At 42.9% G+C, this 71,156-nt stretch overlaps 2 protein-coding genes across 5 annotated transcripts in view; one reads left to right on the top strand and one right to left on the bottom strand.

The window, feature by feature from the left end:
- CAPSL (calcyphosine like) overlaps positions 1–10,501 on the top strand; it is a 17,395-nt gene extending 6,894 nt beyond the window's left edge. The window contains exons 4-6 of one of the 4 annotated variants that reach the window (XM_042860203.2): positions 143–352; positions 2,568–2,671; positions 9,976–10,116. In XM_042860203.2, coding sequence (XP_042716137.1) covers positions 143–352; positions 2,568–2,669 — 312 coding nt within the window. In that variant the 3' untranslated portion in view covers positions 2,670–2,671; positions 9,976–10,116. Of the gene's footprint in view, positions 1–142; positions 353–2,567; positions 7,767–9,975 lie in introns of those variants that run through there. The other 3 variants (XM_042860204.2, XM_005306917.5, XM_005306919.5) reach the window with 3 other exon arrangements.
- A 13,622-nt stretch (positions 10,502–24,123) lies between these two features.
- Positions 24,124–55,983, bottom strand: IL7R (interleukin 7 receptor). The gene is made up of 8 exons (XM_005306916.4): positions 55,694–55,983; positions 48,892–49,018; positions 39,471–39,625; positions 36,983–37,137; positions 31,873–32,047; positions 30,644–30,731; positions 29,434–29,509; positions 24,124–27,808 (listed from the first exon to the last, which is right to left on the bottom strand). Exons 1-8 carry the CDS (start codon positions 55,794–55,796, stop codon positions 27,305–27,307), a joined length of 1,383 nt encoding a protein of 460 aa, XP_005306973.1. The 5' UTR covers positions 55,797–55,983; the 3' UTR covers positions 24,124–27,304.
- Positions 55,984–71,156: the final 15,173 nt, after the last annotated feature.

The following is a 71,156-nucleotide window of genomic DNA, read 5'->3' as shown; positions in this document are numbered from 1 at the left end:
TCTCTGGGTAGCATTTATGTGCACACCATGTCCTAGGCTCTCTGAAAGTATGTTAACTAGTAACAGCAGCAGCAAAGCTTGAAGCTGAAACTGGACAGACAGCAGACAGACATAGGATTAATCTGTTAATATCTGCTTTCAGCCTCCAATGTCTAATGCCAGAAAAGAGGTCATCATGCAAGCATTTAGGAAGTTTGACAAAACCGGTGATGGTATTATAACCATTGAAGACTTACGGGGGGTGTATAATGCAAAGCATCATCCCAAATATCAGAATGGAGAATGGACAGAAGATCAAGTTTTTAGATCCTTTCTAGATAACTTTGATTCACCGTATGAGAAAGATGGGAAGGTAAGTGGAATAGCCCAAGGCAATTGAAGGGCGCTCCATTGGATGCACAACTAAAATTATTATGTGAGAAAATAAGCCCAATATCCAACAATTAAAAGCATGTACAGTGCATCTGTGCCGTGTTTATTGATACATCCTTTAGATTAATAGTAAAATGGATGTACAGCCATGAGGATAATGTTCTTTTATTTCTTTCCCTTCATTAATACCCAACTGCTTTTTTAATGCAGAGACCTATCTTTTTGAATAATTTGGGCAATCAAAGTATAGTGGACTAAATCCCGTGTTCTGTACTCATTGGGTCAGGGCTCTGTACCTGAGACACTCTGCAGCTTCTTTTGTACCGCTGCTCTATCCGTGGCAGTGGTTGGTGGTATCATGTAGCAGCAGATCCACTGATTTCACCTCTCCAGCCTGCCTCTGACATCCCCCCAAGCCCGCTGCATATAGAACAAAATTTGAACATATGCAAAATTGTAGGATTTGGGATATTTTTGTAGTTACTTGTGATTGATTTGCAAATAATGTGATATGGCATCAGACTATGCATTCCACCTCAGGGCAACAGCACACTACATAATTAAGAAAAGTGCAATTATTGCTAATACACAGAGCTTGATTTTCAAACCCCCTGTGAGGAGAAGATTCTCCACCTGTTAAAAAACTCAATGCATGGTCTAGTTTAAGCACGGAGTCCCTGATTCAGGAAAGCATCCCTATTCAGGACAGTATTTATGCATGTGCTTAGCTTTAAGCATGTGCTTAAATACCATTGAGGTAAAATGGCATTGAAGTCAGTCATGAATAAGGAGATGGACTTATGCACATACTTTAGTGCTTTCCTGAACTGAGACCAGAGTTCAGATTTCTGTTGCCACATGTGCCACTAACTGGCCTTAACAATGTTTTTTGCACTTTATAAACATTTTCAACATACAAACATATTTAGGAAGTAAATATAATTGTTCCTACTTTACCAGAGCTCAAGGTCATAGAAAAGTCAGCGTCAGAACATGCATCTCTTGTTTCCAAGTCTTATGCCTAATCCAGTAGACCACAGGTCCTTCTCAACAACAAACTTGACCTCTCTGAATTGGAGTCTGATCTGAGCCACACCACTGATGTAAATTCATGGAGCTTCACCTCAGTTATCCAAAGCCTCCTGTTATTTGAAACAAGGGCATGTCCCCTGACGTTAGCAGCGGTGACCTGGACTTGTTTTTGTTAACAGGTGGTTTCAGATAAGCGAGATTCATATAATGGAGCTGGCAAGGATGTCTGGTTTAGTGAGCAGAACTAATTTGTTTTAGCCAATGTGCCTTAGTACTGAGCTTCAAATAAAAATCACCTTAGCAAAAGCACCACAGTCTTGCTGAGTCAGCCAAGCTTGGGAAGCTGGATGCCTGTTTATAATAAGCGGAACAGGCTTTAAGGTCCAGCCCCCACAGTTATTGAATCGTTTTAGGTGTCTCCCAAACACAAGACGGGAACAATGACTGGGAGGTATCTTTTTGTATAATAGCTTTATTCAAAGTACTGTATAAATGGTCCAAAGATTAAAACTATGCAATTTATATAAATGAAGAATTGGAAAAATATTTCTCCACATATAAAAGGTCATGCCAATTTAAAAAGTGGACAGGTAGACTAGTTGCTTTTGTAAATGGTTTCAACCCAGAAATGCATATCAAAATAAACAAAACTCAGCTGGGATTTAAACACTGCTTTCTCTCTTTTAGTCAGATCTACTCTGAAGAATGGCATCTTTAGCTTGATAAATGGATATAAAACTACAATCTCCCAATAGCACCAGGAACCCATTCCAATTCATTCATTACAATGTAATGAATTTGCTGTCCAAATTCAGATGAGTCAATGAGAAAATTACATGGCAATACTTGTCTTTTTGAAGGACCACAGCTTCATTGATTCTATCTTTCAGTTTTCAGGGAAGATGAGAACTCACTTTAAATAGGTTTATTTAGAGAACAGGACCTGAACATTTTAGGACTTTCTACTGCTGAAGGAGTTGCATCTTCTTCATTTTCCCTCCTGTCTTAGGTTCCTTCCTAATGCAAGATAACTTGAAGCAGAGGGTGTACAGTATATGGCTTAAATCTTGCTCATTTACAGATGTTTATTTACGTATAGTATGTATGTGTTATGACATGAAGAATGAAGGTTTCCTTTTCTGTTTTAAAATTTTCTGCTTTAGGTTACAACAGAAGAATTCATGAACTACTATGCAGGAGTCAGCGCTTCAATAGACACTGATGTCTATTTCATTATCATGATGAGAAATTCTTGGAAATTCTAACTGTACGATTAAGGAAACAAGACTTTATTTCCATCTTCTTAGCTCCACATGATTAAATATGTGCACAATAATATGGTCAGGTTTCCCATAATAGTACCTTGTAGTCACTGTGCTGATTTCAGTATATCAGAAGAGACAATACTCACTCTACCACATTGTTTTGGCAGGACCATGCTGAACTGATGGACATCATAGGCTAAGAGGAGATTTGGCAGCCCTGCCAATAATCACGCCCCTCACTTTTCCTCCTGCTCCCCTTATCTATGTTGTTTCTTCTCTCAGATGAGTAACCAGTTTGAGTAAAGGTGTTAGGCACCTTTTGTTCCCAAACATGTCCCCAAATTCATGTTAGGCAGCTGTGCTTCAAAGAAGGTATCATAGCACCAGAGCAGAGGATTCTGGGATGTATATACTCAGTGTATAAATGTGTAAGCATTTTTGTAGCATGTATACTGTCCTAAAGCTCCATAAATTTGTCTTCCTTCTTTTTCTTTCTATTCCTTTGTTTCTTGACTTTCTTCCCATTCTCTGGGACTACCTGTCTACTGTTTCTCTTATCAAAGTCACCAGTGGGCATAGATGCTTTACAATGTTCTCTTAACTGTGTAATTGGATTACCTACCAGTGCTCCACCCAGTGTCTATGCTGGACCTAAACTGAAAGACTATACATATTACTAAGCTACTTCTCCTGGGAATTTTTTATGAACTAAAGAACTTTAGAATCTTATTTTTTCTTGGCTTTGCTGCTGAAAAAGACTGGACATTAGTTAACTGGAAGAGATAATAGGACTCTCCTGTCATGTCAATGTCTGTGAGAGCTGATCTCTGGTCAGCTACCTGTGAGAAGAGGGATGGTAAGAGAAGGGGCCTGACCGAAAGCCATACTTCCTCTAGTTATCCTTGCTTTGTTTCCTTTTCTCATTTCTCTTGTCAGTTTGTCTTTGCCCCAGAGTAAATTGTTGTCATGTAAATGGTTTACATGGAGCAGGATTTACTCCAATTAATTTGTGCAAGTGTCATATACTTTTGTTTTCAATCTCTCAATCCTTAGTAAAAGACTCAAGGTTTTGACAACAAATTGAACCATGTTCAGAGCCAACAAAAAGTGCTATGGGCCACATTTTCACAAGCGCTTAACACCCAGAAGTGGCACTAGATTTTTCAAGAGCTCTGCTCTTATTTACATACCAAACTAAGTATCAGAGGGGTAGCCGTGTTAGTCTGGATCTGTAAAAAGCAACAGAGAGTCCTGTGGCACCTCATCCTCCCTGACTGAACTATCCTTGTTATCTCCAGACTGATTCTTGCCTGCATATTTATACCTGCCTCTGGAAATTTCCATTACATGCATCTGACGAAGTGGGTATTCACCCACAAAAGCTTATGCTCCAATATATCTGTTAGTCTTTAAGGTGCCACAGGACTCTTTGTTGCTTTATACCAAATTAAGTGGCCTGATTTTCAAAAGTTCAGTGTGTGATTTTTGAAAATCTAACCTTAAATCTTACAATGGCAGTTAGTAGCTACTGAGCACTCTAAAATCTGGCCCCGAGCTGTTTGGAATCCTGGCCTTATGGGACACACACTTGCTATTTTGTTTAAATATGACCTATCATCACAACAGTAGGTATCTGGAATTCCTCACCACAGGCTGTGCAATCTCAATGTTTTCCTTGATCCGGTAAGGCTCTGCACACTTGCATATATTAATAACTATGGAAGTCGGTGTGAATGGAAAGGGAAATTATTTTGATTAGATAATATGTGTCATCAGGGAAATGAGGGCTCTTTACATAATGTGATGCTGTTGTGGACCAACAAATAAATTCATGTACATGAAGTAGAAAGGTGCCTTACATGAATAATACATATGCCATTTCACATGCTGGCAGTTGTAGGTAGCCACTTTCTTATTAATTTATTTATTGGTTCTGTAACAGGTATATTATCTACCTTGCACATTTTAAATAAAGATGTAACATTAGTGGGCTGTGAGAGTCACAAAGTGAAAAATGATCCCACTCTGGCATATACCATATCTAAAGACTCCCCAAATCCACAGTGATCTGTTGTGCTGACATTTAATCAAGTGAAGTGAAAAGTTTTGCCTTACTAACCTTAACTCTTGACCAGTTTGTCTGTTTAATACTAACCATATAAAATTCTAACATTTATTCAAGGCCAAGTGCAATATCCCTTTTCAAACGCAATTTTTTCTTTGTAAATGGATGAAAAGCTCTGACACTGCAAAACGTATTGTCCCTAATCATACACTATTAAAGTCAGTGGGAACTTTGCCATTGACTTCAGGGAGCAAAGGATCAAGACCATTGTGATTAATGAAAGATCACTGCTTTGAGATTAGATTTCCCTTCCCTTACTGCACCAACCCTGAGTAACGGAACTTTGTGCAGGGAAGTGAGTGAGGTGAACAGGGACAGAATTGGTACATCCCATTCTGCAGACAGCAGGACTCGGTGGCCATTATTGCCATAGGCTGAAAACCAGCTGATCTCCCTTTGGATTCTCTGTACGTAAATTCTGGGCCACTGGGATTGGTCCTGCTTTGAGCAGGGGGTTGGACTAGATGACCTCCTGAGGTCCCTTCCAACCCTATACCAAACTAAACCCTTCCAACCCTGGTGTTCTATGGTCCCTCCCCTGCCACACACTTTTTTCTGGAAGGCATTATACGTGAATAAAGAACCCTGAACGCTTCTGTGGAACTGTTACTGATTCTAATTCCTCTGGCAATGTTCCCATTCACTTCAGTAGAATCAAGCCCTCAGTCCGCTTTTTAAAACAAAACTTGTAACTGCAGAAATGGTACATTGTATGCAGGGGGGGAAAAGAGCTGAGCTGAAATATTTTTTGCCCTCTAGCAAATATAGTAGAATTCAATGGGGATCTCTACTATAACAAATATAGTTTTATTTGCAGGTATGCAAAATCATACAAACAAGCATAGCACATTGGCGGCTAAATTGAAAAAGTTATATACTAAGCACCAGATGCTGCCACCCTTGACCCCTGGGCAAAACTTGCATTGACTTTAACAGAAGTTCAGTGCATAGATCAAAGGCAGTATGGACCTAAGGGTTGAGTCTGGTCTCAGTGCTGTATGCTTGGAGCCAGCAGCAGTCTCTAGCACTGTTGTATGCTCTACTGTAAAAAGGGATAGCTGTAAAATTGCATTGCATGAAGCTGAATCCATTAGAGAGCATCTGTTAAACTGTAGTTTCTTGTGCGCTTTGGTCTAAACAAAGTAAATACCGAAGAGATGCTGTAGAGAGGCTTGTGTGGCTGTACCATATATCTTCTAGAGCTCGATGCTGCAATCGGCACGGCAGCGGCTATTAGAAGATACGTGGTAATGCACGCCAGTTTATCTAGGATTGGAATTAAGATTCTAAAATGTTATTTAGCACTTTGTTCGATGGGGTGATTTCTCATTTCTGATCATGAAACTCAAGCTACACCGGGTGGTATAAATTGTGGGGGAACAACTTAGTCTGAAGTATGTAGCGTTTTTGATTGATATGTGGAACGCCCACTGATGTCAGTAGGAGTGACACATGTGGCTCAAGGGCAGCACAGAATCCTAAATTGGAACACAAGCCGCAGTTGAAAACCATTGTTAACAATGAGCTCTGTGGTCCCCTCCAATCTGTGCAGGGGACAAAGGAGCAGGACTTCTGGTCGCATGTTACCCTGATTCATAGAAGCAGCAGCTTCCCTCCCTCTGCCTGAGCCCATAGAAGCTCGCTGGTGCAAACAAGCACCATGTGTTTGAGCTCCCCTGGTGTGTGAAAGGTAGAGATCCAGAGAGCAGCTGCTCCACAGAGCATGTTCCTCAGGGACAAATGGTTTTACAGGCAAAAAATACAGCAGGAGTTAATGCTAGTGCAGGCAGAATTAACTTTCATTCTTCACCTTGTACCTCTGGCAGAGACGAGAATGATAAGCAAATGGAGCCATTGGGGTAGTGAGCTGGGCTGCTAAACAAGCCATTCTACCGGTGGGGTGGGAGGAATCGGAAATTACATTGAGAGGCTAGTCATCCACATGGGAGCCCCAGCATATGCAGGTTTGGAGTCAGAATTCTCCCATTGAGCCTTGGGTCTTAATTGACTGACTTGCCATAGGCCCTAATTCCTCAACAATATGGAAACTTCCACTTAGTTTTTCCTCTTTGTTAGTTTGGTTGGGGGTGGGGGAGTTGCAGGGTGGGGACAGGGAGAGAGAGAGAGACATTTGGGCTGATGTGCTCAAATCCTTGTTTAATTCATATTAACCGCATGAAGCCTGCAGTTAATATGTAAATCATAAAGATGCTCCTGGTTCAAGGTAATTAAGTTCTGAACAATTGGGTAACTAAACATATTCCTGAATGCAGACTGAGAATCTGACTTTGTTTGGGCACCTTGGTGCTAGTCTCCTCACACAAAGCTGCTTTAAAACTGGCAGATCAAGCCGGTAGAGATTTCCCCTGCAGATGGAAAGCCTTAGCTGGTGTGGACCCATCGTAGTGTCTCCGACATCACCCACTCCTTACATCCAGCTCAGGAGGTAAGGCTGGGAGAAAAAGTGTTTCCTAGCAGTCTGTGGCTGATGCAAAGGCCCTGGTGGCTGATAGCAGACAGTAGAGAGGTCACCAAGATATTCCTGGACACAGGGGTTCAGTGATGGACCACAGGGAGATCCATTACAATTGGCTGGAAGTTTTCGGAGATGAGGGAGTGCATGTGTCAGTTGCAGGTACTGACGTAGGGCTCCAGGATGTGAGGGAATGGATTGGACAGGAATTGTGATACCAGGCAGTGTGGTAGGATTTGGGAGGGGGAGTGATCAATCTAGTCACTGACTCGGGTGAACCTACCCTGCGTTATGGGTTATATGATAAGGAGGCTTGTAAACTTGGTGCCTGTGATAGGTTATATGGTGAGGAGCCCTGTAAACCCCGCCCCCCCCCCCCCCACACACACACACTGGAACCAATTAAATGCCTGGTATAGAAGAGTGTGGGTGATGAGTGGGTAGTACCCCTGCCTTGTGTTAAAAGTTTAATAAAAGCTGTGGCCTGCCGCTTGACACCATGCATATGTCTGTCTTCATTTTGTAGCTTCTATACCTTTGGTAACTGAAAAACAATTCTATAGCCGTAAATGGGCCCAGTGCCACAAAAGGATGTAAGCATTGTGATGTTACTCATCGCAGCACCTAACTTTTAGGTGCCTAGAAAATTACAGAAACAGCACTACAATCCACAAAGCCTGCATTAGGCACCTAGGCTCCTATACAGTGAATGGAGAGCAAGAGGCAGCTAGAAATGCGATCTAGAAAGGCAGCATGCTGGGGGGAGATACTAACCAGAGACAGGGCCGGATGTACACCCTACACACCCCAAGGCACAGCATCTTCAGTGCCTGCCCCCTTTGTGTTGCTAGGGTGACCAGATGTCCCAATTGTATAGGGACAGTCCCGATTTTTGGGTCTTTTTCTTATATAGGCACCTATAATCCCCCACCCCCTGTCCCGATTTTTCACACTTGCTGTCTGGTCACCCTACGTGTTGCACACAGTTTTTGAGAGGTAAGGCACCCCTAGAACGCCGGCACCCCTAGGCACGTGCCTATTGTGCCTAATTGTAAACCCACCCCTTACTAGAGGGTGGGTGTGCTAAATCCTTAAGTCCAGGCTGCAGGGAAGTGACGATCTCTGCTTGCTATTGGTGAACCAGGGGAAGATAGGTGGCTAAATGCATGTAGGGCCTGAAATAAAATAGCAAAGGCAGGGGGGGCGGGGGGGGAGGGGAGCAGAGGTGGCTCTCCCTTAAAACCTTTAGCTTACTGGTTAGCTATTCACCCAAGATAAGGGATGGCTTGACTAAAGTGGAACAACTTCAATAGGAGAGATTGAGAGAGTCCCACATCAGAATGTTCCATAAGTGCCCCCGTGCCTCGCTCGTTTTGTGGGCACTTACTTGAGGGATTCGATTCACTAGGCAGCCTCTGCCCACACCTACCAGATCAGGCCTCTGCATGTGACTTACGCTGCCAAATGCCTGTCTTTCCCAGTTTGCGAATTGCTCTGGGGCTTAGGCCGGAGACAGGTGCACAGATGCCTAAATTGAGTCAGTGGCATGCATGCTCAGAGGCAAAAAAACGAGAATGTTTACTGTAAAAACGTAGGTGCCAAATGAGTTTAGGTGCATACAGGGTTAGGTAGTGGTAGACTACAGTGGTGCCTAAACCTGTGACTTAGGCTCCAATGTACCTCCATGGATCACACCCTTGATGTAGAAGCTTAGGCATTGTGGGCCAGATTGTAAAGGTATATAGGTGCCTAACTCACATTGCTTTCAATAAGAATTAGCAGCAAAATACCTTTAAAAATCTGGCGCTGTACATTTTATATTGAACCTAGCCCTGAATAAGGAGAATACTTTTCTACATGAACATGGGCACATCTTTGCTATTGATCCACATTCAAAACTCCCATTGACGTCAGTGGAAGTTCTGCCTGAGGAATGGTGGTAGGATCCCATTAGTATTCAAAATGGGGATTTTGACTAATTGAAATATTTATTAAAAGTGTCTGCTTTCCACAGAAAAAATGATATTTTTGTCACAAAACAAAAAACCACCAAAAACAAATATTTTGGCTAAAATCCAAAATATTTTGGGTTTTGGCCAACATTTTTCAGAATATGAATTTGTGCTGATTATTTTTTTCATTTTTGTCTAAATTATTTTTTGGGGAAAAAACTTTCAACCAGCTCTAGTTTTATACCATAATTTCAGTTCTTAAGATATTTCTAAAATGTATTTTCTCTTAATTGCTCCTTTTGAAAGGTACTGGGTTGCTGTTCTAACCTTGTCATTTCTTCTCCATATTCCTGCTGGTGGTGGCATTACTACTGGACCACTTTACTCTATTGTGATCTGAGTTGTGAATTTTATTCCTATCTTGCTGTGATTAATAACATCTGGTAACTTTTCTCATATTCATCATTTCAGGACAAAGGGTCCTGCTCCAGTTCTCACTGTAGGAACTGGGAGTGTTTCAGACTCTCAATTTTGATACCTATGTGAGCAGAGATTTTTGCAGACAAGCAAAAGTTGCCAGTAACAATGAATTTCGATATTGAAATGGTTGACAATTGGACATAATCAGACATAGCTGAATGATACTAGTCAAATGTTTAAAACATTTTTGGAATGTATTAAACTTTCTGATTTGGTCTATTCTCAGTGTATGGTGTCAGTGTGGCTAATAGTTAACTTTGGCTTTCTTGGTTTTAGGTGACAAAAGATGAGTTTTTGAACTATTACGCTGGAGTTAGTGCGTCTGTGGATAGTGATGCCTACTTCAATCTAATGATGATGAAATCCTGGAAACTATGATTTTTGCTATTACTACTTTTTGCATCAGAGACTATAAAGAAGTGCAATGTTTTTCAGGAGTTCAGTGTGGGTTTGATTTTTTTCAGCTGATTCCTTGGGCTAGATTTTCAGAAACATGCAATGACATTGCACCTGCAAAATCCCAATTAACTCAACCCTTGTATATGCTTTAATATTTTCAATAGGGGGCTCGTAATAGGCAATTAACATGCAGGGCTTAATGACAGTCAAAAGAACTGAGTGAGCTAGGAGATGTGGTAATCTATTTAAGTTTGCAATTGCATTTTCAGTGTAATCACTTGTCTGTTGTATGGCCATGTATTAGATTTGTAATGTAGATATTCCTGATGTATATAAAAGCACTAATTTGTAATGTTTTGTTCTATACTGATCATCATAATAAGAGGTTTATTTGACTCTGAAATAATTTTGAATGATTATTTTTAAAGTTTCCTTTGTATTACATTTTAACAAGTTTAAAAAGACAACCTCAAAAGCCTGCAACCGAAACAACAAATGCATAAAACAAAGAACAAATTAACTATCAAACCCCATCTGTTTAATCCAGTATAGACGAATGTAAATTATGTTTTACAAACATGAGCCCCAACCCTGCAAATACCTTAGCATGTGAGTAGTTCAATGGGACTAGTCACGTGTGTAAAATTACCAATGACATAAGCACATTGAAGATAGGGGCTATAGTTATGGTAAATATTCTTTAAGACTGCTTGTGCTTCCGTTGAAGTCAATGGGAGTTTTGCTATTGGACTACAATGAATACAAGATTGAACTTCTTATCCAGGTTTGTTCCTCTTAAAAAACAAACAAACAAAAAAAACCTGTTCCATATAACAGGTAATGTATTTATGGAGAAAAGACTCACAATGAAGTTATATCTCTGTGTAAGCAAATAGGAGAAGACTGCCAAATTTGTCTATATAATTCCAACAACCTCATGTATATGTTTCCAGCAGGGGGCTGATTCTGAGCTTTGAGTGCTGGTTAGGGATTGCTATAATGGTAAAACCCAGCACTGATCTGACTCCTGGATGTACTGCAACAAGCACTTAGATTCTAGCATGTGTTGTGCGAGTGAGAGATAGCTGTCATGACCACTCGTTCATTTTCTGTGCAGTCCATTTTGCACCCATCTCAGATTCAAGCCCCAAATCTGACACACAGTTCCATCTTTAAGTGTCTGGGTAATCGCCCTGTGGCAGAGACTGCGGTCAGCACCACGGACCTGTGAGGTGCAGAGCACCTGCAGCACTCATGGAAGTCAGCGTTGCTCAGCACCATTCATGATTTGGCCTGTCAAATGGAATTTGCATGAGGAAGGACTAATCGAAAACCAAGTAAGGAGCTGCGCTGACCCTCTGAGAGATGCAGATTCACAGCACCTAGCAAAATTGTTGGCTTGATTCTGTAAGCTGACAAACAACCCTTGGATGTGCTGAATGTATCCAATTGCCATTGACTTCAGTGGAAGGAGAGGGGGCTCAGTGCTTCCTTCTCTTCACTTTGCAGAACTGAGATTTGAAACTATACTAAGCAGTGCCCTCAACTCCCAATAATTTCAGTAGGAGACAGGGCCGGCTCCAGGCACCAGCTTGGCAAGCAGGTGCTTGGGGCGGCCACTCCGGAGAGGGGCGGCAGGTCCAGCTATTCAGCGGCAATTCGTCGGACGGTCCCTCACGCCAGCTCAGAGCGAAGGACCTTCCGCCGAATTGCTGCCACAGATTGCAATCGCGGCTTTTTTTTTTTTTTTTTGGCTGCTTGGGGCGGCCAAAACCCTGGAGCCGGCCCTGGTAGGAGATGGGCATAATCAGCACCTCAATGAGAGTTGACTCCTGTTTGCATTTCTAGAAGCTTTGATACCTATTTAAATCTGACTTTCAGTCCCTTGCAAGATGGGGCAAGATTTTGAATGATATAGAATTTACTTTGCTGATCCAGACATTTTCTGCATCTCATCCACTTAAATGTTTCTTGGTCCTGTGCAGGATTGGCTCCCATATATATATCACTGATGTTAGAAGGCCTTTTATCCTCCTAATGAGGCATTCAGGCAAAGGTTTATTTTGCTATAGTGTCTGATGAACATGTACAAGAGGAATAGGTTTGGTAAACAAACTAATAATATCTGCCGGGAACAAATTGAGTCTTGGGAGGCAATTAACATTTCTGGCTCAGCGTCACTACAAACAGGCTTTCGCTCACTATTGATCTTTTTATTTACAGAGGTCAGTGTTTGTTTCACTGATAGGCACGTGGCTACTAGAAGTTGTTTACACAGTGCAAACGAGGCTGCAAATAGACGGGAACATTGATGCCAAGGGAGCATTGACTGGTGCATGTGATGTTAGCACAAAAAGCCACCTGAGGAGCCTGACAGATGTATGGCCCTATAAATGCAGATCTACGTCAGATGTAGATAGCATAAATCTGCCACACACCAGTCAAACAATCTGACCAAACGCTGCTGACAGGAGAACCAACAGAACATGTCTGCCCACGAGTATGTAGCATAGGAGAAAAGCGTGTGGTTTGGGCAGGATGTGCTGAAAAAAAGCTGTCCATATATTCTATCTAATCTGGCATATGCAGACCTATTTAGTACCTGAGCCTACATAGTGATCTGTGAATAGTGGCTGAGCAAACTCCTCCACCTTTCAGCTGAACTAAGGAAACTGCATGACTGATTATAACTGCTATGTAACCCTGTTACACACGGGGGTTTGGGAGACACACCCTCGCATTGTTGCTTGTGGCAGGACGTTTTGCATGATGTCATCCAGAATTTGGCCATGCATCAAAAATGCTGATAGTGCCATTTTTTTGAAGTGGATTTTTTTTCCCCAAAGGGGAACTGAAATATGTATCTTAAAACGAGTCCATTATATTTGTTAATAATTCTGATGATACTTTGCGTGTCCAGGTCTACACTCCCCTAAATGTGCAAGCACACACACAAAAAATGTCAAATGTGAATTCAAGCTGAGCACCTCAGAAAATCTCTTAATTTAGGAGCCAAAATAATGGTCAATGGCCAGATTTTCCAAGAAAGCCCACCGATGGCCGCCGGGTACCAAGCACGTCCGATAATCTCGTCCCCTCACGTTAGTGCCCAGATAGGGGCTGAGCTGTTCGGAAGATCTATGCATGAAGGGCCTGATCCAACATGCATTGTAATCAATGGGGGCCTTTCCGTTGATTTCACTGGGAATTGGATGGGATGCTTATTTTGGTGCCTAGATTGAAGCTGTAGAGTGCTGAGCTCTTTTGAAAATCTTACCTGTTAGTGCCTAACTTTAGGCATCTGCTTTTTAAAACGTTGGTCGCTGCTCTAATGGAACTAGTTCCTTATACAGACTATACGTCCTGTTTCAGCTGCATCCCAGAAAATGTAGCCCCATATGGCTAACGCTGATTGATGCTGTGCAGCGATACGTAAAAGTAGCTAAGAAAGGCACTACCGTTTTACTGTAGGCGGCCAGTCTTAAATTTATGTTTATTGAATAGCCGATTTCTCAGTTTTCCTTTTAAATGTATTTTTTAAAGTTAAAAATAGCATAATAGGACACATCAGCTAAGTATAATCTATGAGCCCAGCATTCAGTGACAGAATGTACAACTTTCTAATTGCACAAAACCGAACACCCTCGCCCCACTCCTTCTCTGAGGCCCAGCCCCGCTCACTCCATTCCCCCCGTCACTCACTGTCCCCCACCCTCACTCACTCGCTCATTTTCACTGGGCTGGGAAGGGTCCCTTTTCGACCAAGTGTTCCAGTTGAAAACTGGACACCTGGCAACCCTAACTATTACAGAGCTGCATGCTTGTTGCTCTTGTTGGTTCATCTCGATCCAGATTAACCTCTGGAGTTACTGGGGTGCAGAGTCTTTCTGGCCCTCCTGAGCTAGTGCAGCTGCAGATGTGACAAGCCATTTCCAGGGACTTGATTGCTGTTGCAAGTACCACCTAGGCTAGCACCATTACCAGCTATACAGCAATTTCAGTGTAGCATTGGAGGTAATGAAGGGGATGGACTCTTTCCTGAGTGAGTGTCTTTCAGTCGGGCTGGGAAGGAAAGGAAAGCAGGTTGCTCAGAAATTTCTTCTCCCAAGCTCTTGGGGTGTGTGTGTGTGTGGTGTTTGATGTTCCTATCAGGACTGGAAACCCCTCACCCTGCCCTCACCTGTGATTGGGGTGAGAGGGTTCCGAAGCATAAACCCTAAAATCAAAGTTTTTCTTAAAGGCAAATCCCACAGAGACTGGGATAAGATTTCCCCTCAAATGGAGTCATACAAAAGTGTTCAGGGTGGTTGGGGGAGATTAGATTATTACAGCTCAACAGTCTTTTGTTAATGTCATGTTTTTCTCTCAGATTTATCCTGTTCAGGTTAGGATCTTTTTTTGTATATCACAGAATGCTATATTATATTAATTTAGGATTGTTTGGCTCTGTGTGTGTGTGTGTGTGTGTGTATGTATGTATGTGTGTATATATATATATATATATATACACTAAATTAAAAAACTAGCTTCTTTCAAACATAACATTTAGCCTCATTTCAGATTTCCTTTGTTTTTGAGGGATTGGCTAATGTGCTGTGAACCTTATTTATCTGTCTTGAATTTTAATATTTTGAGCAGGTATAAAATAATTCCATAGTAAAAATACATTAATTTAAATACTTTCAACATTAAAATGCAAGTGATTTATTTCCCTGTAATTTTGGGGGCCATTGTTCACTTCATCAGAGGCTTCCTCAGGCAGACAAAGCTGCTTCCTGCCGCCTTATTGTCATCCATGAGGGCAGGGCCCTTTTTTGCTAGCAGTTTGAAAGGATAGGGTAGTGCTTCTTAAACATTTTTATTGCATTAAACTTCTACAAAACACCCCTGTAACAGATCGTTTTGTTGTGGTACCTCTCAATCAAAAATGATCAATGCTGTTTTTTTCATGCTAGATTTTGCTATGATTAAAAATGGTATGTTAGCAAAAGAACACAGTTTTAAATTAAGAAAAAAAGGTGGGGGGCAGGGAGTTGGGGGAGGGGAGGGCCTTAAGGCTGTTTCTTCAGATAACAAGGGTAAACAGGGCTAGTCTTTATCTTACTCCTTTTTATAATTAGAAAAATATAGCTTCATGACAAAGGGGTACCTCTTTGTTTCAAAATGCTGACTTCTCAGGGTCCCGTTTAGAGCCAATATAAAAACATGCTAGATTTTGCTATGATTAAAAATGGTATGTTAGCAAAAGAACACAGTTTTAAATTAAGAAAAAAAGGTGGGGGGCAGGGAGTTGGGGGAGGGGAGGGCCTTAAGGCTGTTTCTTCAGATAACAAGGGTAAACAGGGCTAGTCTTTATCTTACTCCTTTTTATAATTAGAAAAATATAGCTTCATGACAAAGGGGTACCTCTTTGTTTCAAAATGCTGACTTCTCAGGGTCCCGTTTAGAGCCAATATAAAAACATGCTAATAGATCTTTATCTCTAACCAAAAATTCTTTTGTTGCAAAAAGTTAACAGCTTTAGATAACAAGGGTGGGCGCGGGATGGGATGGGGAGGGTAGTCTTATCTTTCTCCTACCTGCAGTTGCTCACTACATGGCTTTTGTCTTTTAAAACTTTTATTGTAAACAATGGGAATATCACATTCACCCCTGCAAATCTTCACACTTTACAAAGGCTATCCTGTAAACCAGAGTTACAAAGTTTAAAATAAAAGGCCTGCTTACAGCATAAGTCAACAGGTGCTAATTTCCAATAAATGTCAAAGGCTATAAAATACATTATTTAAGTAGATGGAATAAGGGAGATTGACATAAAGTTTAAACACGACTTTCATAAGGGTCTTTCTACCATTTTTAAAGACGAGGCTGGAGGGAATTTAACTCCTAATACAAAACTAAAAACAAATAAGGATGTTTGCTACATTTACATACATTTTGTAAATAAATAATTCTATATGCATGCTCCTTTTGATCAGTGTTTTAAAAGTTTATTAAAACTTTCCTCGGTTTCATATTTATATTAAAAAAAAAAAAAATTAGGAAAGAAAAAAGCAGTGTGGGGAGGGGAACTTATATGGTGAGGAATGCTATAGAGCAGTTAACTACCAGTGCAAAGGTTGAATTTTTCCATAGCAGCCATTTGCTTTCATCTGCCTGAAACAAATGAGGCAGGAGTACATTTAATCAGCACAATAGATTCAATATACTCACTCAAATAAAAAAAAAATACACATGAGGAGTTCCTAAATGCATAGTCAGTGTCCAGCAAGAATCTGCCTGCTTACTGCAAATATAATTTATTCCTGCCACAGAATTCATGTCCCCTGCAGATTTTTTTTTCTCAGCAGAATTATACATTCAGGGGGCGGGGCTATCAGGGAGGCCAGTGCTTTATGAAGCAGTGAGTCAGCAACCAGGAAGCTTTGCGAACAGGGGTCGCTAACAGGGAGTTTCGAGAGGGAGTTGGGAAGGGGGTGAGGTACACTTGCCATTCTTTAAAACCTTTAAACTAAACTATAATCAAATCTTCTTGATTTAAACAAATACCCCTCTCATTAACCTAGGTAGCTGTAGGAGAGAATGCAGGCAGAAGCCCAACAGTAGAGTCGGGGCTATCCTGTTTATTGTGCTCAGTGTAGCATGTATAGGGTTACCATATTTCAACAATCAAAAAAGAGGACGGGAGGAGCCCCGCCCTAGCCCCGCCCCAGCCCCACCCCCGTCCTGCCCTAGCCCCACCCCTGCCCCTTCCACTCCCTCCCACTTCCCGCCCCCTCAGAACCTCCATCCCTCCCCCCACTCCTTGTCCCCTGACTGCCCCCTCCTGGGACCCCTGCTCCTAACTGCCCTCCAGAACCCCACCCCCTACCTAAGCCTCCCTGTGCCTTGTCCCCTAACTGCCCCCTCCTGAGACCCCCCCCACCTGTACTCTGACTGCCCAAAACCTTACACCCCCAACCCCCAGACAGCCCCCCCTGAACTCCTGACCTATCCAACCCTCCCCCTGCTCCCTGTCTCTTGACTATCCCCCCCCCGAACCTCCCTGCCGCTTCTCTGACCCCCTGACCCCCTTACCGTCCTGCTCAGAACAGAGTGCTGCAGAGCAGCGCGCTCGACAGCGGGGGAGGGGAGCAGGGTCGGAGCTCCAGACTGCCGGAGGCCCGAGGCGAATGGCCGGCCGGCGATCTGCGAATGCAGGGGGGGGGGAGGGAGGGAGGGAGAGGAGGGGAGTGGTCTCAAGTTGCAGGGGAGAGGAGGGGGAAGTGGAGGAAGGGCTCTGGCTGCCGGAGCCCCGTGCGAGTGGCACGATCCGGCTGGCTGCCCTGTAAGCTGCGCACGCTCTGCATGGGGGGGAAATCTGGACATTTACAAATTCCCCCCAGATGCTATTTTTAACTCAAAAAAGCCGGACATGTCCGGGGGAATCCAGACGAATGGTAACCCTAAGCATGTATGATTACCTGCCTGGTGGGCGGGTGACGTATGTGTGCATTCGATGCAAGGAGCCCCTGGCCCTAAGAGACCGCGTACAGGCTTTGGAGGCCAGGGTGGCGGAACTGGAGTAGCTAAGGGAGGCAGAGTGGTATGTTGATGAGGCTTTCCAGGACACTGTAGATTTGTCCTACCTTTGGTCAGACAGCCCCTGCGCTGTTAAGGAGGATGAAAGGCTCAGGGAAGGAGAGCAGTCAACAGGAGCAGAGGGAAATCTTCCCATACTTGGGACCCTCCTTCCAGATGGTGTTAGGTTATGCTCTCGCATTGTGGTTACCTCTCCGGGGGGAGGGAACTCCAGTCATTAGGAAAAGGCAGGTGTTAGTAATGGGAGATTTGATCATTAGAAACCTAGATAGCTGGGTTTGTGATGACCGAGAGAACTGTATGGTGACTTGCCTGCTGGTGCGAAGGTTGCGGATCTCTCGAGGCATCTAGATAGACTGATGTGTAGTGCTGCGGAGGAGCGATGGTCGTGGTACATGTAGGTACCAATGACATAGGGAAGGGTAAGAGAGACATCTTAGAGGCCAAATTTAGGTTGCTAGGAAAGAGACTGAAATCCAGGACCTCTATGGTGGCATTCTCAGAAATGCTTCCAGTTCCATGTGCAGGGCCAGGTAGGCAGGCAGAGCTTCAGAGTCTCAATGCATGGATGAGACAATGGTGTAGGGAGGAGGGGTTTAGATTTATTAGGAACTGGGGAAACTTTTGGGAAAGAGGCTATAGAGGAAGGATGGGCTCCACCTAAACCAAAGTGGATCCAGAGTGCTGGCACTAACATTAAAAAGGTTGCAGAGCAGTTTTTAAACTAAGAGATGGGGGAAAGCCGATTTCTGCAGAGGAGCACGTGGATCAGATGGAGACTTCTCTTAGAGGAGAGTCTATTGATAGAGATTCTCTAGGTTTTAGTCAGGAGGAGAGGATGGAAGAGGGTAAAGTATAGGCCAGATCAGACGAGAAACATTCACATAAAAAAAATCTGACACATCAGACAAATAAACAGTGACAAGTTTTTAAAGTGCTTGTACACAAATGCTAGAAGTCTAAATAATAAGATGGGTGAACTAGAGTGTCTCGTGTTAAAGGAGGATATTGACATCACAGAAACCTGGTGGAGTGAGGACAATCATTCCAGGGTACAAAATATATCGGAAGGACAGAACAGGTCATGCAGGGTGGGAGGGGAGGGAGGAGTGGCACTATATGTGAAAGAAAATGTAGAATCAAATGAAGTAAAAATTTTAAATTAATCCACCATGTTCCATAGAATCTCTATGGATAGTAATTTCATGCTCTAATAAGAATATAACATTAGGGATCTATTATCGACCACCTGACCAAGACAGTGATAGTGACTATGAAATGCTAAGGAAGATTAGAGAGGCTATCAAAATAAAGAACTCAATAATAGTGGGGGATTTCAATTATCCCATATTGACAGGGTACGTGTCACCTCAGGACGAAAGGAAGAGACAAAATCTCTCGATACTTTAAATGACTGCTTCTTGGAGCAGCTGGTACAGGAACCCACAAGGGGAGAGGCAATTCTCGATTTAGTCCTGAGTGGAGCGCAGGATCTGGTCCAAGAGGTAACTATAACAGGACCACTTGGAAATAGTGACCATAATATAATAACATTTAACACCTCAGCAGCCCAACACTGTGGCATTTAATTTCAGAAAGGGGAACTATGCAAAAATGAGGAGGTTAATTAAACAGAAATTAAAAGGTACAGTGACTAGAGTGAAATCCCTGCAAACTGCGTGGACACTTTTCAAAGATACCATAATAGAGGCCCAACTTAAATGTAGACCCCCAAATTAAAAAAACCCAGTAAAACAACTGAAAAAGAGCCACCATGGCTTAACAACCATGAGAGATAAAAAGGTATCTTTTAAAAAGTGGAAGTCAAATCCTAGTGAGGTAAATAGAAAGGAGCATAAACACTGCCAAATTAAGTGTAAAAGTGTAATAAGAAAAGCCAAAAAGGAGTTTGAAGAACAGCTAGCCAAAATCTCAAAAGGTAATAACAAAATGTTTTTAAGTACATCAGAAGCAGGAAGCCTGCTAACCAACCAGTGGGGCCCCTGGACGATCGAGATAAAAAGGGAGCACTTAAAGACGATAAAATCATTGCAGAGAAACTAAATGAATTCTTTGCTTCAGTCTTCACAGCTGAGGATGTTAGGGAGATTCCCAAACCTGAGCCGTCCCTTGTAGGTGACAAATCTAAGGAATTGTCACAGATTGAAGTGTCATTAGAGTAGGTTTTGGAATTAATTGATAAATTTAACAGTAACAAGTCACCGGGACCAGATGACATTCACCCAAGAGGTCTGAAAGAACTCAAATTTGAAATTATGGAACTATAAACTATGGTTTGTAACCTGTCCTTTAAATCAGCTTCTGTACCCAATGACTGGAAGATAGCTAATGTAAAACCAATATTTAAAAGTGGCTCTAGAGGTGATCCCGGCAATTATAGACCGGTAAGTCTAACGTCAGTACTGGGCAAATTAGGCGAAATAATAGTAAAGAATAAAATTGTCAGACACATAGAAGAACATAAATTGTTGGGCAAAAGTCAAAAAAGCAAACAGGATGTTTGGAATCATTAAAAAAGGGATAGAGAATAAGATGGAGAATATTTTATTGCCCTTATATAAATCCATGGTACGCCCACATCTTGAATACTTATACAGATGTGGTCTCCTCATCTCAAAAAAGATATACTGGCATTAGAAAAGGTTCAGAGAAGGGCAACTAAAATGATTAGGGGTTTGGAACAGGTCCCATATGAGGAGAGATTGAAGAGGCTAGGACTTTTCAGCTTGGAAAAGAGAAGACTAAGGGGGGATATGATAAAGGTATATAAAATCTTGAGTGGTGTGGAGAAAGTGAATAAGGAAAAATTATTTATTATTCCCATAATATAAGAACTAGGGGCCACCAAATGAAATTAATGGGCAGCAGGTTTAAAACAAATAAAAGGACGTTCTTCTTTACACAGTGCACAGTCAACCTGTGGAACGCCTTGCCTGAAGAGGTTGTGAAGGCTAGGACTATAACAGGGTTTAAAAGAGAACTAGATAAATTCATGGAGTTAAGTCCATTAATGGCTATTAGCCAGGATGGGTAAGGAATGGTATCCCTAGCCTCTGGTTGTCAGAGGGTGGAGATGGATGGCAGGAGAGAGATCACGTGATCATTACCTGTTAGGTTCACTCCCTCTGGGGCACATGGCATTGGCCACTATCAGCAGACAGGATACTGGGCTGGATGGACCTTTGGTCTGACCCAGTATGGCCGTTCTTATGCTCTTATGTTGGCTAGGTGCTGCAATTACACCTTTCGCCTACCAGGGGCTGCTGTGGCACGAGAAGAGAGGACTGCCGGCTCATGAGCCAGAGCAGCCAGCTAGGAGAGGGAGAGAGCAGCAGCTGCTTTTCTCACAGCAACATGCCTGTGGGCCAGGTGAAGGGAGTCGGGATATCGGGGGGAGGAGTGGAGGATGGACAGAGAGGGGCACACAGGGCTGCTAGGGAGGTGCCTCATAGACTGGGGTTTGGAAGGGCTGGTGTGTGTGGGGGGGGACAGACTGGGGTAGGGGCACATGAGCTAGTGGGGTTACCCCATTGAGCCAGGGGCTGAATGACAGTGGGGGTGCAGGGACACATGAGGATGGGGGGAAAGGGGTCAGAGACACATTGGGACAGAGGGAATGGGTGGTTTAGGGAAAGACAGGGATGGGGCAGATGTGCCTGAATGAATGGGAGAACTAGTGGGGTGACACCACTGATCCAGGGTCTGCATGAGGGAGGCTTCCTAACTCTGACAATCTCTCCCCATCCCACAATAAAACCTTGTTCTATATTTCTCCATCCTCACACTCAACAACCCTCCAGGTTCATTCCCAGGCTCCCAGAAATTACTTCCCTCGCCCTCAGCTCCTCCATTATCCCTGACGCCGCCAAGCCTTTGCACTGCTTCTGAGGGATGCGGGAAATACTTTTCTGAGTTGTAGTTTAAATGAATTATTACTCAGAGTTCTGTATTAATATGCCTAGTAAGGAATCTGTTTGTCAAAAAACATTTCCTGAATCTTTTTGTTGTCTTTATTGTTACAGACATACTTGCTGACAGGTATTTTTAAATAAATCACCAACATTAATTGAAATTGGCGTGATTATTTTGTGTTATTTTGACAAATAAAATATGCAGAATTTTGTAGAATTTTTATTTTTTTGGCGCAGAATTCCCCCAGGAATATTAATTGTATAAAATTGTTATATAATTAAGAATATGAATGCCAACATCAGCACAAAGGGATATATATGGAACTGTGGCACCAATCAATGATCATGCTAATCTATATATGCTGCTTTGCATCACTGGCAGCTATGATATTTTTTCATTTAATAAGCAATCCAAGCATAATTCACTGTGCCCCTAGGAGCATTGCAATGCCAGAGGGCAAGAGGCTCACTGGTATCAGGTAGTGACTTTCAGCTGGCCTGACCAATTCAGTGCACTCAAATTCACTTATGTCATCATCTGTATTCAATGGGTGTTGTGCAGGGTACCACTGGAAAACCAGTAACACACTGATCTTTGATGTTCTTGCACAGTGCAGATACAGTACATGTTCAAAGGACTGCACAAAATATGAAGGAAACATGTTTGAACCAGGTAAGTCTGGGGAGTGGGTAAACAGGCTTTTTCCAGACAAAGGAGAGGCCAACGCCTCCATCCAGGTGGAAACACAGTCAAGTGGCTATTACTGGCACATCGGAGGCTGCAGGAACAGATCAGTTTGCATTGTAGAAAGCACCAGTGGAGAAGAAATCTTCTTCATCAAACTCCAGGGCACCTTACCTCACAGCAGAGGCACTGAACGCTGAGAAGGATATATTCCAAAAGTTCACTGGACTATAGCAGAAAGGAGCAAAGAACCCCAAGTAATCTTTCACCTACAAAGACAAAGGAACCGAGCTCTTTGGACTTTGTGGGAGATCCTGACCAAGGGAGAGGTCAGCCATCTTGCTGGAAGGAGGTGTGGTAAGAATCTTACCTTGAACCAAGACCATAGCATTGTTAAGTCTTAGTCATTAGACAGCATTTTGTTTTTTTAACCATTTCTAACGTTATTCCTTATATTTGGCCTCACTTAAAACCGCCCTCTTATTGATTAAATAAACGTGTGTTATTTTTATTCTAAATCAATCAACCCAGTACTGTGTTGTCTTCAGATGATTATTAACTCCAGTTAAAGCAACAAGCTGCTGTGCTTTCGCCTCTTTGAAGGAACAAAGGACCTTATTACTCTGCTGAATGTTCCAGAAGAGGCCCCATGCCATTTCAGGGCAGATGGTTTTGGGGGAATTTGGGACTGGAGGGTGTGCTGGGCTCTTTTGGCTATTAGTAACCAAGGTTGGTGGAGGCTAGAATGTGGCTGTGGTGTAACAATGAGGCTGCTGGAGCCGGAGTTACTGGATCTGAGCTGCTCAACACAGAGACACTCAGTGCATGCTTGTATGCTGGCTGGGAGCCTCCATACAGGGATCTACAGCAGCAGCGTGCATATTAAGGCACTCAGGTTACTGGGCAAGCTGCGACACAAACTCTCACTTGTCAGAACTGCATCCCAAATTGTGACAGTCCCTAATACGTTGCCATGGCACTGAAAGATTATTAGACTTGTGTGTGTTCTTTTCTTAGGAGGGCAAATGAGAGGACAGAGCCATAACATTAATGAATCATTGTAATTCACCAATGATTATTCACAAATATACTATGGAGACAGTGGTGGTGACTGAAATCCATACATTTCAGGATTGTGCAGAGTCTAAAAGGCAAAGATATCATTTCTCCTTGGACAAGTCAAAATGTCTCCTTCCAGCACAACCCAGATACGTCTCTGTACAGCTCACCTTGGTCATCCCCCCCCCTCCCCCACTCCCACCATGGTAACCTTCGGTTCACAACCCAAAGACTTTTACTAAATATGAGGTGAAAGCTGCTGAGTGTCCTCAACCCGCATTAACCGGGGATCAAGCCCATGATTGTTACCAATATTAGCCACAAAGCATATTCAATATAGAGAAGTTTTACAGTTACAGAGCCCAGGTTCCCTCACGAGGATGTAAATCATGAGTAAGGACTCTGAACTCCATGCAGTAACACTGCTGTAAAACCAGTTTGTGAGAGGTTTCACAGGGTTAAAAAGCCCATTTTCTCTTACTGCTTATTGGACAATGAATAGGATATAATGCGCATTTAAAAACCGGGCAGTGCATGACACTATGTAAGGACCTACATACTGGGCCTAATTCTGATCTCACAGTGGTTTAACTCCTTTGACTTGACTAGAGTTATTCCTGATTTATGCTACCTGAAGTAGGATCAGATCCAGGCTCAGTGGAGTTAGACCCATAGAAAACTAGTTTCAATAAGTGCAGAAATAGACGCAACAGCTTGTATGGTGGCAGACAGTTATATCATGACAAAGATGAGAGAGAGCCACAAATATATAATGCAAATAGACATCCTTTTAATATGCTAAATCATTACAAAACAGGTTTACATGTTATTTCATTAAATAAGACAGAAATATGATAGTACTCAGACATTAGCAGCTATGCAAAAAATATATCTAATGCATATGGAAGGTATGTACGAGAATTTGCTGTTAAGTAGAGTAGTGGTTAATGGTTTACAATAATCCACTCTTACAGTATAAAATAGCAACATGGTTTTCTAGTATGAATAGTAAGACTATTCTTTCATACGTGCATTATTGTTTAAAATTGCAGATAGATGCTTATATAATCCTTTTACCTTTTAACACCGTGTATGTGTGAGTTTGTATGTAAGTTGTGTTATACTTATTTTAATCTATTATTTTATATGGCATTCTTTTTCATGTTTGGTAATGTGGTAAAAGAACAGAATAGCTTCCTGACTCAATCTGTTTGCATCTAGATTTGCACTGTGCAAGTCTGCATATTTTAAGCATTAGCAGCTGTTTTTATGAAATAGAAGCATTATAAAGCAAAGGAATTAAAGTCCAGTTCTTAGTTCAGTTTTATCAGACTATATCATCTTACTACTATGTGCTAAACAGTCATAAAAAAATACTGTAATACACTGACTACTTCGGTCCACATCCTTGGCCCTTTTGAGTAAACAGACCATAAAGCTGTGCCTGGCTGAAGTTTCCCACAGTGCGGGGTTGTTACAGGGCATGGGTGGGAAGACGGGGTTCATTACTGGAGTGCTGTTGTGCTCCAGCCGTCCCTGGCTAATGTAATAGCCTCTCAAGGGCTGTGACTAGCCAGTGCAAGTTAGAGCAGCCATGCAGCTTGGAGTCACAGTTTCCATCCCTGTGGTTCTGTGCTAAGCATGACTCACCCAGACCAAAAGGTTCTAGCCCATTTACTTCCGTGGAATTATCCTGATTTGTATTGGAAGAAAAGCGGAATCAGGACCATCAGGTCAAATTAAACATAGATGTCTAGAATCTGGCATCGCTGGAGTGGAACAATAACTGCTTTTCTTTTTCTTTAATTTAATCTGAGAAATGGATAAAAGGCAGATTTTTGTTTAGTCCTTCCCATGGTATTTAATATTTAAAAAGTAAACAGCCTGAAGAGGTTACTTATTATTGCACTAATCAGGCCATCACTCCCGAAAGGGGAATTTAAAGCAGCTAGAGGATATGATACCTCACAAAGGGGCAAACCTTTAGCCTAGAGCACAGCAAAGCAGCTTTTCTCTCTTCAGGCCATATTCCTTGGCTGTCATGCAACCATGAGGCTATAGCAGCTTCTGCAACTCCCCCGTGCACCTGGTCCCCAATGGGTAATGGCCAGGTCAGTGGAACTACATTGTGGATCAACCATCCCTTGGTGACAGAATATAAGGAACCCCATGGAGCTGTGGAGTAAGAAGAGGGGGCGGGGCAAGGTTTCCCCTTAGTGGAGAAAGCTGAGCACTCCTCTGACATTGTTACTGGGCAATTTACAAGAAAATGGATCTTACAGTGGTACCAGCTTTGCAAAGTAGTCAGGAAAATTTGCCAGCCCAGGCACAAAATCTATTGACTCACTCTTACCCACAATGACTGGTGATAATGAAAAAATAAGGATATGTCAGGTACCCAGGACAAAACGAATGCCCTGGGAAATACTCACAGGCCACACTAATGTATGCATGAGAAGGCAGAGAAAAAAGGTGTCACGCATGTCACCTATGCACCTCAAGGGAGCTATGCCTATTTATACCAACTGAGGATCTGGCCCCACATTTTAATGTACAATCAATGCTGATCAACATAAACATTGCTGAGAATCATCCCTTTAATATCTTGCCATGTGTTTTGCTTAATGCTGTATTTGTACTACTCTGGTTTTACATGTATTTTTCTGTTTAGATTGTTAAAAAATAGGACAGTGACTTGGTTGCGCTGAAATGCTGCATCTTTTGTAGTTGTGTTTTAATTGGCCCTAGGGACCAGATCCCCAGGTACCTTTTTATCTCCTAGGCATGGAGCAACAAGCCACATCCTCAGCGGGTGCAAATCAGCATTGATCCTTGGAAGTTAACAGAGCTAAGCCAATTTACACTAGCTGCAGATTTGGCCCATTGTTTTGTCCAATAAAAACTGTTGATGCAGTAGTAATGAAGACAGAAAATACAGCAAACTGGCATCTGGGCCTGAGTTGCTAAGTTTGGCTCTGGGTCTGAACTTTCCCAGTGTCCAGGGGAGGTTGTTGGGGTCCCATCCCTACATAAAACCACTATGAGACTGTTTACATTTGTTGGCCCTGGTTCCCTCCGGCCTTCTGCTTCCACCTTCTATCCTCTTACACACACAAGCTGCAGGCTTAGCTGATCTATTTGCAGCCTTTGAGCACCAAGACATCTATTTTTACTCATTATTGTACACAGTCTCACATGCCGTGCATCAGCACAGCCCTTGCTGTGGTAGGATGGGTGCTGCTATCTTGGGAGTGTATCAGCACTCATTAGCAGGAGATGCTGTGTGAGCACTCTTTCCCCTGGGAGTTGAGTGCTTGATGGGGAATGAGTTACCAAGCTCAGATCCTGAATCCCAAACTAATACAAGTGATTCTGATCTCACTTATTCTGTTTTTTAACACCTGGTATAGTGCCACTAACTTCAGCCAAGTTACTCCGGATTCATTCACCTCAGTTTAAGTGAGATCAGAATCTACTTAACCTATCTAGACTTTGCAGCCATGTTTCATGATAGGGATTTTATGACCATTAACAAAATCTGTAGCTGCGTAAACTGAGATGGCGATAGGAGCGTTAACGAATCTGAAGCACTCACCGATGCTTGGATAGAGGGCAGTAGAGAAGTGCAATTTAATAGTTTGTTATTGTTATAGGTTAATTACCACCCATGATTAAGGTCTTAAACCGATTGAACTAAATTTGTTTTCAGTTACACTGGATTTACTCCACATTGGCACTGATGTAATTGAGAATGGAATTTGGTCCACTGTCCTTGGAGGCCAAGAAAAATCCATCCCCATTGATTACAGCATTGCAAAATGGGGATAGGTACATTATCACTGAATTTATTATTCACTGAATCAACCAGCAAGAGGCAGGAGACCCAAACAAGAAGGACCAATAGTCTGCTCTGTTACAGCAAATCCTATGTTCCTATGGTTTTTGAGGTTTACTGATTTTTGCAAAAGCTGGACATTGTGACATATGCTTCGTCTTTATTTGATGACCTAATTCCATTATTGGGCTGTATTAGGGACACTGTGTTGGTATTTAGGGGTCCTGATCTGGGCTGAACAGTGGGGTCCTCTGAAGAGCTGGAATGGGTCATAGGACCACAATTATATAGTTGTGTACCATTGCTACTGCACACTTTATAGGGGATGCCATTGCTGGATTCATTTAACATGGAAAGGTGAGTCTCACATAAGTGCCCACTCAATGTGTCAGATGGCCAAATTCCTCCATAAGTCACAGGAAGCTTTAGGATGCTTTTGTCTACAGCAGAGAGGCTCGTCTTCATATCTGATCCATTGCAAACTTTTTCTGAAACATCTGCATCTAGAGGAGCTGATGGCTGTAGAAAACATTCCACTTCTGCTTTGGCTTGAATGCCATCCACTTTATGAATATGAACATACCCAAAACTTTCCGGGTTAAAGCTTATATCAAAATTCTGTGTGAGAAAGAGGATAATATGTTCAGTTAACTACAGGTACTAAGTTACGGGAAGACACTCCCATAAGTCATCAGATTTTAGAAGAATTTTTATTTCTGTACTTTAAAATTTTCATAAAGAAAAAAGAGAACTAACGTCTTTCCTCCTAATAAACAACCAACCAATGCAACAAACGATCTTGAATCAAAATCAGTCCCAGGTGCAATTCTGGGAACTAACACATAACAGACTGACTAGCCTTTATGAGAGATTCATCTAGGTCAGTGACTCTGAACCTTTCACACACCCCAGCCCCTTCTCAACTAGCCAGAATCGTCAAGGCCCCCTTCCACTTTGGCAACAAGGAAAGAGCAGGCTAGTCATGACCCCCTGACATCTGTTTGTGACCCCAGGTTGAGCAGCTATGACCTAGGGTAAATATGAGATGTGAGGCCAAAGGCTAAATGCCTCAGACTTTTGAGTACTTTCAAATAATGCACTATCTGGAGCATGTTATTTCACTTACAAAACAGCACTATTAACTTTCTCAGTGAGGAAAAATAGTAAAGATAATTGTAAATCAATGAGCTAATTCCATACCTTACAGCTGGAACTGTAGCCTGTTAGGCCTCAGTCTGCCAAAGGATAATGTACATGCTTAACTTTACACACTTTGAGTAACCGTATTGACTACATAAAAGTGGAAGGATATCATGGTACAATTTTTCAAAGGGATCCCAACTCATTGCCATCAAGGGCCATCATTGTTTTGCGCAAGCAAAATCTCAATTTGCCAGTCGAATAGTTAGATGGCTGACTACTTCATTTGCATATGCAAATACCATTTACACATGCAAATGGTAGTTTTTGTGAATCAAATTTAGAAGGCCCTTTGAAAACATGGCCCAGTACATACAGCAAATATACTATAATCAGGGCCCTACCAAATTCGCAGCCATGAAAAACACATCACGGATTATGAAATCTGGTCTCCCCCCATGAAATCTGTGTGCTTTTACCCTTTACTATACAGATTTCACAGGGGAGACTAGTGTTTCCCAAACTGGGGGTCCTGACCCAAAAGGGCATTGCAGGGGGGCTGCAAGATTATTTTAGGGGGGGGTCGCGGTATTGCCACTCTTACTTCTGCGCTGCCTTCAGAACCGGACGGCCAGAGAGCAGCGGCTGCTGATTGAGGGCCCAACTCTGCAGGCAGCAGCACAGAAGTAAGGGTGACAATACCATACCAGGCCATCCTGACTTCTGTGCTGCTGCTGGCAGCAGCTCTACCTTCAGAGCGGGGCTCCTGGCCAGCAGCCGCCGCTCTCCAGCTGCCCAGCTCTGAAGACCGCGCCTCTGCCAGCAGCAGCGCAGAAGTAAGGGTAGCAGTACCGCAACCCCGCCTACACTACCCTTGTGACCACTTCACAACTCCTCTTTGTGTCAGGATCCCTACAATTACAACACTGTGAAATTTCAGATTTAAATAGCTGAAATCATGAAATTTACAATTTTTAAAATCTTATATCTGCAAAATTGACCAAAATGGACCATGAATTTGGTAGGGTCCTAACTCTAATGTATGAGTATTATTTATGTTTCTGAACACAGACTCAGGTAATCACAGCAGAGGCAGCACATACCTTTTTTGGCTTCTTGCACAATTGCTCCAAAGTTTTTTTATGATCCGGAAGTTTTGGCCACAAAACTGGCTTGATTCTGAAATGAGATACGTAGCAACAATAAAAGTATTCAAGAAGGGATTATGGCAACAGCCATAATCGAAGGCACTATATTAGTAGTGTTAGAGTAGCAATAATAGATTTTATATCATCATACTAGTTCTTGTCGACCATCTGGGTGTTTTGCATTATCCCGCATGAGATATTTGTTTTAAGACGGCCATTTCTGAACTCTTATTCCAACGGTGAAGGTAGAGGTAGGACATGAGTGGTGTGGAATATATGTCTTATCCCACTGCCTCTGAATGATAACAATATTCTACTGTTATGTGGATAGAACTTTTCATCCACAATGTACTTCACAAACCATTGGCTAATTAACCCACAAAACACCATAGTAAGAGGTAATTAGGTACATATTATTCGTATTTTCCAATAGGGATTTGAGGTAGAGAGCCTAAACTCCCACTTTATCAATGTGACCATGAATTTTGGATGCCTCTTTTATGAGGTGTTTAACTTGTGACATCTAAGACCTGTTTTTCCAAAGATGCTCAGTTGCTGGAATTTCAGCTGAAGTTAATGAGAGACACAGGTGTGCAGCACCACAGAAAATCAGGCGCTCAAGTTGGGCACCAAAAGTTTGAGGCAACCAAAATTAGTGCCACTTTTGAACAGTTTGATCTACAAGCTCCAGCTTGACCACTTCTGTTGATTTCAACTGTGGCAATATATCATGAGAAGAGAGGTAATCTCACTGGTAACCAGCTCCCAAACCTGACTTTATAGGTTAAAACCTACACCATGATTTCCTCTCAGAAGCTTATTGGAAGCCAGGCCAGACCACAGAGTACTGGTCTAATGCGCTCCCATTACTCAATAAACAGCCTGCAGCATTTTGCACCAGCTTCAGCTTCTGAATGATCCCAGGATGTAGACCATGTGACAGCAATCTAATCTTGAGGTGACAAAGGCACTAGGCAGTCTCCTTTTGCCTACCTCCTCTCTTGCCTTTCTCCCGTTCTCAATTCTTCTATGATTTGTACATGTTCATGTTGCGGGAGAGGCCAGGGAATGGGGTGAGAATTGTTGGATAGTATAAAAGGATGAAATGGGCTTGCCACAGTATGATTGGCTTAATATTCTTTTGATGAAAAGAGATTAAAATTACCTGGTTTTCCAAAACATTAGGATCAGAACAAGCGTGACAAAGAGCAAAATGAAGCCCACAGTAGTTATAACCACAACCATGTCAGTGCCTAACAAAAAAGTAAAGAATAAATACCATATTAGGTTTGTTTCTATATGCATTATTATTGTTCGCGATCATGACATACTTTTTTAAGAAAAAAACAACCTATTATTACTGGGGAATATTGACAAATTTTATACAGTTTGGAGTGATGTATTGATTCAACTGCCTTGTTTCTTCCATCTGTCTGAAGGTGGGAAAAGGTGGCTTTGCAGTCCCTTCATCCTTGACTAAACACCAGATTAGTCTCCTAGTCCAGATTAGAATAGCCTGAGGGCTGTTCTAAGCTGCATTGGCTGCCGATGGCCTCAGGGAAGCATCGTCAGCTCATTGAGTTACGGGTCCATTGATTTATGCCCTGGCTGCCCTGGGGAATTTGAAGGTGGGGGTATAGCAACTTTTGCTTATCTGCCTTAGGGGTTGCACTGAGTATATCTCAGCCAAAACTGAGGATCAGACCCTTTGCCTGAGGACATATTTTCAACCTTCCGTATGTAGGTCACCGGGCTGTATCTGTCCCAGGTCCACAGTGATCAAAAACTTTGCTGTTGTACACAACTGAAATGTAGTTTGTGATTAAAATAAGGTAAATGCATGTTACAATTGGCAATATTAAAATGAATCCTTTTGTACTGCTTTAACTCTTCTATGGCTAAGATGTTTGATGCAAACTGCTCTTTATCTCTGGAGGCTCAGAGTCATCCGCAAAACGGAATGAGCCAGATTCTCTGCCCCATTCTGTCCATATTGTGCCACCCTGTTAGTTATAAACAGGATGCACTCTGGCCCTATTGCCGCTGCTTGGAATTCAGCTGGCTTTGGGGCCTCCCCAACAGGCCCAGAACTGGGGCAGCCAGCTCCTATGTCACCCTCTCTCCAGCCGCTGGTGTGGGGAATAGGCGGGGCATGTGAAGGGTGAAGAGGTGGCTGCAGTGTGCAGCACTCTGGCTATACTCAGCACGTGGATAATCCCTGGAGGACCATTGGCAGCTGGCACAGGCAGCAGAGCTGAGGCCAAGTAGAGAATCAGGAAGTCAGTAGTAGCCCTTGATACTCTGCCTAGCCCCACACCTGATCTGCTGTACCAAGTGACTTGGTCAGGGTTTAGGCTTTTTGCAAACTTAAGAAAGTGGTTTCCCTTTGCTTACTTTTCGTTATGGGGTGTTCCGCTGCACTTTGGAAGTATTCGGAGGAGCTCCATTCACTCCAGATACCCTTGAAATACTTTCCATTGGGCTTTGATCGCACTTTCACTTCATAACTTGCACCCATCTGAAGGCTTTTCCCCAGTAATTTTACCCGAAGATATTGAGAATGTATTGTCTAAACAGAGAAAGAGCTGATTATTTTTTGTCAGAATGGAAAATTATATTTTTCAGATTCAGTAAGGGAAAGCTTATTTATATATAAATCATGTTTGTAGAGAAGATTTCCAGACTCTGAAACCTTAGCTATCTCACAGAGACAATTGCCCTGCTTTATATGTGAGTGCATCCCAGTAGCAGCCCAGGGAAATGCATATGCATAGGAGAGCCATACGCCATCAATTATTCACAGGGCAGAGCCTATTCCTGCAGATCCTGCCCAGCCTGAGCATTTCCAAAGGGCAGGACAATAGGGCTGGAGGAATGGACTCTGGTCTTATATGACAAATGTTAATCAAAATGCTAGCTACTCAGAACATTCATACGTGAGGGATGTGAAGCTGCCTGGAATAATCGAGCTAGTAAACAGGAGCAGCAAACAGGGGAGTTTTGCGAGGGAGTTTAGAGAGGGAACGTGAAAGCCAGATATACCCAACATTCTCTAAACATAAACTAATAAACATCCTATTCCCCACCCACCCAAACCAAACAAACAAAAAAGCTGTAGAAGTAAAACGAATGCAGGTAGAAGTCCAGCAGCAGAGTGGGGGCTATTCAGTTTAATGCACAGAATGCAGTATGTACAATTATCTGCCTTGTGGGCAGGTGGTGTATGTGTGCATTCTGTGCAAGGAGCTCATGGCTCTCAGAGACCGAATACAGGCTCTTGAAACCAGAGTGGCTGAACTGGAGGATTAGGGAGACAGAGAGGTACACAGATGAGACCTTCCGGGACACAGTAGAGTGGTCCCACCCCCAGTAGACAAGCTCCGTGCTGTTGAGAAGGATGAAAGTCTCAGAGAAGGAGAACATCAAACTGAAGCAGAGGGAAATGATCCCATAGTTGGGACCCTCCTTTAAGATGATGCCATGATATCCTTTTGCACTTAGGATACCTCTCTGGGGGAAGGAATCCCGGTTATTAGGAAGAGATGGGTAATAGTATGGCAGAGTTGGTCATTGGAAATATAGATAGATGGGTTTGCGATGACTGAGAGAACCACATGGTGAATTGCGGATCTCTGAGACAGACTTATGTGCAGTAATGGGGAGGAGCGGATGGTCACAGTACACTTAGGTACTGTGGTGCAAGTAGAATTAATTTCTTATCAGTACGCTGCACTCATGGGAGGAAAACAAAGGGGGAACACCAGCTAAACGGGGAGCATGTGACCTCCCCACATGACCCCCCATGTGACTCCACCCCACCCCGAGCCCAGGAGACCTGTGCTCTCCCCGTCCCCTCCCCATGACCCATCCCACACTACCTGGGGAAAGGGGCCTCTGTCTTCCTCCCGCTGCACCAGAGAATTCTGAACCGCAGGGCTCTGTGGAACCGCAGCGGTGAAAGGAGCAGAACGTGGGGCTCCTGGGCGGCTCCAGCCGGCAGCTCCTCCAGCGTAGCTGTACCGCCCCCAGCCCCACCCCCAGCTCTGCCCCCAACCTTTCCATGCAGCTGCATCTCCTGAGACCTATCTGGGGTCTGTACAGGAGGAGGACAGGGCTGTAGGTGTGGCTGTGGGTGGTACAGCCACGCTGGAGGAGCTGCTGGTGTGGGGCCGCCCAGCAGCCCCACATTCTGGTCCTTTTGCTGTTGCTGTTCCTGGGAGAGCTAGCCCAGCGGCCCCACGTTCTGCTCTCCTGGGAACTGCAGTGGCAAAAGGAGCAGAATGTGGGGCCGCCAGGCAGTCCCACGCTGTCAGCTCCTCCAGCGCGGCTGTACCGCCCCCAGTCTTATCCTCCGGCGGGGCTGCTGTACAGATCCCAGACAGGACTCAGGAGACACAGCTGTGTGGAAGGGCTGGGAGTGGGGCTGGGGGCGGTACTCCTCCTGTGTCTTTCCTGTGCAGAGTACCTGCTATAAATATCTTACTGGTACGGTGTACTGGACCGGACCGTCATACTTGCACCACTGTGTAGGTATCAGTGACATAGAGACAGGTAAGAGAGGTTGTGGAGGCCAAATTTTTATTACAAATATTTGCACTGTAAAATGATAAACAAAAGAAATAATATTTTTCAATTCACCTCATACAAGTATTGTAGTGCAATCTCTTTGTTGTGAAAGTGCAACTTACAAATATAGATTTTGTTTGTTGAATAACTGCACTCAAAAACAAAACAATGTAAAACTTTAGAGCCTACAAGTCCACTCAGTCCTACTTCTTGTTCAGCCAATCGCTAAGATGAACAAGTTTGTTTACATTTATGGGAGATAATGCTGCCCGCTTCTTATTTACAATATCACCTGAAAGTGAGAACAGGCGTTAGCATGGCACTTTGGTAGCTGGCATTGCAAGGTATTTACATGCCAGATATGCTAAACATTCGTATGCCCCTTCATGCTTCAGCCATCATTCCAGAGGACATGCTTCCATGCTGATGACGCTCGTTAAAAAAAAATGTGTTAATTCAATTTGTGACTGAACTCCTTGGGGGACAATTGTATGTCTCCTGCTCTGTGTTTTACCCACATTCTGCCATATATTTCATGTTTAAGAATCTGAAGTGCCTTCCAAAATCTTGTGACACCGGCTACAACAGTGCCATGCGAGTGCCTGTTCTCACTTCTTCACACAACGCACAGTCAACCTGTGGAACTTGTCGCCGGGGATGCTGTGAAGGCCAAAAGTATAACTGGGTTTAAGAAAGAAATAGATAAGTTCATGGAGGACAGGTTCATCAGTGGTTATTAGCCAAGATGGTCAGGGATGCAATCCCATACTCTGGGTGATAATTGTCCTGTTCTGTTCACTCCCTTTGAAGCGTCTGGCATTGGCCACTGTTGGAAGACAGGATACTGGGCTAGATGGACCATTTGTCTGACCCAGTATGGCCATTCTTGTGTTCGTTTGTTCTCAATGTATGAATACTACATGCTCTATGTTTGTCTGAGTATTGTAAAGATGTTTACTGTATGCATATATTAAGTTAATTCAATAGCTCGGTGGTCAGGAAACTACCCAGGATGCTAGATAATAGCCCAGCTAACTACTCCTCAGCACACACCCAGGACTATTAGCTACGATACGATACCTTCGCCCCCTGGTGTGACCGGTTCAGAGACAGACGGCAGACAAAGAACTTTGGGGGTGTTGACGTCACTAGGCATCACCATCACCCTAGGTAACTCGGGAGGGTGGAAAATCACAAGTGTCAATGAAGCCTTCCTGCACTAGGCCTAAATGAACCAAACTCCTTCCTTGTTTAAACTCTAATCGACCTCAAAAGCCAGGTGCAATTGGAATATGTAAGCAACCAGTTATCTGTGTGCAACCCCCTGCTCACACCGGTATCAAGCGGTAATAATGAGGCCTGCATGTTTCTGGCTGAAGGGAAAAAGGACAAGATAACGGTTTAAAGAAGTTACTAACAAGCTAGGCTTATAGCTGCCAAGAATGACTTAACTGCTTAAATGTAATCGTTATTTGCTTAGTAACTATTACCAAGGACGGGAGGGGTAGAGGGAGGAATGGGGGGGAGAAAGGGAGGGCTAGAGGGGGAAGGGGGGGTGAGGCTTAACTGCAAAATGTATAAAAGAAGAAAAACTGTTTCTGTTAGTGTGCTTGATTTGAGATGTGCCAGTCTCCTTGCACCGCTTTGAGATCTCAAATAAACTTTGTTTGCTTCTCCACCTGGTGTGTTTATTGACGCGAAGCACACCGGGCAACGAAGCCGCTGTTGCTGTCCTCGGGCACTCTGTGCCGGCAACAGGGGGATGAATGGACAAGCCCTGAAGAACCAGGGTGAGAGGGGCAGAGCCTGCTGGGAAGAAGGCTGAATCCTAACCCTAAAAGTGGGGGTGTCTAGGATAAGCTAGGCCTACATAAGCTTTAGGTAAAGCAGATATGCATATAAGTCTTTTGTTGTTTTAATCCTTTTGTCTTGTTATTCTGTGTTCTTATTGTCAAGAGTAAACAAAACTTTGTTTGAAGAAGGCTGTTTTGGGTCACTGTGTTATCCATTGGTCACAGCTCCCAAAGGAAAGACTTGCAGGCCAGGAAACCCAGCCAAGCCTGGTGAGCTATCACAGTTGGCCCACAGGGGACTGTAGCCCAGGGCCTAGTCTGAGAGTCAGAGAATCACAGAATTCTGCCCCAGAATTAATTAATAGTTAATAATAATAAATTAATAACCATATAATATAATAATATCTCCCTAATTCATGTATGCCTTTCATCACAAAATATCTCAAAGAGAGTTGTAATTTAGCAAGCCAATATTTAGCTATATTATCTACTGGTTTCAGTGTATCAGTCTTGCTCCAAAGCTCTGGTTGCACTATATGCTTTATACAAGTGCATACAAAAGAACCAGTGGATCAATAACTGTTTTCGGTTTCTCCCTGCAGCCCACTCTGTCAATTATTACCGATTCCTGCACTGGCTCAGCTGTGCTGCCCAACAGACTCAGAAGCTGTGCTGGACAGTAATGGGTTCCTGTATTCCCTTGGTTAGTCCAAATCACAATCTAGCCCACAGTAACTGTACACATTAAATATGGTAATGAACAGCATACATCTAATGTTACCTATCTATTGATCTGTATATAAAATAAAAATAAAAACATAATGATCACAATTACTTAAATTTAGCACTGATGTCACACTTTCTATTTTCATTGCAATAAGCATTAATTAATTAATTAATCCAAGATGCCCCTGTGAAGGAGGTATTGTAAGTGGTCTAATGGATTCAGACCATTTTCAATCATTATCAGCCTGGAATGGATTTGAAATGGCAACCTAGAAGTGAAATGATCTAATAACAATTACTGCAGTTTCTCAAGTTTTCAGCTAAGGGACAATAGAAATGAAGTACATTTTTTGCATATATTATTCTACTAACATAGACTTAAGCAATTAGTAAGAAAATCACTATACATTTTCACTTACTTCCCAAGTCCCGTTTTCCTGCCGATAGGCTAGTTCGTGTATTAATTTGTCCTTTAGATATTTCTTCTTTGAATGCGGGGTCTTGTATCGAATAAAATACTCGTTTGCATCCTTTCGGAATGTGATATTTATGCCAAATGGAGTCTCAGGCTTAACTGTAAATGATGATAAGGGGAAAACAAGTCAACGTATCACACAGTGAACAGTAACCTTAATGTGTAACTATCTAATAAGTCAATATATTTATTTTAAAAAGACTTCAAAACAACTGCTAACAAGTTCTCACTTCCTCCAGGGAATCATCCTGGCACCTGGCTGGCCCAGCATTGGGAGAATGCAATGGTGAGCTTCATGTCAGCTTTGTACTTCCTTCCAGAGCTGTGCTGGGTGCTTCTCAGTTGTAGCTGAGAATCTGGCATTGTAACTGGTGTTATGAGTAGAGAGAATGCCCCATTGCACTGTAACATCGAATCATTGGAAAGTAACTCCAAAACACGTAACAGTCAAGTATGAGCTTTACCTGATCAATGTCATGAGATTGTGTCTCCTTGCCAGATTTTGAAATACCATATAATTTCAGTAAAGAATGTCATAATTTGCTATGCCTGTCTCTTCTGTTGTAAGTATAACTGTACTTGTGGCTTCTCTGTCCATTAGTGACAGGCTTGCAGTTATGCAGGCAATGTGGAAGTGACAAAGTATTCTAAAGTATAAGGTGAAAAAAATCTATATCTTTCCAGATCTAACCAGGGCTACTCAATCACAATGGGAAAGTTTTGACTCTTCGATCAAAATTTCTTTCGTTGATCTCAGAGCTTCAGTACTCTTTCTGGCCAATTTCCTTGTTATTGTTGGAATTAAAAAGTTTATGTTTTTCAATATGACTTTGATGGGAGCAGGATTGTAGCCAGTCCTGATCGTAGCCTGAGAAGCAGCAGTTTCTGTCCCAGCCTGGACCTTGCTCAGACAGAATATTCAGTTCTTGCCATGATATCACTTGGGGCTTGTACTCACTAGAAAATGAGGTCATGTTAGTTAATATGACACCTCCAGTTGTGTAATAACATGACCTCATTCTCTAGTGAAGCCAAGAGGGGACAGACCTTAATTAGACTTAGCAGAAGCCCACTACTAAGCATGCTAAGAACTGCCTAATAAATTCTTAATTTTTAACTCTTTCCCCCCATAATTATTTGGGAGACTCTGTCAGTGTGGACTGGTCATATACCAAATTTGGAGATGTCCTCATGTAGCTGTTTTCATGGTATGGATGAGCATTAATATTTTTACAAGGGTTTTAGCAGAAAAAGTTATTCTCCACCCCACCCACACACACCATCCATAAAAGAAAAATTAGGAAAGGGAATTCTCTCAAAATATTCATAAACAATTTACCCCTGGGCTAAGGCCAAGCATGAAAAGTTTCAGACTCAAAGGAGAATATTTCAGAAAGATATGCGGGCACATGAATAATAGGGATATCTGACCACAATTTTACTTTAAACCCCTTAGCCTTCAGAAGAAAGTCTGACCTTCCCATTATTTGCACAGTATCTTGAGGATTAAACACACTTAAGTGCTTTCTCATACACCACTGTGCAGAATGTGGCTTATAAAGCTGAACAGAGTAGAATAGAAGTGAATTCAAGAATCAAGGGTCCTCACCTGAGAACACTCTGATAAGGTGCCCCAGATATTTAAGGGACTGTTAGCTTGAGTGAATCAACTAATCTTAATTGTACCAATGGCGCCTGGGGAAAGAGGCCGGTTTCTCAGGAAGCTAGGCTCCAAATCATTAGAGCTCAATACTATAACCTTGAATTGCATCTGGAACCGAACAGGAAGCCAATACAGAATATGGAATACTATTGTAATGTGCTTCTGACTGCCAACTCCACTACAGTAGTCGGACTACTGCACTTTGCACTAGTTGGAGTCTCTAGGTGATCTCCAAGCACATCTGTACGTACAGTGCATTACGGAATTCCATGTGGAGATGATAACGCAAGGATAACTGCAGGAAGGCAAGCATCCCAACTGGTTACTGTCATTGCACCAAACTCAGATGGAAGAAAGGCACTCGGTCACTGGAGCCACCCTGGACTGTAGGAGAAATTGATCATCCAACAGCAGCCCTAAACTGCATAACTTCTTGGCAAAGGAGGACAAACCTTTTCAGAGCAGCCTGTGCTATCCACAAGTCTCTCCAGTTATGGGGTAGATTAAAAGCAAAGTAGAATAGGCCAGCACCTAAGCCCCCTATTCTGAAACCAGCTCAATCATGTTTGGTTTTGGGGGGAGGGATTGGTAAGGACTAGCCACATATTTTCTGGGCTTAGGGCCACAAATTACCTTAGCTCACCATGTCTTGATCCCTCAACCAGCCATCATTTCCTCCATTTTATCTGGAGTGAATGTTGGTTTTTGCACCAATTTTTTCCCAATCATTTACACTTCTTAATACTGTGTAAAGCACTTGGCATCTTACCAATATGGGTTACTTCCACACTCCTGCAGTACGGTCTGTTTGACTCAAGGACCACACAAACATCCTTAGGTGAGAGGATTCCATAGAAATATAAAAAATATGTGCCTTCCTGTTTCTCCATAGTCGAACATATACGCTTTTCAATGATGGTGCTGCTGTTGATTCAACATGACAGAGTTAGTTTCTTCTCAATCGTAATGAAAAAAATTCTTAAATATTTTCCCACTGATATTTGGGGTCAGATTTTCAGGTTCCAAGCACATCTAGGTCTATAGAGCAGAACACAAGCTCAATCCTGCAGGCCCCTACTAAGCCCTTAGTGAAGTGGTTGCAATCAAGCATCATTTCTTTGAAACCAAAGGGATAATACACAATAGTAAGTAATTTTGTAATATTGGTTTGAACAATCAGGCCCTACAATGGGGCTTTTAAAATTCATTCTTTGTTGTTTATTTTAATACAGCTAATAAAGATAACAAAGAAAAGAAAGGTCTCTAACCTCAAGTAGAGAACCATTATCAGATTATACAACAAGGTAGGTAAGAACCAAACTTCTTCATTATTAAGGGCAAAGAATAGTGTAACAAAGACAACTGTTAACTGGTTAAGGAGATTTGCCCGTGTAGTTATGTAATAATAATGCTATTTTTGTTATTCACCCCCAGTGTAGGGTTCATTATCAAGTAAAATCGTAAACTAATCTCCAGAATTATTCCCTTTTGGGATGAGGAAAGGGAGAAGCAGGAAAGAAAGAGGAGTGTTGAAAGAGGACCAAATTAAAACCTGAAAGGTAAGTGAAAGAGGAGAGGAGAGGAATGATAGGTTGGAGAGGGTGAAAGAGGGAAAAGAAAACAGAGGGAGAGAATGGGTGGAGGAGAATGGGAGGGGCTTAGGGCCGCAAGGGGACGGCAAAAACAAAAAGGTTGCATTAATGAGAAAGTTAATAGATTATTCCCATTTTTCCAAATTATATATCCATAAATTTATCTTGGTTGTTTCTATTGGAAAACTTGTTTTGTTCCACTGTCACCAGGCTGAACAAGTGACAGTACTATTCTTTGATCATTGGCACACTTGGGACTTACTTCTGTCAGTGTAGAATTAGACATTAGGCTATGATCAGAATTCTACCCAACCAAAGTTTGTCAAAGGATTTCAATTTCCAAGATAGATTGGCCTGCCTTAAGATGGCATGGCCAGCCAGAAGTTCCATGTTGTTGGACAGAAAGAAATTGGCCTAAATATTTATCTCTGTCCAAAAAAGATGGATGACAGAGCAATCTCATAGTATGTGGAATAAGTTACAGCCTGCTGCATTGCAGCACCATCATTTTTCAGATTTGGCTGCACAGGACCTGAAACATCTACATGGAGTCTAGTGCATCCTCCAAAAGATTTTCTGATGGATCAATCTTAATCCCAAATCCAGTGAGCAATGCTTTATGGTGGGTCTAATTTCACTGGATGTTGGTAAGGGAAATTGATAGCTAATGTTCCCATTGCTTTCTAATATTGCCACTGCTGATTGCCAATTTGCTTCATAGGTGGAAATACAGACTGGCCAGTGGCATAGGTAGGTAGTTTTACTTTTTCAGAAAGCCCTGTGGGTTGGGGATCTGGTGTTGCAAAGGCAGGGAGGTCAAACTGGTGTCGTAGAGCATGTTTAAGTTGAAGCTGTTGCCATTCCTTCTTTGGGTCCAGTTTGAATTTCTCCCTAAGGTGAGGAAAGTGCATGAAGGAATCATTTTTAGTTACGTGGTTTATGTTCAAAATCCCTTTGTTAATCCAATCAGGCAATAGAATGCACCTACAGGCAATTCAAATGTTGGAGTTACCCCAAATTGAAGACTCTGAATGTCAGAAGGAATGACATTTAAACTTAGAAGCAACCAGATATCACACTTTCTTAGAGGCCAAAATTGTGACAGATTCCTCCCTAAGGTCTTCCTCTAAATACACCCATTGGAAGAATTTGGATAACTGTACATTAATATTTTTTTGATTGGTGAGTATCCAGCCTGACTTGAGTGAACTGAGGGGATTTTATCTTTTAGTGAGTTCACTCCAAGTCTATGCACTAATAATTTCCCAGCTTTATTGCCTGATTTCCAGTATCTCTGTTTTAATCTAAACAAAGCAAATTCAGCCTGAGCTGCAGTTATTTTATTGGTTTCGTACCTGAGATTAGTCCTCTCTCGGAGTTTACCCAAAGAGGAGGAAATCAGCATAGCTGATGGTCTGCCTCCTTGAGATTTCCTTTGAAATTCATCAGCATGGCATGTCTAGTTCTTTTTTTGTGGGAGGAGTAGGATATTATTCTGCTTCTTAAGTATTCCTTGAAACTATCCCACAAGATCACTTAGGAGACCAGGGTGTTCTCATTGGTTTCAAAGAAAAATTGTATTTCTTCCTTCACAAAGTTTTTAAATTGTGTGTCTACTTGTAAAGAGGAGTTTAACCACCATCTACAGCCTGCAGCTTTTCAGGAGATGAGAGCTGCAATGGCAAAGGTGCATGATCAGAGATCATAATCACTTTTATTTCATTGTTAATAACAGAGCTCATCAAGCCACATGTTACCGAAAAATAGTCAATCTGTGAGTATGTAGAATGCAGAGGTGAGAAAAAGGTGTAGTCTCTACCTGTAGAATGCTGCAGTCTTCATATATTCTGTACACCCAGTTCTTCTCTCTGGGCATTAATGGTCTACCTAGCAGATAATTGGGATGGTTGGGGTCTGCTCAATCTGTCCAAAAGCAAGTCTAATGCTTTATTGAAGTCCCCTTCTATAATCAATTTTTTTTAGGGAGGAGTCAATTAATCTTGAAAATAATTGATTGAGAAAGGAGGGATCATCTTTGTTGGAGGCATATAGGATTGTATGTAACATCAGAAATACAAACTTCAACAAGTAAGGGTGTTCCTTCAGTGTCTTTTATGAGTTGGTAGAGTTTGTGTGTTCAGTTTTTCATTGAACAAGATTGACACCCCCAAGATCTGGTTGAGTAATTTCGAAAAACACCTTCACCAGTCCACACTTTCTAAAATCTTTTCAGCCTCAGACTCAGTGAGGTGGGTTTCCTGGAGGTTATATCAGCTTTCAACTTTCTTAAGCAAGACAAATATTTTTCTTTTTATAGGATTACCAAATCCTTTTATGTTTCAAGAAATACTTTTAACTATCTGAAGAAGTGAGGTTTTTACCCACGAAAGCTTATGCCCAAATATATCTGTTAGTCTTTAAGGTGCCACCAGACTCCTTGTTGTTAAATTAGCCATAAGTACTCACAAAGGTAATTATCCCAACAAACATCTTATGCCATACTCACTGAGACTGAAGGGTATAGGTAGGGTGAGGAGTCCAGTGTGAAGGGTATTTGGGGAGTTCATAAGGAGTTTAGAGGGGAAAGAGAAGTTAGAGTGGCAAGAGGTTAAGTGGATAAGAAAGAATTGAGAGGAGGTAGGACAAGCAGGCAGGGGGTGTAAGAAAAGGCAAAGGTATGAGAAAGCAGTGCTCTTGAGTCAGGGTAGGACAAAAGATCAGGAAGTTAGAGAAGGGGAAGCCCAAACAACCATGTCTCCTCTGCCCCAAGTTGAATGCAAAATACATCAATATTCCCAATTACCCTCCCCTGCAAAAGGCGGGGATGGGGGAGAGATGATGAATATTTCAGAGTACATTTTAATAGGGTTTCTGGGCTAAAATATACATATAACTATGCATCGGATGTTAGAGTCTAACGAGACAGATATCTGCTTGGAAAAATATGAGAGGCAGGAAAAAAGAAGAAACTACTGCACCATCTCTTCTAGACAAATGGGTCCCAAATCTCAGTATATGACCTTCCAATTGCCGGCTCTTTAAAGAGCCATAAGAATTGAAATATTTCCCTCATCCTTGGGTATGTCACCAAATATCAACACCCGTAATTTAAACTGAATACATTACTGGTATGCTGTTCTTAAAAACACTATGAGTAAGACGAAGAGACAGCAACCCTCCCCCACCCCTCCAAAAAAAAAAAAAAAACTAACTATTATTCAAAATGGAGACAGGAGATTTGGATTGATACATGACCAATCCCAATTTGAACAGTTTGTTAGGCAAATCAATCACCTAATTTGTCTGTTTAATTATATGGAGGCAATATAGTTTTCTGCTTCTGCCGGTTTGGAGTAGCCAAGGAGTTAGCCAGCCTGTTTGATTTTAAAAATAGCTGGGAAGGCTATAAAATAGGTCAGTCCTTTCTCCTTGACCATCTTCCTTGACATATTGAACAGGGCTCCTTGTTAACTATGTTTAACTAAAGCTCAGCTTTATTATTCCAAATAATATTTGGAAATATTATTTTATGTCCATTCCAACTCAGGTTTCCTTTTTCTCTGGCTTTTTAAAGGCTGGATTATTGCACATTGTATATTAGGAATTTGAATATAAATCCCATGGGTTTGGCATTAGCTGAAGGTTTGGGAGCTAGGGAGTGGAGAGGTCTTTCTATGTTCAGCTCTGTATCAAGGTATAAGGAAAGAATCTGAAGTAGGGTCTTAGACAATAATTCTATTGGCCTGCACTTTTCCACTTCCAGAGGGAGCCTGACCACCCTCAAATTATTTTTGCTGGACCAGTCCTCCAGATCACTGACTCTATATTGTAGCCTTTGGATCAGATATTGTTGCTCTAGTGATCGTAAGAGTCCATATTGTCTTCTAAGATACATATTCTAGTTCTGCCCCCTTGTTCCTGGAGGTTAGCCTCTGCAAACTGACTTAGTGTGCTGCAGTCATGACTTTAATTTCAGGATTAATTTAATGCTCTCGTATTTTCCTAAGTAGGTTCTGCTCTTTAGATGTCTGCATTAACCTTTTATAGACTTGATCTAGGCCTATTGGGGACAGGACCGGTGCTACCATTAAGGCAAACTAGGCGGTTGCCTAGGACGCCAAGATTTGGGGGCGCCAAAAAGCGGTACCCCCAAATTTTTTTTACAGCGTTCCTGGGCTGGGCTGCCGGCTGCACACTGACACATGCGGCTCAGACTCCCTCTCCGAGCGCAGCGGCCGCTCCACTTCTCCCGCCTACCAGCAACAAGATTAACCATCCAGAAACAAAATCAGTGGCCTTAGTTTAGTGGATCCTCCATGAATTTATCTAGTTCTTTTTTGAACCCTGTATTAGTCTTGGTCTTCACAACATCCTCTGGCAACGAGTTCCACAGGTTCACTGTGCGTTGTGTGAAAAAATCCCTCCTTTTGTTTGTTTTAAACCTGCTGTTTATCTTTATTTATATGAACTTCAGTGAGACTCCTTGTGGAATAAGGTACTATGTCATGTAAATAATGGGATCACAATATGGCCATTGTTTTTTAATTCTGGTTCCATGGGTTCCATCATTTAATTTGAGATGTTTGTGTTAAAATAACTTTGTTTTTTAAAAATAAATTTTATCACAATTTAAATATACACTTCAAATGAGCCTTGTGGGGGCTGATCCCATTTAAGTCAATGGCAAAACTTCCCAGCAGAAGTAGAATCACCACGTTAATTAAATGATAATAAATGAGGGGAAAAGTTACATGGCACTGTTTCACTTCAACATGCTCCTCTATCCATGACAACCACAGCTGACATGACCACAATTTAAAACCAACAATTTAAGACCAATACATTTATAACAACAGGGCAGAAGAAAGTAAACAGAGAATCACTAATTTCTGTCAGAAGCTGACTGTGATCACACTTTTTAGGACCACATCTGATTATCTGTGCAGTTCACAGCTCAACAAAATCACAGAATGTAGGGATGTATTACAAGTGGAAAATGAGCACAGACTGGAAATTTTAAAGGATGGACATAGATGAAAGAATTTGTGGAAGACAGAAGAACAGTGGAGGAAGGGAGGGTTGATGTGATATATCACAATGAAAATGCACTGCATAAAATAGGAAGTTTAGTCCAGGATATTGGAACTTGGAAAAAATGATGTGTCACAGGGTGGCTGGCCCCTTTAAGAGAGAGTGGAGTCCCGTGCACCAGTGGGGCTGCCTCCTGATTGGGTTTTAAAAGAGGGCACCTGGGTCACTGGGGGAGGAGATTGGCAGGTGAGTGCTGTCTGAGACCAGAGAGAGAAAGGAAGAGCTACAGAAAATCTGAACTCTCATAGAATATCTGGGTTAGAAGGGACCTTAGGAGGTCATCTAGTCCAACCCCCTGCTCAAAGCAGGACCAATCCCCAGACAGATTTTTGCCCCAGCTCCCTAAATGGCCCCCTGAAGGATCAAGCTCACAACACTGGATTTAGGAGGCCAGTGCTCAAACCACTGAGTTATCCCTCCCCCCTGAGGACAGCTAGAGCAGAACTAGGGATGAGAACTGAGCTGAGAAGCAAGGCTGGAGACACCTGACAGGAGAAGGCCTGGACAGAGTCCCTAGGCAAAAGGGGAAGATCCCGCTTGGTCAGTGGAAGCAAGAGGGTAGACCCTGGAGGGCTGTGCCCTGAGCAAGGCTCAGACTCAGGTAGGGAGGCCTCAGGAGAGGAACAAGAGTTGCCATTTTTGAGATACAAAAACTTGAGACATCCAAGATGATCCTGAGCCCATAAAACTGGACTGCTGGGGGTGTGTACTGAGCACCCTGACAGATTGCCTGGGACAGCTACCTCAAAAAAGGGACTATGCTGGGAAAACCTGAGTTGGTGGCAACCCTAAGTGGAACTCTGGGGAGATCTCTTGTAGGGGGCTGTGGTAACGGTCAGGAGACTGGTCATTCTTTGGCAGTGAGGCCCTGGCTCAGGGCAAAAGAAACAGGGAACACAGTGCTGCCATTGAGTCTTGGGTGAGGGACCTGTAGGTGCTGTCCCTGAAGAGGGGACTGGAAAAACTGTTGTACGTTTATATGTTTACTGTGGGTTTATTGAGAATGGTTTTACTACAAGGGTGTGGGGGGGAATTACTGCACTGGTGTCTGTCAATATGTTATGCCCAGAGGTGGGCTTTCTATTGGACATTGAGAGACTCTGTTCATGGGCAGAAGAAAGGGGAAACTAAGGCAGGGTATATGTCTGTCATACAACTGATGATAAAGATGGTTATGAGAAAAAGCTTCCCTAATTTAACAAATTACATCCTGACAATGAGCAATTAGTGTGAAATACCCTTGATCCATGGATAAAAATGCTATTTTTCAAAAGGTGAGTCAGGAGTGTGACGTTGCACTCCATATGCTTTATGAAAATATGCTTGGAATGTGAATATAATGTAACTGGAATATGCTTTATGCAAAAGGTCTCTTCTAAGGTATCATTACAAAGCTTATAATCTACTGAATGCAGTCATCCTATTTGTATGAATGTATCATTCTTGTATCTGAAGCTATAAATATGTAGTATTATTCTAAAGTCCTATTGTAATTATGCAAAGTGTGGGCCATTAATGGTGGTTTAGAATCTTGATGGCTCCCATTGACCAGAACAACTGGTTTAAATGGCTCTGTTTACTTGTAAACCTTCCTGTGTTCATCTGAGTCAGGCCGGAAAGAATGGAGGCTTGGGAGTCTCACAGGACATGTGACCATGTCACCTGGTACTGGAATCCATCCTAAACCTGGTGCTTTTCCATTTAGAAGGAAGGGTGGGAACCCAAAGTGAGACAAAGGAGTCCCGCCTTGTGCCAAATATATAAAAGGGGGTGGAACAGAACAAAGGGGCTGCCAGTCATGAGAATCCCCTAGTTACCACCTAAGCAGGAGCTAACAAGAACTGTACCAGGGGAAAGGATTGGTCCCAGACTAAGAAGGAATCTAGTCGGTGAAAGAAACTTATTGGAACATCTCTGAGGGTGAGATTTACCTGTATTCAGTTTCTTAATGTATTAGGCTTAGACTTGCGCGTTTTGTTTTATTTTGTTTGGTAACTTACTTTGGTCTGTCTGTTATTACTTGAAACCACTTAAATTCTACTTTTATATTTAATAAAATCACTTTTGTTTATTAATTAACCCAGAGTTAATGATTAATACCTGGGGGAGCAAACAACTGTGCATCTCTCTCTATCAGTGTTATAGCGGTCGGACAATTTATGAGTTTACCCCGTATAAGCTTTATACAGAGTAAAAAGGATTTATTTGGGGTTTGGATCCCATTGGGAATTGGGTGCTGGAAATAGGGGATTTGCTGAGCGGTTTTTGGTTAAAGTCTGCAGCTTTGCGGGGCGTGGACCAGACCTGGGTCTGTGTTGCAGCAGGCTAGCGTGTCTGGCTCAACAAGGCAGGGTTCTGGAATCCCAGGCTGGCAGAGAAAACAGGCTCAGAGGTAATTCCAGCATGTCAGGTGACAACCTCAAGGGGGTCTCTGTGACCGAACCCATCACAAGGAGAAAGAACTTGATCAAGCTACAGTATGAGATACAGTTCTGAAGCTACAAAATAATTTGGCAAACCAACAGTCTGATAAGTGTTGAAGGTCATGTCAGACGTCATTGGAAAATTATTTCCAGCAGACTCTTTGAAGTCATGCAGCATTAGTGATTATGTATGTAGGAAACAAGAAAATATAATGTACATTACTAGACTTTTCTTATTAATCAAATAAGTTAATGAACCTCCATTTTCTAAAATGATACTTTTTAATCTGATTATTTCCATGGATAGGAAACACCATGTCTCCATTTTTATTTCATTTCTCAGGAAAATAGAAAAATTCTAACAGATAAGAAAAAACAAGTAAAGCAACTATTAGAAGAATTGGATGCTGAAAAATCCCCTTCTTTTGCTGATTGTTACCATACTTTCAGTTTCAGGAAAAACAAGCCAAAGGATAAAGCAAAAGTAAACCACAGAACGAAAAGTCTGACAAAGTGTGCCTCAGTGACAAAAACAGGGTTGAAAATATTGCTATGGCCCCATCTCGATGCAAAGTTCTCTGATTTCATTGATAACTGTGCACATTTTGTACAGAATATTTATTCTAGTGCATGTTTTCTGTGCATGGAGATGATTGGTTAATTTCTGTCTTGATTTAAATAATGGACACTTCCTCTTCACCCTCTTCAGTCTGTATAGCTGAATTTTACTAAGATACTTACAGTGACTCCCAATGAAGTCAGTTGCAATACTCTCATTCTGCATAATGACCAGGTAGACTCTGGCCCAGTGGGAGCAGGATCAGACCCATTATGTACATTACAAAGTTACTGGAGTGTTTTGTACAAATTCCTTTCAGCTGATTAATTTTCCTATTTGGAGTTTGGATTCTGGCTCACCAAACTCTTGACTTTTTCCAGAATATTGTATTCAAAACTGGTACAAAACTCAGAATCAGAACTTTTCCCAGTTCTTCCATCCATGCTTTCCAACCTGTGGCATATTGATTATTAGTATTCAGGAATTATAGTACTGTGATATCTGACATAGTATGTAGCTTCTTACCATATTGTAAGGTTAATGTTAGTATTGTTAAGGTCCAACTCCGTAAAGTTGCATGTTAGGGAGTGACCGTCTTCCTTAATTTCCAGCTGGCTGAAACACTCAACATCAATGTTCTCTAATTCATCATCTAAGGAGAAATATACGGAATGTTAATGAAGCAAATGACTGTGTTTGTTTGAAATACAATTTAACAGTCTCATTATGAAACAGGCTCTTTTATTAGAAGTTGCTATAAAGGAGAAGCATCCAGTAGTCTAAGCCCAACATTTCAGTTTTATAAAATCATAGAAAGGGTTTTTCTTTTTCTTTTTTCTGGGTTTATTAAATGTCCTCTCTCTGCACAAAGGGTGAATTCCATCCATTTTGACACTCATACTGAAGAACACACAGGGTAGCCAGTGTATCAATTATAAAATGACATCATTCAGGAGCTAATATATTGGTTTAGCTAGGCCAGTCTTGGCTTTTATAATTAATCATAGTATAAAAGATGGAGTATTGATTTGATCTTGGAAGCCGTCCATACATAGAACTCCCTTTGATGCATGCAATACATATGCAGTGTGATGTTATAGTATATAGTGTTAATTTGCATGAATGTGAGATGGCCATATTAGTCACAGGTAGCCAAATATTAATTGTAAGAACTACGTACAAACCTCATACCAAGAGAAAAATGGGAACTAATCCATTTTCAAAAACTGACAGCATTTTCTAGAAATCATGATATTGTGGTTTTTGAAGGTGTTATATCTCATGACATGCTAGGCATAGTAAGAAATGTGTACGGAGCACCAGTAACAAACCAGGATTCCCAGAATATAGCATCAATCTCTAGACATAAATCTTATATGATAAGTCAGCTTGACGCATCCTAGACTCCATTTTTCACACAATAGCACCATCACTCAGTTTGGCAAGAATAAAAGTTACTGTTTGAGAAGTTTAGGACTGAAAAAGAAGGGGAGTTTCTGGCCAAGACTTAAAGCTTGTATGTACCGGGGCTATTTGTATTGGTGTTTCAAATAAGCTAAGCACCTTATTACTCTGGTGCAGCACATCTACACTGGAGGATACACCAGCGTCATTACATTATTGTCGCTAAACAGGTCCAAATAGCAGTTGTCTAGACAGGCCCCAAATTGTCTGAGAACATTAATAGATTACAAGGGACCATTGTAATCACTAGTCTGACCTCCTGTATAGCCCAGGCCACAGGACTTCCTCAAAATAATGCCTACATCAAATCTTTTAGAAAAACATCCAATTTTGATTTTAAAATGGCCAGTGATGAAGAATACACAATGACCCTTGGTAAATTGTTCCAGTGGTTAATTACCCCCATGCCTTATTTCCAGTCTGAATTTGTCTAGCTTCAACTTCCAGCCCCCTGGATCGTGTTATACCTTTCTCTGCTAGACTGAAGAGCCAAATATTAAATATTTATTCTCCATGTAGGTACTTATAGACTGTGATTAAATGACCTTCTAACTTGCTCTTTGTTAAACTAAACAGATTGAGCTCCTTGAGTCTATCACTGTCAGGCATGTTTTCTATTTCTTTAATCCTTTCAAATCCTTCAATCGTTCCTGTGGCTCTTCGCTGAATCCTCTGTAATTTATCAACAGCCTATCTTTGCACAATAGCTCATGCCCCCAAAACTTATGTGTAATGGAACTGATACTTGTGCTTTGCTGTCAGATTATTGACAAGAACTAGAAAATTAAGGTAGAATTTTAGAAGTCTCATTTCAAATCCCCTTACGCTGGCACAGGCGCTTAAGCACTGCGGCACATTTTGACTGTGCCATCCATTTCTGTCAAATGTCATGCCATCGGGCTTTCAGGGAAATCTCAAACTTTCTGTCACATAACACTGTTTCTTCAAAGTTTGCCTTGATGAGTCATAAAACAATTGCTGTTTGACTGTATGATGCGTGTTTCATATCCAAAGCTCTTGCATGTCAGATCAGGGATAGCAAAATAAACAAACTTCTGAGAGAAATATTTCCACCCCAACTTCCACTCCAAGTTCAGCAGAACTGATAATGAAGGGTTAGATTGTGAATGGCACCAGGGCAGGTCCACCAGGGAAGAATGGAAGGAGCTTCCTCCCCTCAGCACCGAAGCTAGCTGAAAAGTGGGTAAGAAGCAGTGGTACTGTTCTCTGTAATGGGCCCTGTGAGCATTAGCTGTCTGAAAGCCAGGCTGTATTAACTTCTGTTCCCTACTGCTTTCTGGGGATGAGAATGATGATATATGACTCACCATCCTCCAAGTCCCACCCTGGGCCCACCATCTTCTTTTAATATTTAAGGGAATTGGATGCTGGAGAAAGATGTAGGATTGATGCCCTTGGAGAAGGAAGTTCTCTTTTTATCCACCAAACAGGTACAGCCGGGGCGCAGCTGTGCAAGCATCACTCCACTGCCCTGCCAATGTGCCTCAACTCTGAACTGGAGGGAGATGAGGTATTATTCATGGTTATTTATATTACACTAGTGCCCTAGAGGCCTCAATTTAAAGCCAGGGCCCCATTCTGCTAGACATGGTACACACGTATCGTAAAAGACAGCTCCTGCTCCAAAGAGCTTACAGACTAAATGCCAAGACCTCACAGGTGAATGAAAGAAACATGCAGACAGGAAGGAGATGGGCCAGGACAAGGTAACAATACTAATAGGATATTTTCTCATAGTCTAGCACTGCACCCAATTTGTAGGTGCAATTGGCCAATCAGTAGCAGTAATCATAATAATCATTCTCTATGTCCATTCCATTTTTGGCTCCTTTGCAGCTAAAAGGAGGGATAGCTCAGTGGTTTGAAAATTGGCCTACTAAACCCAGGGTTGTCAGTTTAATCCTTGAGGGGGGCATTTAGGGATCTGGGGCAAAAAAAAATAGTTGGGGGTTGGTCCTGCTTTGAGCAGGGGGTTGGACTAGATAACCTCCTGATGTCCCTTCCAACCCTGAGATTCTATTCTGTTGAAACTCCAAGGTTGTCATTTAGTGCCAATTGTAGTAGAAATATCTTTTGTTACATGGACACCTAGACCAAGACCATGACATTTATTTCACCTTGACTATTAAAGAGAGACACCTTCCAATCAGTACTAGTCGAGAATTGGCTTTGGACTGATTTAATAGAGGTGAAAGTCTATCACAATTCCTCTGAGCCATCTAGTCACATATAGAGACTCATGTCCTATATGACCAGAGACTATGCAGCACTCTTAAGACTTCTGATACAATTACTTGCCTTGAGTTATTCATAATTCTGGTTACATATGGGTAACATTAAAATTGTTGTGGATTATTATTACTGTTTATTACTTATATAGTGACATTGTTTTGCATGGTTGTTTATATATGTAAATAAAGGCCATGTCATAATACGTATAAATCCATGGATTGTATCACATCAACAAGTAAGACTCTCAAATAAGAATCCTCTTGACAGCTGCTACAATTATCTGAAAAGTTGTATTTATTCAGGACCCATAAGAATGGGACTCAAGTGGCAGAAGTTGTAAATCAGAATCCATCCTGCTGTCCTAAAGATTGAATAATCTAAAGAAGATGAGCTTCTTTCTCTAGCATTTGAACTGTTGAATGTTTAAATAGTAAAGGGGTTCTTCAGATGTTAGACTAGCATTAAAGCAGGAGGGCAGCTGACTTGCAATGTCTGGCACTAGGGTGACCAGACAGCAAGTGTGAAAAATCGGGACGGGAGCAGAGGGTAATAGGAGCCTATACAAGAAAAAGACCCCAAACTCTGGACTGTCCCTATAAAATTGGGACATCTGGTCACCTATCTGGCACTGAACTCCTGCACTGTGAATGCAACTTTTTTGAGTCATGAAAAGTATTTGTAACAGTAAAAAATGATCAGTTAAAGTATTAGATTAGCAATTAGGATGATATGTGCTATTTAAAAGGAATTTTCATGTACCATATTCTAACAGCTTAAAATTAAATTTTGCTATCTGACAATCAACAATATACTTCTCTCCCTGTTGACTCCTGAACTTGACAATCCTAACTCACACAAATAGCTCTTAATCATGGCCCCAGTGACCTCTACATGACTAATGATGTGAGTAAGGTCTGTTTACATCAGAAAAATTTGCAGGATCATGACTGTTTCCCCCAGATCATAGGTAACTCAAACTTAACACCTAATCCTGATTTCATTTAAATCAGTGCGGAACTTTGACACTAATTTCAATAGGAGACGTACTGGGCTCATAATCACTTACACTATAAACCCTTTAAGGCAGTTGTCTCTTTTCCGTGTTTGTACAGGACACAACACAATGTGGCCCCAATACTGATAGCGGACTTTGGCACCACCACAATATAAATATTTGCAGAGACTTATTTACATTCTTAACTTTGTGTACTGATGTCCATAGGACTACTCACAGTACATACCCCTGATAATTGTATAATCAATTGCTTGGCTACACTTCAGTCCATTAAGAAATACATTCAAGAGATGAAATGACCAATATCAGTCAGGTTTTTTTGCTAAAAGCTAATATTAGAATGTACAGGAAGAAAGGCTCAGTAAGATACCAGTTTCTGGGAAGCCGTCTTGTGCAGCATTGTTAAATTCACCTTACACAGAAAGTGTGTTTCAGCTAAGAGTGTTTTTAGGATGATTTTACAAGTTACAAACCTCTTTACACATCACTAAAATCCAACCCACCAGTTTGTCCCAGCCCCTTAACCTGTTTTTCTGTGACTTTCCTTTGTTTTGGATACTAGCATTCCAGGGACTGGTCCATGAAGGTACCTCCTCAGCTTAGACTGTAGTAGAACATTGAAGTATTTTGCCTTTCACAAGTTCCTTATTTCCGCATGCCAAAGCTGACTTCAGCTTTGCAAAGTGTTACGGGATGCTTAGCATAGAACAGAATTATAAAAAGATATAGTTCAATTCAGGCCATGTAACTGCTAGAAATATAGATACAATATAATGTCATATTGATATTGTGGGCTTAATGCATATTAATATGTGTCATATCAATAATATATATTGGTTAACAATAAAGTTAAGCACAGATGTAAATGGCTGCAGGATCAGGACCTTAAATTGCCATGGTGTTGTTGGCATCTGATTGAATGCTGCATCATCTGATTGAATATCTGCTGTATTTAGAAGTTATCTTAAATTAAAATAGTTCTCATGTGAGCTGACCCCATCCTACAAACATCCTACAAACACTTACCCTGTGAGCAGGGCCATTGAAGTCAATGGGACACATGAGTAAGGGTTTTCAGGATCTGTTTCTGTTTCTAACCAGGGCCCAATCCTGTTCCCTTTGAAGTTGATGGCAAAGCGATTTTGACTGAAAGGGAGCAGGGTTAATACCGTAATATATGTCAGAGTTGAGTGGTCCCAGTGATTTCAGAGACATTGATTTCAATATATTTTTATTAATGTTGATGTCAATGGGACCACTCACCTGAATAAGGGATTGCAGGATCAGGTGCTGATCAGCTGCAAATTATGTAAATACAAGAAAATAGGGGGGAAAGACATCATAAGTAGGTTTAAGATCTTCTAACCAGTAAAACTGCCATGCACTTTGTTCTGGTGTAATAAATATATAATTCACTGCAGATGGGAAAAACAGAGGGAACTAATGAGTTACATCTAAAACTTAGCATAGATACACAGTAATTACCTCACCATTAAAAACTGCTACTCATCTAATAACAAAATGTTAGGAACCTAAATGACGGTAATTGAGAGAGACTAGTCTTATGTCAGTAGTCCTTATCTGCACAGTCCCACTGACTTTAATAGAATGACTCATATGAGTGAAGATTATTCATGTGAGTAAAGGTTTTCAGGACCGGGTCCTAGGCAATTTAAAGGATCTGAGTCTCAAGGTGTGTGTCAGAAAAGTATTCTCATTGATGGCAATGGGAAATTTTCCTGAATGTAGTGCAGAACTATGTACAAAATGTCTACATTGAGTGGAGTATTTACAAATTTGATGATTTCTGCTGCAAAATACTTTTAACTGTCCAAGCAAAATAATTGAGTTTGTTGAACTAAGGTCATTATTACTGTAATGCCCCTGATGTAATTTGAGTGCCTTTATGATAAACACACATCAGTGATGTGCTGCAGGTAGCTCCTAGAAGCTCCTTGTTTAAATGCTGCCCCTTGACCCCACCTCGCCGAAAGGGGGGACTAGACAGCATCCTTTGCATCATAGGGCCACTCCCTGCTTGAGATAACTTATCTCTGGGGCTCAAAAATAATCTTCTGAATAGGAAACTTTTTGCCTCTTGGGTGGAGCAGATTGGACTGTTTCTGGCACTTTAAAACATTTTTCCCTAAGAGGATTGTGAGAGCAGAATCAGTGCCTTATCCTTTTCATATGGCACTTTAATGTATTTGCAAAACATAATGGAATGAACTAATTCTTTACTTACCAGCCTTAAACAATCATAATTCTTATACAAAGCTAACCATAATGAAAGAGGCTAAGTAGGCTCTATCCTGCATTCCTTGTGCACTCCACTCTTTCACTGGTTTTAATAGGAGTTTGAGGTGCACAAGGATGCACGACTGGGCATAAGTATAGATAGATATCTGTGTAAATAATCCACCAGAATCACACAAATCCCATGCATAAAGAACATGAGAGAGGCAAAGCTAATGGTTAAAATGTTAACCCATTCTGTTTAACGGCTGCAGTTGCATGTAGTAGAAGTTTGAGGATCTCATTAAAATCACATTTTCAATTATTCTTGATCCTGAAGGCAAACGTGAAATGACTCACCAGACTCATCTTCTGAGGTAGAACCACTTTCTCCAGAAGTGGTGTGAAGAAGAAAAAAGAGTAAAATGCCAAACGCTGTGCTGGTCCGTGTCATTCTGAGCATATTTGGTGTGTGCGTGCCTGTGTGTGAGAGAGGAGCTCACTCAGTTGCTTTATACCCAGGGTGAAGTGTGAACCCACTGCTCTGATAAAGCAACCGCAGGCAGGGGGAAGTGTAAACACACTGAAAAGGATGACAAGCAGAGCGAGCCAGGAAGCCAGAGTGAAAATACTTGTGGAACTTTTATTTTGAAAATGCCTCCCACTTCCAAACTAAGGGCTTAATCCAAAACTCACTAAAGTCAGTAAACAGACTCCCACTGACTTCAGTGTGATTTGGATCAGGCTCTAAAGGCCCAACCCGGTTCCTACTGAATCAACGGGATTTTTACTAGTGATTTTGGTGAGACAAGATAAGGCCCTTTTGTGAGATGGCTTACGGTCCAGGAAGACCAGACACACCACAGAGCTAGGGGCTAAATTCTGCCCTCAGTTACAGTGTCAATACATGGTTGTCCAGGAGGGAGAATTTGTAAAGTGCTGTAAAGAGATCTCCCAGATTCAAAGTGGTAGTTAAGAGCTATATATTATTATTAATAAATATAAATGCAATTATGTAGTATTTGCTAAACACCAACAGCTTGCTTGCTGCTGTACAAAACAAAGATAAAGACAGTCGCTGCTCCAAGGAGATTGCAATCTGAAGGGTCAGTCCTACAAACCCTTAATCATGTGATTGGTCTGTAAGCAATCTGGAACTACTTGCAGTTTTCAGGATCAGGACTTAAAAGACAGATGCAAAGCGAGCAAGCTGCAGAGACACACAGAAGAGGTGTTAAATATTTCCTCCCCCTCTTTCTGTGTCTCCAACTCCTCCACACCAACACACACCAAAATAATTCAGGGGCAGACTAGTCATTGACTAATATGGGCTAGTGTTTGTGAGCCTCCGTGACACCCTGCTTCCCTTCCGTGAACCACCACCACATAAACACAAATCTATTAAGTGACTGTTTATCTGGTACTGTTGCTGCCACCATCCAGTATATATTAACTCCTTGTCTCTTCTAGACTTTTAGAGTTAAATAGTTTTAGCCTTTTATCCCCAAGAACTGGAAAATCCAGAGCTACATTGTTGCATGGTGTAATTATTATGTAGCATCACTTTAAGAAGTGGCAGTCAAGAGTCTAAATAACTTACTAGCCTGTATCAGGCCTAGGCATAGAGCTCATGACAATGAAAGGTCTTACTTATTATGCTAAGAATAAATATAATCTAACATAGAAGCATTAAAGAAATAGTTTTATACACTGAAACCTCTCATCTTACTCTGTTAGTTTAACTTGAGCTTCTTAACTATTACAAATATACATGCACAACGTGCCATGACCCGTCTATATCTGATGTCACCTCTCAGTGCCAGCCCTTGATGCTGGGTTACTGGGATGGCTGTGGGAGTCCCTCACTTTTCCTGAGGACTCTCTCCCCTTCAGAGCCCATCATCTAAGAGGAGAGGAGTTGCTGGGGTTGAGGACACCATGCTGAGCTCTCTTCAGGTTTTCCATCCTCCGGGCTCTACTAACCCTTCTTCAGTCAGCCCCCCTGTAACGATGCTGGTTCTGGTGGGACCCAACTGAGACTGCCAGTTCAGGACAAATTGCTTAAAGCAGGGCAGTCACAGCCCCAGGCTGGAGTTTTTCCACCTCAAACCAAACCAGCCAGACAGAGAGGACTTTGGTCTCACCCACTGGCTAACCACAAGTCACACAAGCAATTCCTTCAGACACTCCAGTTTCTGAGTATCACCACCAGTGCCACTCGTTATGGGGATGAATGGTTATGAAAACCAACACCCCAGTAAAAGAAAAAAAGCTTCTCCTGATCCCAAAGGACCAAGCCCGAGACCCAGGTCAATCTACAAATCAGATCTTACCCACAAATCACGCTGTTGCCAATCTTTTAGAATCTAAAATCTAAAGGTTTATTCATAAAAGGAAAAAGATGTAGATGAGAGCTAGAATTGGTTAAATGGAGTCAATTACATACAGTAATGGCAAAGTTCTTGGTTCAGGCTTGTAGTAGTGATAGAATAAACTGCAGGTTCAAATCAAGTCTCTGAAGTACATCCCCCGCAGGGATGGGTCATCAGTCCTTTGTGTAGAGCTTCCATTTGTAGCAAAGTCCCTCCAGAGGTAAGAAGCAGGACTGAAGACAAGATGGAGATGTGGCATCAGCCTTTTATAGTATTTTCCAGGTGTAAGAACACCTCTTTGTTCTTATTGTGGAAAATTACAGCAAAATGGAGTCTGGAGTCACATGGGCAAGTTCCTGCATACTTTGCCGAGTTACAAGGCGTATCTGTCTTCTCTCAATGGGTCATTTGTATAGCTGATGATCCTTAATGGGCCATCAAGCAGGCTAGGCACAGCTGACACCAGCTTGTCTGAGGTGTCACCCGGAAGCATAGCATAAGTTTGAAATACAGACAGTATAGAGCCAATAGTCATAACTTCAACTACAAAAATGATACACACATATAGACAGCATAATCATAACCAGCAAACCATAACCTTGTCTTAGACACCTTATTTGACCCCCTTTATAAAAGATTTGGTGCCACTACAGGACGGTTGCAACAATGACCTATACGGTCCCAGTTCATGTCAATAACGTCACACCCCCTCTCCAGGCAAGTCTAGCCAGCCATTCTATCTGACCCTCCAACTCCCATTCCCAGATCTCCCTCCTCGAGATCCTCCCTCCAATTGTCACTTTGGCAAACCCCCAAGAGTCTCCACCCTGTTTGGTGATGTCACCAGCCTCAGCAGTTCATTCACGGTGGGATTTTGACAACAAAGCCATTATTCCAGGTCCTCCTTTGGGTTTCCATGGGGCTGATCCAAAGCCCACTGAAGTCAGATGGTCTTTGAATCAAGCAACCTTGAATTATGCATTCTCCCCTCCTCAGGTCCTTTGGATGAGATAACCTCTTATATCTCTAACCCCAATCTACATGCAGCCCAGGTCCAGGGTGTTTTGTTTTAGGAAACATTGCGTAAAGATTCCAGAATCTGGCCCAACAATAGGCACAAAATTAGAAGAACATGAACCCCTTCACTAGTACCAATTTTTGCTGCATTTTCAGATGCAACTGTTAAAGCCTCAGACCTCACAAATGAATTGTATTCTGATCATGAATCACACAAAAACGACACCATCTCTCTTTAAATTCTTCTTGTTTATCATTTAAGTGGACTATCACTTTGATCATCTCTCTCTCTCTTCGGCAAAGCAAACTGAAAGAAAAAGGCTTTTTAGGCATAATATTTTGGTTGAGCTTGTGCAATCTTATTATCAGAACAATGTTGTTCAGGGGATTTCCAGTCTGTCACAGTTGTATTTTCTCTGGGTGGGAAAGCCGGGGACCACAAAGAAAAGAAAAAAAAAACGTATAAAGAAATAAACCAAACATCTATTTTGTTTCACTTTCTGAACTTTGCTTCAAAAGCCATCTGCTCTGGGACTTTGTCTCCCTTCACTAAGGCTCTGATCTACCAAAACATTTAGGCAACTACTTAAGTCCATCCCTATTCAATATGTACTTAAGCATCTGCCTAAGTCCCATTGAAGTGAAGCTTCAAGATAAAAGTTAAAAACTCTTTGAGAAAAAGGAAAATTTGTCTTTTTGAGACAAACTTAAATCCTGGGTCTTTGAGTGCTAAAAGATGGAAGAAAAATGTGGGGGAATTCATGCAGTTCTGAGCTGGTTCGGGAAAACACCGTGGAGTAGACTTTCCTGGGCAGGAAGCTTGTGGCATTGGGAACTGTACCTTTAAGTGATTTAAGATCCCAGACAGGAAGTCTGGGAGAGGAGCGCTACAGAAGCCCATGCTCTGTTATGTAGGGACAGCTGGCAACTGTGTCACTGAATAAAGCGTATTGCTTTCAAGAACATTTGTTCCAAAGTGATTCTGAACACCATAGAACTAATCTTCACATGTGTTTGTACAGTCCCTAGCACAATCCTGATTGGGGCTAGGATCATTATCAGTAATAGTAATTAATAATGGTCTTTGGTAAGCAGGTGTAACCTATACAAAAAGGATTGTCAGACCATAGAATTACATATATGCAGAATTTCTTTTTCTTGAACTCTCCTGACTGGCTAAAGAAAAAACGGAGGGTGGTAAAGGAAATAATTTAAAAAAGCTTTGCAGAATATATATTTTTCTCATTTCTTGAAAATTTCTTGTTGACCAACTGTGTGTGCTCATATGTGCATGTGCACATGCTCAGCATTATGAGAAAATTTAGGGGGACCTTAAGAAAATCAGCCCCTCCCAAATTGTCTCAGATTGGTCAAGAACAGAGGTGGCACCCAGAATAACTAGTTACTTTTGACAATATGTGCCACATTGTATGTTCACAGACCCACACGTGTGGTGGTGATAGCCCTCTGATAAATTGCAGATCTATGTGATTAGACACAATTTAACAGGTACCTTTGACTAACCTGCACTTTTCTCACTAATCCATCTCTGATGGGATTACTTCTTACATGCCAAACCTCAAAACATCTACCATTATTTTTTTTAAAGAAATCAACTTGACAGATAATTCTTTCCTTCTTCCAGCTCCAAAATAAAATGGTTACTCACATTCTCATAACTGTTGTTCTTCGAGATGTGTTGTTCATGTCCATTCCAATCAGGTGTGTGCGCGCTGCGTGCACAGTCATTGGAAAGTTTTCCCTTAGCAGCTCCCATCGGGTCAGCTGTGGAGCCTCCTGGAGTGGTGCCTTCCTGGCGCTGAATATATTCCCCTGCCAACCCGGCCCCTCCTCAGTTCCTTCTTGCTGGCTACTACAACAAAGGGGTAGGAGAGTGGGTATTGGAATGGACATGAACAACACATCTTGAAGAACAATGGTTACAAGAAGGTGAGTAACCATTTTTTCTTCTTCAAATGCTTGTTCATGTCAATTCCAATCAGGTGACTCCCAAGCTCCACCCCAGAGGTGGGGTCGGAGTTAAGGAATCACTGATGGGAGCACCGCTCTGCGGAATGCTGCATCATCTCCGGCATGCTGGGTGATGGCATAATGAGAGATGAACGTAAGTACCGAGTTGCTGCCCTGCAAATTTCTTGTATCAGGACCTGGGCCAGGAACGCCGCTGACGAGGCCTGTTCCCTCGTGGAATGTGCCATAAGTGCTGGGGCTGGTACCTTGGTCAGCTCGTAGCACATGCGGATGCAGGACGTGATCCAGGAATATATTCTTTGATATGAGACCAGGAGTCCTTTCATCCAGTCTGCTACTGCTACAAACAGTTGGTTCAACTTTCTGAACAGCTTAGTGCGCTCGATGTAGAATGTTAGCGCCCGCTGAAAATCCAGTGAGTGTAGCATCTGCTCTCGACTACTGGCTTGAGGCTTAGGATAGAAGACAGGTAGAAAAATGTTTTGGATAGCAGGGAAGTGTGACACTACCTTGGGGAGAAAGGCTGGATGAGGCCTGAGTTGCACCTTATCCTTGTGGAAGACGGTGTAGAATGGGTGAGGGGTAAGGGCCTTTAACTCCAACACCCTCCTAGCTGATGTGACGGTGACCTGGAAGGTTACCTTCCATGCTGGGTAGAGAAGGGAGCAAGTTGCCAGCAGTTCGAATGGGGGCCACATTAGTCTGAAGAGGACCAGATTAAGGTTCCACGAAGGAACAGGCTGTCTAATCTGAGAATGTAGCCATTCCAGACTCTTGAGGAAACATCCTACCATGGGGTTAGTGAATATGGAACATCTGGACGCTCCCGGGTGGAAGGCTGAGATAGCAGAGAGATGTACCTTGATAGATGACGCTGCCAGGCCTTGTTGTTTCAGGTACAGAAGGTACTCTAGAATGAGTGTATAGGTGCCTGGAGTGGAGGTGTGTGCTGCTGGGCACACCAGCAAATGAACCTTTTCCACCTTTTCCATAAGTGGCCCTGGTGGATGGTTTCCTGCTACCAAGTAGGACCTCCCTTACTGGTTCGGAGCACAGAAGTTCCATGGGTTTAACCATGAAGCTTCCAGGCCGTGAGATGGAGGGACTGGAGGTCTGGGTACTGAAGGTGACCGTGGTCCTGAATGATCAGATCAGCGTGGAGTGGTAATGCAATTGGGACGTCCACTGACTGTTCCAGGAGCGTGGTGTACCAGTGTTGTCGAGGCCATGCTGGGACCACCCGAATTACCTCTGCTCTGTCCCTGCAGACCTTGAGAAGTACCTTGTGCATGAGAGGGATTGGGGGAAAGGCATACAACAGGTGGCCTCCCCAGGATAGCAGAAATGCATCCGTGATCAAGCCCGGGCTGTGATTCTGGAAGGAGCAGAACGTTGGACACTTTCTGTTGCTCCAGGTGGTGAACAGGTCGACCTGCGGAAACCCCCACCTTTGGAAGATGGAGTGTATGACCTGCGGCCGGATGGACCAATCGTGATTGCGGTACGATCTGCTGAGGTGGTCTGCCAGTACGATGCTTCCAGGTGAATGGAGAAGGCTAGGCAGAACTCCCATAGCCGGAGGGCTTCTTGACTTAAGGGCAGGAATGGGCTCCACCTTGCTTGTTGATGTAAAACATGGCAGTGGTGTTGTCCGTCATCACTGCCAGGCACTGCCCTTGCAGCCAGGCCTAAAAGGTTTGGCATGCTAGTCGTACTACCCCGAGCTCCTTGATATTGATATGAAGGAGGAGCTCATCCCGTGACCATAGGCCTTGTGTTTGGAGGGCTCCCAAATGCACACCCCATCCCAGAGCTGACTTGTCCATTGCCAGGGACAAAAAGGGCTGGGGGCTGTTGAAGGGGACTCCCTTGCACACTGTCCGAGGCTCGAGCCACCACTGGAGGAACTCAAGTACTTGCTCTGGCACCGTGACCACTGAGACCAGGCTGTTGCGCCCGGGGTGGTAGGCTGAAGCGAACCACGCCTGGAGTGGCCTGAGCCTCCGTCTGACATGCCAGCCCAAGTAAGCGCAGGCTGCCATACGGTCGAGGAGCCTCAGGCATCCCCTTGCTGTAGTGATCGGGTACTGCCTGAGGCCTTGAATAATGACTGTCATGGCTTGGAATTGGGTCTCCATCAAAAACGCTCTTGCCTGTACTGAGTCCAGTACCACTCTATTCTTTGGGTCGGTGACAAGATTGACTTGTTCACATTGAGGAGGAGACCCAGTCTCTCAAAAGTGGATCTGACTAATCGGACTTGAGACTCCACCTGCTCCCTGGTGAGGCCCCTGAGCAGCCAGTCGTCGAGGTAGGGGTATACTTGCACCTGCCTCCTTTAGAGGAAGGCTGCTCCGACCAACATGCACTTGGTGAACACTCTGGGGGCTGTTAACAGGCCAAAGGGGAGGACCGTGAACTGATAATGTTTTTGGTTGGCCACAAACCGTAGAAATCGTCTGTGTGCAGGCCGAATAGCTATGTGAAAGTATGCATCTTTCATGTCGAGGGCGGCGTATCAGTCTCCGGGATCCAGAGAAGGGATAATTGTACTGAAGGAGACCATGCGGAACTTCAACTTTACCATGAACTTGTTGAGTCCTTGCAGGTCTAGAATGAGTCTGAGACCCACCTGGGCTTTGGGGATTAGGAAGTAGCAGGAATAGAATCCCTTGCCCCTGAGCTCCTGAGGAACCTCCTCCACTGCTTCTATAGCGAGGAGCACCCACACCTCCTGGATAAGGAGTTGCTCATGAGAGGGGTCCCTGAAAAGGGACAGGGAAGGAGGTTGGTAAGTAGGGGAGGAGCAGAATTGGAGAGAATATCCCACTTCTACCATGCAAAGAACCCAGCGGTCCGATGTTATTTGGGACCAAGCATGGTAAAAGTGGGATAGACAATACATAAAACGGGGAAGGATTCAGTGTCATGACAGGTGCGCCGTCTTGGGCATATCTTCAAAAGGCCTGCTTAGAGCCCAAGAAAGGTTTGGTTGGGCCTTGATTCTACCCAGAAGCGGGATTGGAAGGTTTGCGCCTGCTATTCCTGCCCCTATGCCTATAAAAATCCTACCTCGGCGGAGGAAGATATGGGTATTGCTGTTGCAACTGGGGCTTGAAATGTTTTCATTGGGTTTCTGGAGTGTGCATGCCCAATGATTTCATAGTCACTCGGGAATCTTTCAAACTGTGCATCTTGGAGTCTGTCTGCTCTGAAAATAACCCTGCCCCTTCGAATGGTAGGTCCTGCAAGGTTTGCTACAGCTCCAGGGGCAACTCGGATGCCTGTAGCCACGTGATCCTCCTCATGGCTACTCCTGACGAAAGGGTGCGGGCTGCCGAGTCCACCGAGTCCAATGAAGCCTGAAAAGAAGTCCGTGCCACTGCCTCCCCTTCATCAATAATAGCTGAGAACTTGGCTCTGGAATCTGGTGGAATCAGCTCCTTAAACTTCAACCTGGAGCACCACGAGTTGAAGTTATGTATATTGAGGATAGCTTGCTGGTTAGCGATCCTCAGCTGCAGGCAACAGTTGCGTAAACCTTCCTGCCAAAAAGGTCCATCCTTTTCGACTCCTTGGATTTAGGGGCCGGCCCCTGCTGCCCCCATCTCTCCTTCTTATTAACCGCTGACACTAGCAGCGAGCATGGTTGCGGGTGAGAGAACAGATACTTGTACCCCTTAGAGGGGATGAATTACTTGCACTTCACACCCCTGGCGGTAGGTGGAATTGAAGCAGGGGTCTGCCACAGAGTCTTAATATTGCTCTGGATTGTTTTTATTGGTGGCAGAACTACCCGGGGCGGTCCCTCTGGTGCGAGAATGTCGAGCATAGGGTCCTCGGGTTTGACCACTTCCTCTGCCTACAACCCCATGTTGTGGGCAATCCTCTGGAGGAGGTCCTGGTGGGCCCTGTGGTCAATTGGGGAGGGTCCAAGGTTGAAGCTCCTGCCACCGCCTCATCCGGGGATGAGGATGAGAAGGCTAGAGGTGGTACAGGGTCCTCCTGGCCCTCTGGTTTCCTGACCTCCATCTGGTCAGCGTCTGGGACCCCTGTGGCGACCGTTGCCATGGTGACGGTAGCCTGGCCTTGCAATGGATCTTGCCTCGGAGTTGCCTCAGTGGCAACCTAGGCTGGCAGTAGGGCTTGTGTCAAAGTTGCGTAGGTCTGTCCTTAGCTGGCTGGGGTGGTCGATGCTCAGAGGTCACCAAGCGGGAGCCCTTGGAAAAGGATCCCTGGACCTGATGGTAAGCCCAGGGGGTCCAAAAGGGCCATTGTGCCAGAGGCTACCACGGGGGTGCCATGCCATTGGTGCCTCCTTCCGTCGCCTGTCAGATCTGTGTCAGCTGGGACAGGAATACAAAGAGTCACCGTCTGAATCCAATGAGACGGATCTCGACCGTGATGACCACGGTGGAGCTGCAGGGAACTGCACCAAGGACCAGTGCTGAGCTGATGATGCGGGGGACTGGTGTTCAGGCGCCCATGCCGGGGACTGAAGTCGAGAATCCGGTGTTGGGGACCAGTGATGAGGATCCGGTGCCAGGGGTCCAGTGCTGGGGACCAGTGCCAAGGGTTTGGTGCCGTGGATCAGTACCAGTCCTCTCTTGGAGCCGGGAATCAGTGCCACTCCTTCCTCAGTGCTGGGGAAGGGGAGCGATGTCCCGCTGGAGTCAGGGAACCCCTCATGGAATCCAGTGCCGGAGAGTGGGGCCTCGGCGATGGCGATCAAGAGCGGTATTGAGGTGAATGGTGCCAGGCACAAGAGGGTGACCGCTGCGCTGCATCCTGGCTGGCTTGCCTCTAGACGGCGCTGGTCGCGGTGGCGCCAGGGGCTTATCTCTGACCGTCATGGCAATTAAGTCTCTGGCAGCTTCAAAAGTGTCCGGGATGGAGGGTAGCTCCAACTCCTCCGCCTGGCACTGCCCATCTGGGGAGTCACTGGGCACCGGACTCGACAGTCCACCCATGGGAACCGAAGTCGACAGCTCTGACTCTTGCTGCTTGGGCGCCAAGTGCTCCTTCATAGGACGCACTGGTGCAGTGCCTGCCAGTCCCACTGCTTTCGGCATTGGGGAGCGCCCCCTGTCAGCTTTTCTATGCCGCTTGTATGGCACTGGTGAATGCGAGTGGTGCCAGGTTGTCTATTCAGCGTGCAGTGCCGGAGAGCGCAGGTGCCTAGAGCCCATCCTTGGCACCATGTCATGTACTGATGCTGGGCACTCCGTACGGATGTGGTTGGTGCCAGGTCCTGATAGTCTGTAGCAGACGGGACGAAGAGCAGATTGCATGAGCAACTGCTTAAGTCAGAAATCTCGCTCCTTTTTTGTCCTGGGGTGGAAAGCCCTGCAAATCTTGCACCTTTTTGTCTGGTGCGCCTCCCCCAGGCACTTCACACACGAGTTGTGGAGGTCGCTCATTGGCATCGGCTTACTGCAGGTTCCATGGGGTTTAAAGCCTTGGGCTTGCGGCTTGCCCCAGAGCTCAAGGGGGGGAAGGTTAGGGATTGGGGAAACCCCACTCCCTAAACCTCACTATATACACTATCTACTAACAGTAGCTACAACTAAACTAGCTATGCTATGGAAAGCACTTGCTAGGCAAGCCGCCGCAGTTCCAACGACCGTCACTGGTGGTAAGAAGGAACTGAGTCGGCAGGGGCATATATTCAGTGCCATGAAGGCGCCACTCCAAAGGGCTCCACAGCTGACCTGACGGGAGCTGCTAAGGGAAAACTTTCTGACAACTGTGCAAGGGAAAACTTTCTGACAACTGTGCACATGCACCTGATTGGAATAGACATGGCTCATAGAATACCAGGATTAGAAGGGACCTCAGGAGTTCATCTAGTTCAACCCCCTGCTCAAAGCAGGACTAATCCCCAACTAAATCCCCAACTCCCCCTCCTCAAGGATTGAGCTCACAACCCTGGGTTTAGCAGGCCAATGCTCAAACCACTGAGCTATCCCTCCCCCCCAACAGTTGAAGAAGAATACATTATTCTGACGAGCAGGATGAGCAATATTCAGTGACAGGTTTAAGGTTCAAATACCACATGACACTGCAGAGCTAGAAATAGGAGCTTCATAGTTTTGAAAAGGGAAATTTCCCAACTTTCCATGTAACACCTACTACGAGCCCTGGAATATCCTTTAGTCTGTAAAGTTTTAATTGTCCTTTCCCTCTAAGGCCTGTATGGTTGGCATCATATAGATGAAGGGATAAAAAGAAAAATGTACCAGTAAAAATATGTAAAATTCTCCAAAACATTTTTAGGGGAAATTTCTGTAAAAGATGGGGGTGAGGTGGTGGATGCTGTGCCATGTGCAGTATTGACAACCCAAAGCATATAAAAATCAGAAGTCCAGTGCCAAAAAATCATGTTATTGGCTTTAAAATAATCCGTTTTTTTTAAATAATACATTTTGGGTTCTTTTTATTTGCATTTTGGTTTCTGCATCTTCAGGGTGCCTGCAGACTCACGTCTTCAACCTTTTTTCCACAGCTAAGCAGGATAGAACTGTACTCTTGAAAAAAAAATTGAAGCCTGAGATTCTCATGAGCTCACCCGAACTGGGGCTTTAAGAAAAATATTAAATATAGCAAAACTCTCTATAAAAATCACAAAAGCTGGCAACACTGAGTCAGTAAAGCAATCATTTTAAACCTCTAAGTCTTTGCATAATTTTCTTGTTTGAGAGAAGTGTGTGAAACTTTCTCTTATTCAGAGCTGTGTCAGAGAAAAAGTCACAAGAGTCTTTTGGTCATTGTGAAAACTCTCCCGTACAGAGTATGTATCTATCTTTCACCTGTGCTTTCTGTGGTCCAAAATGAAAATGCAATAGGCTGACGCACATGGAAAAGCCCTTTTGTTTCTGTGGCTGGCCATCTTCCCAGCCAGTCCTCCAACTTCCTCATTTTCACTAGGACTTACAATAGTGAGTGACGATTGTACGTACTGTGGCTGTCAGTCTACTTGCCAATGTTTCAGATAACTTCTGCAATGCTGTCACCAGAAGTCTGCATTTGTGTCAAAAGTGAAAGTCGAAGGTCTAGGCCTTAGCCAACAGAACCAAAGCTGGTGGTAAATATTAGGACACAATTAATAATCACAGTCATTATGTTTAGCTGGGCTCCAGTTCAAATTCCAAATGAAAAGAAATAAACATCCCTAAGAGAGAAGAATGTTAAAGCCTCTCTACCCTACAGAACAAAAATCTGATAGAACAGGGCCAGCAGAAAAAGAAATATTGATGTGGAAATAACCTACAAAGATGTAATGCTAATTGAATGCCGCCAGAGTGCCAGGTGCCTGGAACAGATAGTTTCAGAAACCGGTTCATATTGTTGATGTTTAGTAATAATTGTGAATGTTGTTTGACTAGTTTATTGTTTGTTTATTGTTATCATTTTTGGTAACGTCTACAGAAATTACGCAAGGAGAGAAGTGAGAACTGTCCCTTTAAAAGGAGGATGGAGGCGCTTGGAGTGGGCCCTGGCTGCTGTATTGGGCCAGCAGCATGTAGCTGGTTGTGGGGGAGGACTGAGTGTGCCGGAAGCCGCCAAAGCTGGTCAGCACTCAAAAAATGAATATATTTATCCTTCAAAAATTAACCCTTGTCACTGAACAAGTGTGACAGTGACAAGTGACAAGAGGCAGATGGATGAGGAAAGCTCCATCCAGCTATGTTAGTTTTCACATCATAAAACACAAAGGGAATTTTGCCTGTCTCACCCATCCCCCTGACTGACTCTGTCTCTTTCTATGCCTGGTTTCATTAAAAAACATGGCTCATAAGTACCTTACTCTTACTGTTGGCTAATAGAGAGAAAGATAACCCATACCAAGGGGGACAACTAACCCATCATAGGCAATTACTCCATGGGTGCTCCGGGGCTGGAGCACCCATTGGAAAAAATAGCTCCTCCCTCTCCCCCCCAGCCCTCCTGCCCACTGGCGGTCCCCGCCGATCAGCTCCTCACCCTCCCCCCCATCGCCTCCCACATGCTGGTGACCAGCTGTTCAGGAGCACGCAAGAGGCTGGGGAAGTGGGAGCAGGGTCTCGGGAGGAGCCGAGGTTGAGCACCACCCGGAACTCAGGAAGTCAGTGCTTCTGTAATGCATAGCCACACTGCTATTTTTTGATGACACAGCTTAACTGTTTAAGGTAATGTGGTTTGAATATAGTTTAGTCAGCTAAGCTAAACTCTTCAAATTTCCAAAAAATGTTTTTGAAAATATTTTAAATATTGAAGCAAATGAGAGCTACATAAACATTACAGCAAAGGTCACAATTAAAGGAGACTAAATTAAGAAAAATCATTCAGTATTTAAATAACTCTTCTCTGGTGAAAATTCTAAGAACTGGAAGAAAAGGAAAATAATTGTTAAAAATAGAGAGAGAGAAATAAAGTTAAAAAGTCATAAAATACCAAATTGTAAGCAGACAATATCATGTATATGTGTAAAAATGTATATAATTTAGATAACACATATGTGATTTGAGCTGATGAGAATTTCATGATCTTAGATATTGAGCTCTTCAAATCACATCACATCTGAGTCATATAAATTATATAAATAGTACTAAAATTTGAGTTGTCACTAAATGTAAATACCTTATGCAAGAAAACCACAGGAAAATAAATGTGATCAACTAAGAAATCATCCCTAACAATAAACAAGAGAGTGGGTGTAAAGACAGCCCTAAACCATATTTACAGTGAAAACAAATCATATTTCTTCACCCCATTCATTTTGCTTTCTAAAGCAGAAAGGAAAAATAGAGACGTGAATATGAGGTTAATTACAGAGGAACACATAATTGCCATTGGTCAATCCAGTAGTCCACCTCGTCTAAATGCTTCCAAGGAAGGAGCAAAAAGCCCCAAAGTGGACCACTACAGTATTGCCTGCCCATAGGAGAAGTTTCTTCTTCATTCCCTATTTTCTTCTGTATTTTTTTTAGCAGATTAATATCCATTTTGGCTGAAACAGATGATAAATCAAGATGCATAAGATTAGCTCCCCATTTTAGAAAAAGACTACGATTTATCTGTGTCAAAAAATCTAAAAGTATTTCCTTGATAATTAATTCATCATTTAAAAAGGGGGGAGAAAAATGTCACAGCAGCTAAATCTAGAACAAATGGACTGTTCACCAAAAATCTCCATCTTCAGCCTGGAGTAGGACTACTGGAAATGGTACTATTTTCTCTCCAAGGAAAAAAGCTCACTCAGGGGCTGCTGGAAAAGCGTAAAAACTGGTTTCTATTGTACAACATTAGGAAAGTCACTAGAAGGCTTGGTTCACTAGAGGGCCTTTATTAGGCCTTGTCTACACTATGAGAGTAAGTCGACCTAAGTTATGCAATTCCAGCTATGTGAATAACGTAGCTGGAGTCAACGTAGCTTAGGTCGACTTACTGCGGTGTTTACACAGCACTGGGTTGATGGGAGAAACTCTCCCGTCGACTTACCTTACACTTCTCGTTCCAGTGGAGTACTGGAGTCGATGGGAGAGTGAGCTGCTATCGATTTAGCGGGTCTTCACTAGACCCACTAAATTGATCCCTGGTGCATTGATTGCCACAGCGTCGATCGCTGGTAAGTGTAGACACTGGTATAAATCAAACCTGGGATCACAGTTAAGTATCTGACACCTGGATCTGCCCACTTTGTATAGTGAATGGTCCTGCATACTAGAGAGTGGGAGCAGCCCATAGCAACACTGGCTGTGGTTAGTCACATAACCTGCTGAACCACTGATAGGGCTAATAATAGAAACAGGAAGGAATTGCTTGTCTACAAACAGAGAGCATTGTGGGAATCCTAAAATCTCATTGAGGTTGGGTGTGTGTGTATAATTCACCAATGGAATACGAAAGCAAGTTATCAGTGTGTGGGAATCTATGCATAGGATGATTGGGGGACTCCCAGTAGCTTGAAGTCTTTTCTCCTGAAATTCAACATTTTCTGTTTTGTGGTTCTTTTTTTTTCCTCTTCACTCCCTATTTTCTGTGTCTGTCACTTTTCTGTGGATTGGAATTACAGAAGTAGCATTCAATTTATCATAGCAGCATTTAACAATATTTTTAAAGGGACAATGGTGACCATTTCAGGCCCCACAATTCACCTACCTAATGGAGGAATCCGGGTCCTTATGTATAACCTGATTAAATGGACTGACTCAGGGGTTCTTCCATAGGGATCAGGGGATAGCCCCCACCCTATGAATTAGTTCATGGAGTGGCAATGTTGCTCAAAGACTGTAGTAGTTCTTGAAGTTCACATATCCCGCTATGCAAGAGGGTTAAGCTGGTGTCTCTGTGTTCCCCCTGCATGGGCTTTTTGCATGCTGCCCTTGAAGCAGGGGACACCACATTACTTCTGCTATTTCCTGGATCTTCTGTGTCTATGGTGGTGGGCAGGGTTTGTCCCT

Source organism: Chrysemys picta, chromosome 6 (assembly GCF_011386835.1).
Source record: "Chrysemys picta bellii isolate R12L10 chromosome 6, ASM1138683v2, whole genome shotgun sequence".
Lineage (NCBI taxonomy): Eukaryota > Metazoa > Chordata > Testudines > Emydidae > Chrysemys > Chrysemys picta.
This window is presented reverse-complemented; position numbering and strand designations above follow the sequence as displayed.

Excerpts from the sequence above, each read along its gene's own strand:
- IL7R (XM_005306916.4), bottom strand. The coding sequence starts at position 55,796 with ATGCTCAGAATGACACGGACCAGCACAGCGTTTGGCATTTTACTCTTT. Across the intron at positions 37,138-39,470 it reads TGTGGAAGTAACCCATATTG|TTAAGCCTGAGACTCCATTT; the intron begins GTAAGATGCCAA and ends CATCATTTACAG. Across the intron at positions 32,048-36,982 it reads AGGAAAACGGGACTTGGGAA|ACAATACATTCTCAATATCT; the intron begins GTAAGTGAAAAT and ends TTCTCTGTTTAG.